General features: G+C 34.2%; 1 protein-coding gene across 1 annotated transcript; it reads left to right on the forward strand.

The window, feature by feature from the left end:
- Window positions 1–23417: 23417 nt before the first annotated feature.
- On the forward strand, window positions 23418–49566 carry LOC132550599 (FMRFamide-related neuropeptides-like). Its single transcript, XM_060214688.1, has 2 exons — window positions 23418–23498; window positions 48598–49566. The coding sequence occupies exons 1-2, from the start codon at window positions 23429–23431 to the stop codon at window positions 48993–48995; spliced, it is 468 nt and encodes a 155-aa protein (XP_060070671.1). The 5' UTR covers window positions 23418–23428; the 3' UTR covers window positions 48996–49566.
- Window positions 49567–72089: the final 22523 nt, after the last annotated feature.

A 72089-nucleotide genomic window follows, 5' to 3' on the forward strand; every position in this document is an offset into this window, starting at 1 on the left:
TGTCATCTTACTGCTGAGAGCTGTTTAGTCTTACTGGTAACAACCTTGTCATCTTACTGCAAAGAGCTTTTTAGTCTTACTGTTAACAGCCTTGTCATCTTACTGCTGAGAGCTGTTTCGTCTTACTGTTAACAACCTTGTCATCTTACTGCTGAGAGGTGTTTAGTCTTACTGGTAACAGTCTTTTCATCTTATTGCTGAGAGCTGTTTCATCTTACTGGTAACAGCCTTGTCATCTTACTGATAAGAGTTGTTTCGTCTTACTGGTAACAGCCTTGTCATCTTATTGCTGAGAGCTGTTTCGTCTTACTGTTTACAGCCTTGTCATCTTACTGCTGATAGCTGTTTCGTCTTACTGGTAACAGCCTTGTCATCTAACTGCTGAGAGCTGTTTAGTCTTACTGTTAACAGCCTTGTCATCTTATTGCTGAGAGCTGTTTAGTCTTACTGTTAACAGCCTTGTCATCTTATTGCTGAGAGCTGTTTCGTCTTACTGGTAACAGCCTTGTCATCTTATTGCGGAGAGCTGTTTAGTCTTGCTGTTAACAGCCTTGTCATCTTACTGCTGAGAGCTGTTTCGTCTTACTGTTAACAGCCTTGTCATCTTACTGCTGAGAGCTGTTAAGTCTTACTGGTAACAGCCTTGTCATCTTACTGCTGAGAGCTGTTTCGTCTTACTGGTAACAGCCTTGTCATCTTATTGCGGAGAACTGTTTAGTCTTGCTGTTAACAGCCTTGTCATCTTACTGCTGAGAGCTGTTTCGTCTTAGTGTTAACAGCCTTGTCATCTTACTGCTGAGAGCTGTTAAGTCTTACTGGTAACAGCCTTGTCATCTTACTGCTGAGAGCTGTTTAGTCTTACTGTTAACAGCCTTGTCATTTTATTGCTGAGAGCTGTTTCGTCTTTCTGTTAACAGCCTTGTCATCTTACTGCTGAGATCTGTTTCGTCTTATTGTTAACAGCCTTGTCATCTTACTGCTGAGAGCTGTTAAGTCTTACTGTTAACAGCCTTGTCATCGTACTGCTGAGAACTGTTTCATCTTACTGGTAACAGCCTTGTCATCTTACTGCTGAGAGCTGTTTAGTCTTACTGTTAACAGCCTTGTCATCTTATTTCTGAGAGCTGTTTAGTCTTACTGGTAACAGCCTTGTCATCTTACTGCTGAGAGCTGTTTAGTCTTACTGTTAACAGCCTTGTCATCTTACTGCTGAGAGCTGTTTAGTCTTGCTGTTAACAGCCTTGTCATCTTATTGCTGAGAGCTGTTTCGTCTTACTGTTAACAGCCTTGTCATCTTACCTTGTCATCTTATTGCTGAGAGCTGTTTCGTCTTACTGGTAACAGCCTTGTCATCTTATTGCGGAGAGCTGTTTAGTCTTACTGGTAACAGCCTTGTCATCTTACTGCTGATAGCTGTTTCGTCTTACTGGTAACAGCCTTGTCATCTTACTTGCTGAGAGCTGTTTCATCTTACTGGTAACAGCCTTGTCATCTTACTGCTGAGAGCTGTTCGTCTTACTGTTAACAGCCTTGTCATCTTACTGGTGAGAGCTGTTTCGTCTTACTGGTAACAGCCTTGTCATCTTATTGCTGAGAGCAATTTCGTCTTACTGGTAACAACCTTGTCATCTTACTGCAAAGAGCTGTTTCATAAAAGTTGTTTCGTCTTACTGGTAACAGCCTTGTCATCTTACTTCTGAAAGCTGTTTAGTCTTACTGGTAACAGCCTTGTCATCTTACTGCTGATAGCTGTTTCGTCTTACTGGTAACAGCCTTGTCATCTTACTGCTGAGAGCTGTTTCGTCTTATTGTTAACAGCCTTGTCATCTTACTGCTGAGAGGTGTTTCGTCTTACTGGTAACAGCCTTGTCATCTTACTGCTGAGAGCTGTTTAGTCTTACTGTTAACAGCCTTGTCATCTTACTGCTGCTGAGAGCTGTTTAGTCTTACTGTTAACAGCCTTGTCATCTTACTGCTGAGAGGTGTTTAGTCTTACTGTAACAGCCTTGTCATCTTACTGCTGAGAGCTGTTTCGTCTTACTGGTAACAGCCTTGTCATATTATTGCTGAGAACTGTTACGTCTTACTGTTAACAGCCTTGTCATCTTACTGCTGAGAGCTGTTTCGTCTTACTGTTAACAGCCTTGTCATCTTACTGTCATCTTACTGCCTTGACTGCTGAGAGCTGTTTAGTCTTACTGTTAACAGCCTTGTCATCTTACTGCGGAGAGCTGTTTCGTCTTACTGTTAACAGCCTTGTCATCTTACTGCTGAGAGCTGTCTTACTGGTAACAGCCTTGTCATCTTACTGCTGAGAGCTGTTTCGTCTTATTGTTAACAGCCTTGTCATCTTACTGCTGAGAGGTGTTTAGTCTTACTGGTAACAGCCTTGTCATCTTACTGCTGAGAGCTGTTTAGTCTTACTGGTAACAGCCTTGTCATCTTACTGCTGAGAGCTGTTTCGTCTTACTGGTAACAGCCTTGTCATCTTACTGCTGAGAGCTGTTTCGTCTTACTGTTAACAGCCTTGTCATCTTATTGCTGAGAACTGTTTAGTCTTACTGTTAACAGCCTTGTCATCTTACTGCAAGCTGTTTAGTCTTACTGGTAACAGTCATTTTTAGCTGTCTTACTGTTAACAGCCTTGTCATCTTACTGCTGAGAGCTGTTTCGTCTTACTGTTAACAGCCTTGTCATCTTACTGCTGAGAGCTGTTTAGTCTTACTGGTAACAACCTTGTCATCTTACTTCTGACAGAGCTGTTTCATCTTACTGGTAACAGCCTTGTCATCTTACTGATAAGAGTTGTTTCGTCTTACTGGTAACAGCCTTGTCATCTTACTGATAAGAGTTGTTTCGTCTTACTGGTAACAGCCTTGTCATCTTACTTCTGAAAGCTGTTTCATCTTACTGGTAACAACCTTGTCATCTTACTGCTGAGAGCTGTTTCGTCTTACTGGTAACAGCCTTGTCATCTTACTGCTGAGAGCTGTTTCGTCTTACTGGTAACAGCCTTGTCATCTTACTGCTGAGAGGTGTTTAGTCTTACTGGTAACAGCCTTGTCATCTTACTGCTGAGAGCTGTTTCATCTTACTGGTAACAGCCTTGTCATCTTACTGCTGAAAGGTGTTTCGTCTTACTGGTAACAGCCTTGTCATCTTACTTCTGAGAGCTGTTTAGTCTTACTGGTAACAGCCTTGTCATCTTACTGCTGAGAGCTGTTTCGTCTTACTGTTAACAGCCTTGTCATCTTATTGCTGAGAACTGTTTCGTCTTACTGTTAACAGCCTTGTCATCTTACTGCTGAGAGCTGTTTCGTCTTACTGTTAACAGCCTTGTCATCTTACTGCTGAGAGCTGTTTAGTCTTACTGTTAACAGCCTTGTCATCTTACTGCTGAGAGCTGTTTAGTCTTACTGGTAACAGCCTTGTCATCTTACTGCTTAGAGCTTTTTAGTCTTACTGTTAACAGCCTTGTCATCTTACTGCTGAGAGCTGTTTCGTCTTACTGTTAACAGCCTTGTCATCTTATTGCTGAGAACTGTTTCGTCTTACTGGTAACAGCCTTGTCATCTTATTGCTGAGAACTGTTTCGTCTTACTGGTAACAGCCTTGTCATCTTACTGATCATCTTATTGCTGAGAGCTGTTTCGTCTTACTGTTTACAGCCTTGTCATCTTACTGCTGATAGCTGTTTCGTCTTACTGGTAACAGCCTTGTCATCTTACTGCTGAGAGCTGTTTAGTCTTACTGTTAACAGCCTTGTCATCTTACTGCTGAGAGCTGTTTAGTCTTACTGGTAACAGCCTTGTCATCTTACTGCTGAGAGCTGTTTCGTCTTACTGGTAACAGCCTTGTCATCTTATTGCTGAGAACTGTTTCGTCTTACTGTTAACAGCCTTGTCATCTTACTGCTGAGAGCTGTTTCGTCTTACTGTTAACAGCCTTGTCATCTTACTGCTGAGAGCTGTTTCGTCTTACTGTTAACAGCCTTGTCATCTTACTGCTGAGAGCTGTTTCGTCTTACTGTTAACAGCCTTGTCATCTTACTGCTGAGAACTGTTTAGTCTTACTGTTAACAGCCTGTCATCTTATTGCGGAGAGCTGTTTCGTCTTACTGTTAACAGCCTTGTCATCTTATTGCTGAGAGCTGTTTAGTCTAACTGGTAACAGCCTTGTCATCTTATTGCTGAGAGCTGTTTAGTCTTACTGTTAACAGCCTTGTCATCTTACTGCTGAGAGCTGTTTCGTCTTATTGTTAACAGCCTTGTCATCTTACTGCTGAGAGCTGTTAAGTCTTACTGGTAACAACCTTGCCATCTTACTGCTGAGAGCTTTTTCGTCTTACTGTTAACAGCCTTGTCATCTTACTGCTGAGAACTGTTTCGTCTTACTGGTAACAGCCTTGTCATCTTACTGCTGAGAGCTGTTTCGTCTTACTGTTAACAGCCTTGTCATCTTATTGCTGAGAACTGTTTCGTCTTACTGGTAAGTTCTATATAATACAGATATACTAGATCAGTTCTTATGTAATACAGACATAGTAGAAGTGTTCTATGTAATACAGAGATGCTAGATTAGTTAGTTCTATGTAATACAGAGATACTAGGTCAGTTCTATGTAATATAGATAAGAGTATGTAGATCTGTTCTATGTATGTAATACAGAGATACTAGATCAGTTCTATGTAATACAGACATACTAGATTAGTTCTATGTAATACAGAGATACTAGATTAGTTCTATGTAATACAGAGATACTAGATAGTTCTATGTAATACAGAGATACTAGATCAGTTCTATGTAATACAGAGATACTAGAGTTTCAGTTCTATGTAATACAGAGATACAGACATACTATATCACTTAGTTCTATGTAATACATCTTAGATACTAGATCAGATCAGTTCTATGTAATACAGACATATACTAGATCAGTTCTATGTAATACAGATACTAGATAGTTCTATGTAATACAGAGATACTAGATTAGTTCTATGTAATACAGAGATACTAGATCAGTTCTATGTAATACAGAGATACTAGATCAGTTCTATGTAATACAGAGATACTATACAGAGATCAGATTAGTTCTATGTAATACAGAGATACTAGATAGTTCTATGTAATACAGAGATAATCTACTTATTCTATGTAATACAGAGATAGATCAGTTCTATGTAATACAGACATACTAGATCAGTTCTATGTAATACAGAGAAACTATATCACTTAGTTCTATGTAATACAGATATACTAGATCAGTTAGTTCTATGTAATACAGAGATACTAGATCAGCTAGTTATATGTAATACAGAGATACTAGAAGTAGTTCTATGTAATACAGAGATACTAGATCAGTTAGTTCTATGTAATACAGAGATACTAGATCAGTTCTATGTAATACAGAGATACAGAGATAGATACTTAGTTCTATGTAATACAGAGATACTAGATCATGTTATTTCTGTGTAATACAGAGATACTAGATCAGTTCTATGTAATACAGACATACTATATCACTTATTTCTATGTAATACAGAGATACTAGATCAGTTTTATATAATAGAGATACTAGATCAGTTCTATGTAATACAGACATAGTAGAAGTGTTCTATGTAATACAGAGATGCTAGATCAGTTAGTTCTATGTAATACAGAGATACTAGTTCTATGTAATCAGTTCTATGTAATACAGAGAGAGATCAGTAGATCTAGTTTCTATGTAATACAGAGATACTAGATCAGTTCTATGTAATACAGAGATATAGATTAGTTAGTTCTATGTAATACAGAGATACTAGATCAGTTCTATGTAATACAGAGATACTAGATTAGTAAGTTCTATGTAATACAGAGATACTAGATCAGTTCTATGAAATACAGAGATACTTTATTAATTAGTTCTATGTAATACAGAGATACTAGATCTGTTCTATGTAATACAGAGATACTATATCAGTTCTATGTAATACAGAGATACTAGATCACTTACTTCTGTGTAATACAGAGATACTAGATCAGTTCTATGTAATACAGAGATACTAGATCACTTAGTTCTGTGTAATACAGAGATACTAGATCAGTTATTTCTGTGTATTACAATGATACTAGGTCAGTTCTATGTAATACAGACATACTATATCACTTATTTCTATGTAATACAGAGATACTAGATCAGTTTTATATAATAGAGATACTAGATCAGTTCTATGTAATACAGAGATACTAGATCACTTAATTCTGTGTAATACAGAGATACTAGATCACTTAATTCTGTGTAATACAATGATACTAGATCAGTTCTATGTAATACAGACATACTATATCACTTAATTCTATGTAATACAGAGATACTAGATCAGTTCTATGTAATACAGAGATACTAGGTCAGGTCGGTGTAATACACAGATACTAGATTAGTTAGTTCAATGTAATACAGAGATACTAGATCAGTTCTCTGTAATACAGACATACTAGATCACTTAGTTCTGTGTAATACAGAGATACTAGATCTATGTAATACAGACATACTAGATACTAGATCAGTTCTATGTAATACAGAGATACTAGATCAGTTAAATCTATGTAATACAGAGATACTAGATCAGTTATTTCTGTGTAATACAATGACACTAGATCAGTTCTATGCAATACAGACATACTATATCACTTAATTCTATGTAATACAGAGATACTTGATCAGTTTTATATCAGAGATACTAGATCAGTTCTATGAAATACAGACATAGTAGATCTGTTCTATGTAATACAAAGATACCAGATCTGTTCTATGTAATACAGAGATACTGGATTAGTTCTGGGTAATACAGAGATACCAAATTAGTTCTGTGCAATACAGAGATACTAGATCAGTTTTATATAATACAGTAATACTAGATCAGTTCTATGTAATACAGACATAGTAGAAGTGTTCTATGTAATACAGAGATGCTAGATCAGTTAGTTCTATGTAATACAGAGATACTAGGTCAGTTTTATATAATAAAGATACTAGATCAGTTCTATGAAATACAGACATAGTAGATCTGTTCTATGTAATATGTAATACAAAGATACCAGATCTGTTCTATGTAATACAGAGATACTGGATTAGTTCTGGGTAATACAGAGATACCAAATTAGTTCTGTGCAATACAGAGATACTAGATCAGTTCTATATAATACAGATATACTAGATCAGTTCTATGTAATACAGACATAGTAGAAGTGTTCTATGTAATACAGAGATGCTAGATCAGTTAGTTCTATGTAATACAGTAGATAGTTCTATGTAATACAGAATACTAGAGATAGTTCTATGTAATACAGAGATACTAGATCAGTTCTATGTAATACAGAGATACTAGATCAGTTCTATGTAATACAGAGATACTAGATATATAAGTTCTATGTAATACAGAGATGCTAGATCAGTTAGTTCTATGTAATACAGAGATACTAGGTCAGTTCTATGTAATACAGAGATACTAGATCATTTCGGTGTAATACAGACATACTAGATTACTTAGTTCTGTGTAATACAGAGATACAACATCAGTTCTATGTAATACAGAGATACTAGATCAGTTCTATGTAATACAGAGATACTAGAGATTAGTGTTCTATGTAATACAGAGATACTAGATCAGTTAGTTCTATGTAATACAGAGATACTAGATCAGTTCTATGTAATACAGAGATACTAATCAGTTCTATGTAATACAGAGATACTAGATGTTCTATGTAATACAGAGATACTAGATCAGTTCTATGTAATACAGAGATACTAGTTCTATGTAATACAGAGATGTAGATAGTTAGTTCTATGTAATACAGAGATACTAGATCAGTTCTATGTAATACAGAGATACTAGATCAGTTCTATGTAATACAGAGATACTAGATCAGTTCTATGTAATACAGAGATACTAGATCAGTTCTATGTAATACAGAGATACTTTATTACTTAGTTCTATGTAATACAGAGATGCTAGATCAGTTAGTTCTATGTAATACAGAGATACTATATCAGTTCTATGTAATACAGAGATACTAGATCACTTACTTCTGTGTAATACAGAGATACTAGATCAGTTCTATGTAATACAGAGATACTAGATCACTTAGTTCTGTGTAATACAGAGATACTAGATCAGTTATTTCTGTGTATTATAATGATATTAGATCAGTTCTATGTAATACAGACATACTATATCACTTATTTCTATGTAATACAGAGATACTAGATCAGTTTTATATAATAGTTCTATGTAATACAGAGATACTAGATCTTAGTTCTGTGTAATACAGAGATACTAGATCACTTAATTCTGTGTAATACAATGATACTAGATCAGTTCTATGTAATACAGACATACTATATCACTTAATTCTATGTAATACAGAGATACTAGGTCAGTTCTATGTAATACAGAAAGAGTAGATCTGTTCTATGTAATACAGAGATACTAGATCAGGTCGGTGTAATACACAAATACTAGATTAGTTAGTTCAATGTAATACAGAGATACTAGATCAGTTCTCTGTAATACAGACATACTAGATCACTTAGTTCTGTGTAATACAGAGATACTAGATCAGTTCTATGTAATACAGAGATACTAGATCAGTTAGTTCTATGTAATACAGAGATACTAGATCAGTTATTTCTGTGTAATACAATGATACTAGATCAGTTCTATGTAATACAGACATACTATATCACTTAATTCTATGTAATACAGAGATACTTGATCAGTTTTATATAACAGAGATACTAGATCAGTTCTATGAAATACAGACATAGTAGATCTGTTCTATGTAATACAAAGATACCAGATCTGTTCTATGTAATACAGAGATACTGGATTAGTTCTGGGTAATACAGAGATACCAAATTAGTTCTGTGCAATACAGAGATACTAGATCAGTTCTATATAATACAGTAATACTAGATCAGTTCTATGTAATACAGACATAGTAGAAGTGTTCTATGTAATACAGAGATGCTAGATCAGTTAGTTCTATGTAATACAGAGATACTAGGTCAGTTTTATATAATAAAGATACTAGATCAGTTCTATGAAATACAGACATAGTAGATCTGTTCTATGTAATACAAAGATACCAGATCTGTTCTATGTAATACAGAGATACTGGATTAGTTCTATGTAATACAGAGATACTAGTTCTATGTAATACAGAGATACTAGATCAGTTCTATGTAATACAGAGATACTAGATCAGTTCTATGTAATACAGAGATACTAGAAGTAGTTCTATGTAATACAGAGATACTAGATCAGTTCTATGTAATACAGAGATACTAGATCACTTACTTCTGTGTAATACAGAGATACTAGATCAGTTCTATGTAATACAGACATACTATATCACTTATTTCTATGTAATACAGAGATACTAGATCAGTTTTATATAATAGAGATACTAGATCAGTTCTATGTAATACAGAGATACTAGCTCAGTTAGTTCTATGTAATGCAGAGATACTAGATCACTTAGTTCTATGTAATACAGAGATATACTATGATCACATACTATAATTCTATGTAATACAGAGATACTTAGTTCTATGTAATACAGAGATACTAGATCAGTTCTATGTAATACAGAGATACTAATACAGAGATCAGTTTTATGTAATACAGAGATACTAGATTAGTTAGTTCTATGTAATACAGAGATACTAGATCAGTTCTATGTGATACAGAGATACTAGATCAGTTCTATGTAATACAGAGATACTAGATCAGTTCTATGTAATACAGAGATACTAGATCTGTTCTATGTAATACAATGATACTAGATCAGTTCTATGTGATACAGAGATACTATATCACTTGTGATACAGAGATACTAGATCAGATACTAGGTCAGTTCTATGTAATACATAAATAGTAGATCTGTTCTATGTAATACAGAGATACTAGATCAGTTAGTTCTATGTAATACAGAGATACTAGATTAGTTCTATGTAATACAGAGATACTAGATCAGTTCTGTGTAATACAGAGATACTAGACAGTTCTATATAATACAGATACTAGATCAGTTCTATGTAATACAGAGATACTAGATCAGTTCTATGTAATACAGAGATACTAGATCAGTTAGTTCTATGTAATACAGAGATACTAGATCAGTTCTATGTAATACAGAGATACTAGATCAGTTCTATGTAATACAGAGATACTAGATCACTTAGTTCTATGTAATACAGAGATACTAGATCAGTTCTATGTAATACAGAGATACTAGATCTTAGTTCTATGTAATACAGAGATAGTTCTGTGTAATACAGAGATACTAGATCAGTTCTATGTAATACAGAGATACTAGATCATTAGTTCTATGTAATACAGAGATACTAGATCAGTTCTATGTAATACAGAGATACTAGTTCTATGTAATACAGAGATACTAGATCTTAGTTCTATGTAATACAGAGATACTAGATCAGTTCTATGTAATACAGAGATACTAGATCAGTTCTATGTAATACAGAGATACTAGATAATTCTATGTAATACAGAGATACTAGATCAGTTTTATATAATAGAGATACTAGATCAGTTCTATGTAATACAGACATACTATATCACTTATTTCTATGTAATACAGAGATACTAGATCAGTTTTATATAATAGAGATACTAGATCAGTTCTATGTAATACAGAGATACCAGATCTGTTCTGTGCAATACAGAGATACTGGATCAGTTCTATGTAATACAGACATAGTAGAAGTGTTCTATGTAATACAGAGATACTAGATCAGTTTCTATATAATAGAGATACTAGATCAGTTCTATGTAATACAGAGATACTAGATCTGTTCTATGTAATACAGAGATACTAGATCAGTTCTATGTAATACAGACATAGTAGAAGTGTTCTATGTAATACAGAGATGCTAGATCAGTTAGTTCTATGTAATACAGAGATACTAGGTCAGTTCTATGTAATACAGAAAGAGTAGATCTGTTCTATGTAATACAGAGATACTAGATCAGTTCTATGTAATACATTGATACTAGATTAGTTAGTTCAATGTAATACAGAGATGCTAGATTAGTTAGTTCTATGTAATACAGAGATACTAGGTCAGTTCTATGTAATACACCGATACTAGATTAGTTAGTTCAATGTAATACAGAGATACTAGATCAATTCTCTGTAATACAGAGATACTAGATCACTTAGTTCTGTGTAATACAGAGATACTAGATCAGTTCTATGTAATACAGAGATCTTAGTTCTATGTAATACAGAGATACTAGATCAGTTATTTCTATATAATACAATGATACTAGATCAGTTCTATGTAATACAGACATACTATATCACTTATTTCTATGTAATACAGAGATACTAGATCAGTTTATATAATACAGAGATACTAGATCAGTTCTATGTAATACAGAGATACTATATCACTTAGTTCTATGTAATACAGAGATACTAGATCAGTTAGTTCTATGTAATACAGAGATACTAGATTAGTTCTGGGTAATACAGAGATACCAAATTAGTTCTATGTAATACAGAGATACTAGATTAGTTCTGTGTAATACAGAGATAATAGATAAGTTATATGTAATACAGAGATACTAGATCAGTTAGTTCTGTGTAATACAGAGATACTAGATCAGTTCTATGTAATACAGAGATACTAGATCAGTAAGGTCTATGTAATACAGGGATACTAGATCAGTTCTATGTAATACAGATACAGAGATACTAGATCAGTTCTATGTAATACAGAGATACTAGATCAGTTAGTTCTATGTAATACAGAGATACTAGATTAGTTCTGGGTAATACAGAGATACCAAATTAGTTCTGTGCAATACAGAGATACTAGATCAGTTCTATATAATACAGATATACTAGATCAGATGTAATACAGACTAGAAGTGTTCTATGTAATACAGAGATGCTAGATCAGTTAGTTCTATGTAATACAGAGATACTAGGTCAGTTCTATGTAATACAAAAAGAGTAGATCTGTTCTATGTTATACAGAGATACTAGATCAGTTCTGTGTAATACACCGATACTAGATTAGTTAGTTCAATGTAATACAGAGATACTAGATCAGTTCTCTGTAATACAGAGTTACTAGAGTTAGTTCTATGTAATACAGAGATACTAGATCAGTTCTATGTAATACAGAGATACTAGATCAGTTTCTATGTAATACAGAGATATACTATGTAATACAGAGATACTAGATCAGTTCTATGTAATACAGAGATACTAGATCAGTTAGTTCTATGTAATACAGAGATACTAGATCAGTTCTATGTAATACAGAGATACTAGATCACTTAGTTCTATGTAATACAGAGATACTAGATCAGTTCTATGTAATACAGAGATACTAGATCAGTTCTAGTTCTATGTAATACAGAGATACTAGATCAGATTAGTTCTATGTAATACAGAGATACTAGATCATTAGTTCTATGTAATACAGAGATACTAGATCAGTTCTATGTAATACAGAGATACTAGATCAGTTCTATGTAATACAGAGATACTAGATCAGTTAGTTCTATGTAATACAGAGATACTAGATCAGTTCTATGTAATACAGAGATACTAGATCAGTTCTATGTAATACAGAGATACTAGATCAGTTCTATGTAATACAGAGATACTAGATCACTTAGTTCTGTGTAATACAGAGATACTAGATCAGTTATTTCTGTGTAATACAATGATACTAGATCAGTTCTATGTAATACAGACATACTATATCACTTAATTCTATGTAATACAGAGATACTAGGTCAGTTCTATGAAATACAGACATAGTAGATCTGTTCTATGTAATACAAAGATACCAGATCTGTTCTATGTAATACAGAGATACTAGATACAGAGATTAGTTCTATGTAATACAGAGATACTAGATCAGTTCTATGTAATACAGAGATACTAGATCATTAGTTCTATAATAATACAGAGATACTAGATCAGTTCTATGTAATAATACAGATCAGTTCTATGTAATAGATACTTAGATCAGTTCTATGTAATACAGATACTAGATCAGTTCTATGTAATACAGAGATACTAGTTAGTTCTATGTAATACAGAGATACTAGATCTTAGTTCTATGTAATACAGAGATACTAGATCAGTTCTATGTAATACAGAGATACTAGATCAATTAGTTCTATGTAATACAGAGATACTAGATCTATGTAATACAGAGATACTAGATCAGTTCTATGTAATACAGAGATACTAGATCAGTTCTATGTAATACAGAGATACTATGTAATCAGTTCTATGTAATACAGAGATACTAGATCAGTTAGTTCATGTAATCTATGTAATACAGAGATACTAGATACAGACTTAGTGTTCTATGTAATACAGAGATACTAGATCAGTTCTATGTAATACAGAGATACTAGATCAGTTCTATGTAATACAGAGATACTATAGACTTCAGTTCTATGTAATACAGAGATACTAGATAGTTCTATATAATACAGAGATACTAGATCAGTTCTATGTAATACAGAGATACTAGATTAGTTCTATGTAATACAGAGATACTAGATAGTTATTTCTGTGTAATACAGAGATACTACTTAGTTCTATGTAATACAGAGATACTATATCACTTAATTCTATGTAATACAGAGATACTAGATCAGTTCTATGTAATACAGAGATGCTAGATCAGTTAGTTTTATGTAATACAGAGATACTAGGTCAGTTCTATGTAATACAGAAAGAGTAGATCTGTTCTATGTAATACAGAGATACTAGATCATTTCGGTGTAATACAGACATACTAGATCACTTAGTTCTGTGTAATACAGAGATACTACATCAGTTCTATGTAATACAGAGATACTAGATCAGTTAGTTCTATGTAATACAGAGATACTAGATCAGTTATTTCTGTGTAATACAATGATACTAGATCAGTTCTATGTAATACAGACATACTATATCACTTAATTCTATGTAATACAGAGATACTAGATCAGTTTTATATAATAGAGATACTAGATCAGTTCTATGAAATACAGACATAGTAGATCTGTTCTATGTAATACAAAGATACCAGATCTGTTCTATGTAATACAGAGATACTGGATTAGTTCTGGGTAATACAGAGATACCAAATTAATTCTGTGCAATACGGAGATACTAGATCAGTTCTATATAATACAGATATACTAGATCAGTTCTATGTAATACAGACATAGTAGAAGTATTCTATGTAATACAGAGATGCTAGATCAGTTAGTTCTATGTAATACAGAGATACTAGGTCAGTTCTATGTAATACAAAAAGAGTAGTTCTGTTCTATGTAATACAGAGATACTAGATCACTTACTTCTGTGTAATACAGAGATACTAGATCAGTTCTATGTAATACAGATACTAGATCAGTTCTAGTTCTAATACAGAGATACTAGATCAGTTCTATGTAATACAGAGATACTAGATCAGTTCTATGTAATACAGAGATACTAGATCACTTAGTTCTATGTAATACAGAGATCTAGTCAGTTCTATGTAATACAGAGATACTAGATCAGTTAGTTCTATGTAATACAGAGATACTAGATCAGTTCTATGTAATACAGAGATACTAGATCTGTTCTATGTAATACAGAGATACTAGATCTTAGTTCTATGTAATACAGAGATACTAGATCAGTTCTTATATATAGAGATACTAGATCAGTTCTATGTAATACAGAGATACTAGATCTTAGTTCTATGTAATACAGAGATACTAGATCACTTAGTTCTATGTAATACAGAGATACTAGATCAGTTCTATGTAATAGATACTAGATCACTTAGTTCTGTAATGTAATACAGAGATACTAGATCAGTTCTATGTAATACAGAGATACTAGATCACTTAGTTCTATGTAATACAGAGATACTAGATCAGTTATTTCTATGTAATACAGAGATACTAGATCAGTTCTATGTAATACAGAGATACTAGATCACTTAATTCTGTGTAATACAGAGATACTAGATCAGTTAGTTCTATGTAATACAGAGATACTAGATCTGTTCTATGTAATACAGAGATACTATATCAGTTCTATGTAATACAGAGATACTAGATCAGTTATTTCTGTGTAATACAGAGATACTAGATCAGTTCTATGTAATACAGAGATACTATATCACTTAGTTCTATGTAATACAGAGATACTAGATCAGTTTTATATAATACAGAGATACTAGATCAGTTCTATGTAATACAGAGATACTAGATCAGTTCTATGTAATACAGAGATACTAGATCAGTTCTATGTAATACAGAGATACTAGATCAGTTCTATGTAATACAGAGATACTAGATCAGTTAGTTCTATGTAATACAGAGATACTAGATCAGTTCTATGTAATACAGAGATACTAGATTAGTTAGTTCTATGTAATACAGAGATACTAGATCAGTTCTATGAAATACAGAGATACTTTATACAGAACTTAGTTCTATGTAATACAGAGATACTAGATCTGTTCTATGTAATACAGAGATACTAGATCAGTTCTATGTAATACAGAGATACTAGATCACTTACTTCTGTGTAATACAGAGATACTAGATCTAGTAATTCTATGTAATACAGAGATACTAGATCACTTAATTCTGTGTAATACAGAGATACTAGATCAGTTATTTCTGTGTAATACAATGATACTAGATCAGTTCTATGTAATACAGACATACTATATCACTTATTTCTATGTAATACAGAGATACTAGATCAGTTTTATATAATAGAGATACTAGATCAGTTCTATGTAATACAGAGATACTAGATCACTTAATTCTGTGTAATACAGAGATACTAGATCACTTAATTCTGTGTAATACAATGATACTAGATCAGTTCTATGTAATACAGAGATACTAGGTCACTTAGTTCTATGTAATACAGAGATACTCAGTTTTATTAGTTAGTTCTATGTAATACAGAGATACTAGATCAGTTCTATGTAATACAGAGATACTAGATGTTCTATGTAGATACTAGATCTGTTCTATGTAATACAGAGATACTAGATCAGAGATACTTAGTTCTATGTAATACAGAGATACTAGATCAGTTCTATGTAATACAGAGATACTAGATCAGTTAGTTCTATGTAATACAGAGATACTAGATCAGTTCTATGTAATACAGAGATACTAGATCAGTTAGTTCTATGTAATACAGAGATACTAGATCAGTTCTATGTAATACAGAGATACTAGATCAGTTCTATGTAATACAGAGATACTAGATCTTAGTTCTATGTAATACAGAGATACTAGATAGTTCTATGTAATACAGAGATACTAGAGATAGTTCTATGTAATACAGAGATACTAGATCAGTTCTGTGTAATACAGAGATACTAGATCAGTTCTATGTAATACAGAGATACTAGATCAGTTCTATGTAATACAGAGATACTAGATCAGTTCTATGTAATACACATACTAGATCACTTATGTAATACAGAGATACTAGATCAGTTCTATGTAATACAGAGATACTAGATCAGTTCTATGTAATACAGAGATACTAGATCAGTTCTATGTAATACAGAGATACTAGATCAGTTAGTTCTATGTAATACAGAGATACTAGATCATTAGTTCTATGTAATACAGAGATACTAGATCAGTTCTATGTAATACAGAGATACTAGATCAGTTCTATGTAATACAGAGATACTAGATCAGTGTTCTATGTAATACAGAGATACTAGATCAGTTCTATGTAATACAGAGATAGTAGATCAGTTTTATGTAATACAGAGATACTAGATTAGTTCAATGTAATACAGAGATACTAGATCAGTTCTCTGTAATACAGACATACTAGATCACTTAGTTCTGTGTAATACAGAGATACTAGATCAGTTCTATCTAATACAGAGATACTAGCTCAGTTAGTTCTATGTAATGCAGAGATACTACATCAGTTATTTCTGTGTAATACAATGATACTAGATCAGTTCTATGTAATACAGACATACTATATCACTTATTTCTATGTAATACAGAGATACTAGATCAGTTTAATATAATAGAGATACTAGATCAGTTCTATGTAATACAAAGATACCAGATCTGTTCTATATAATACAGAGATACCAGATTAGTTCTGTGCAATACAGAGATACTGGATCAGTTCTATGTAATACAGACATAGTAGAAGTGTTCTATGTAATACAGAGATGCTAGATCAGTTAGTTCTATGTAATACAGAGATACTAGGTCAGTTCTATGTAATACAGAGATACTAGATTAGTAAGTTCCATGTAATACAGAGATACTAGATTAGTTCTGTGTAATACAGAGATACTAGATCAGTTCTATGTAATACAGACAGACTATATCACTTATTTCTATGTAATACAGAGATACTAGATCAGTTTTATATAATAGAGATACTAGATCAGTTCTATGTAATACAGACATAGTAGAAGTGTTCTATGTAATACAGAGATGCTAGATCAGTTAGTTCTATGTAATACAGAGATACTAGGTCAGTTCTATGTAATACAAAAAGAGTAGATCTGTTCTATGTTATACAGAGATACTAGATCAGTTCTATGTAATACAGAGATACTAGGTCAGTTCTATGTAATACAGAGATACTAGATTAGTAAGTTCCATGTAATACAGAGATACTAGATCAGTTCTATGAAATACAGAGATACTTTATTACTTAGTTTTATGTAATGCAGAGATACTAGATCTGTTCTATGTAATACAGAGATACTAGATCAGTTCTATGTAATACAGAGATACTAGATCACTTACTTCTGTGTAATACAGATATACTAGATCAGTTCTATGTAATACAGAGATACTAGATCACTTAGTTCTGTGTAATACAGAGATACTAGATCAGTTATTTCTGTGTAATACAATGATACTAAATCAGTTCTGTGTAATACAGACATACTATATCACTTATTTCTATGTAATACAGAGATACTAGATCAGTTTTATATAATAGAGATACTAGATCAGTTCTATGTAATACAGAGATACTATATCACTTAGTTCTGTGTAATACAGAGATACTAGATCAGTTATTTCTGTGTAATACAATGATACTAGATCAGTTCTATATAATACAGACATACTATATCACTTATTTCTATGTAATACAGAGATACTAGATCAGTTTTATATAATAGAGATACCAGATTAGTTCTGTGCAATACAGAGATACTAGATCAGTTCTATATAATACAGATATACTAGATCAGTTCTATGTAATACAGACATAGTAGAAGTGTTCTATGTAATACAGAGATGCTAGATCAGTTAGTTCTATGTAATACAGAGATACTAGGTCAGTAATCTATGTAATATATGTAATACACAGATACTAAGATAGATCTGTTCTATGTAATACAGAGATACTAGATCAGTTCGGTGTAATACACAGATACTAGATTAGTTAGTTCAATGTAATACAGAGATACTAGATCAGTTCTATGAAATACAGAGATACTTTATTAATTAGTTCTATGTAATACAGAGATACTAGATCTGTTCTATGTAATACAGAGATACTATATCAGTTCTATGTAATACAGAGATACTAGATCACTTATTTCTGTGTAATACAGATGATACTAGATCAGTTCTATGTAATACAGAGATACTAGATCACTTAGTTCTATGTAATACAGAGATACTAGATCAGTTATTTCTGTTTAATACAATGATACTAAATCAGTTCTGTGTAATACAGACATACTATATCACTTATTTCTATGTAATACAGAGATACTAGATCAGTTTTATATAATAGAGATACTAGATCAGTTCTATGTAATACAGAGATACTATATCACTTAGTTCTGTGTAATACAGAGATACTAGATCAGTTATTTCTGTGTAATACAATGATACTAGATCAGTTCTATATAATACAGACATACTATATCACTGATTTCTATGTAATACAGAGATACTAGATCAGTTTTATATAACAGAGATACCAGATTAGTTCTGTGCAATACAGAGATACTAGATCAGTTCTATATAATACAGATATACTAGATCAGTTCTATGTAATACAGACATAGTAGAAGTGTTCTATGTAATACAGAGATGCTAGATCAGTTAGTTCTATGTAATACAGAGATACTAGGTCAGTTCTATGTAATATAGAAAGAGTAGATCTGTTCTATGTAATACACAGATACTAGATCAGTTCGGTGTAATACACAGATACTAGATTAGTTAGTTCAATGTAATACAGAGATACTAGATCAGTTCTATGAAATACAGAGATACTTTATTAATTAGTTCTATGTAATATAGAGATACTAGATCTGTTCTATGTAATACACCGATACTAGATTAGTTAGTTCAATGTAATACAGAGATACTAGATCAGTTCTCTGTAATACAGAGTTACTAGATTAGTAAGTTCCATGTAATACAGAGATACTAGATCAGTTCTATGAAATACAGAGATACTTTATTACTTAGTTTTATGTAATGCAGAGATACTAGATCTGTTCTATGTAATACAGATATACTAGAACAGTTCTGTGTAATACAGAGATACTAGTTCAGTTAGTTCTATGTAATACAGAGATACTAGATCAGTTTTATGAAATACAGACATAGTAGATCTGTTCTATGTAATAAAGAGATACTAGATCTGTTCTATGTAATACAGAGATACTAGATCTGTTCTATGTAATACAATGATACTAGATCAGTTCTATGTGATACAGAGATACTAGATCAGTTTTATATAATTCAGAGATACTAGATCAGTTCTCTGTAATACAGAGTTACTAGATTAGTAAGTTCCATGTAATACAGAGATACTAGATCAGTTCTATGTAATACAGAGATACTAGACTAGTAATACAGAGATACTAGATCAGTTCTATGTAATACAGAGATACTAGATCAGTTCTATGTAATACAGAGATACTAGATCAGTTCTATGTAATACAGAGATACTAGATCAGTTCTATGTAATACAGAGATACTAGATCAGTAAGGTCTATGTAATACAGGGATACTAGATCAGTTCTATGTAATACAGAGATACTAGATTAGTAAGTTCTATGTAATACAGAGATACTAGATCAGTTTTATATAATTCAGAGATACTAGATCAGTTCTATGTAATACAGAGATACTAGATCAGTTCTTTGTAATACAGAGATACTAGATCAGTTCTATGTAATACAGAGATACTAGATCAGTTTTATGAAAGAGAGATACTAGATCAGATCTATGAAATACAGAGATAGTAGATCTAGTTCTATGTGATACAAAGATATCAGATATGTTCTATGTAATACAGAGATATTAAATCAGTTAGTTCTATGTAATACAGAGATAGTAGATCATTTAGTTCTGTGTAATACAGAGACAGTATATCAGTTCTATGTAATACAGAGATACTAGATTAGTAAGTTCTATGTAATACAGAGATACTAGCTCAGTTTTATATAATAAAGATAGTAGATCAGTTCTATGTAATACAGAGATACTAGATCAGTTCTATGTAATACAGAGATACTAGATCAGTTCTATGTAATACAGAGATACTAGATTAGTTCTGGGTAATACAGAGATACCAAATTAGTTCTGTGCAATACAGAGATACTAGATCAGTTCTATATAATACAGATATACTAGATCAGTTCTATGTAATACAGACATAGTAGAAGTGTTCTATGTAATACAGAGATGCTAGATCAGTTAGTTCTATGTAATACAGAGATACTAGATCACTTACTTCTGTGTAATACAGATATACTAGATCACTTATTTCTATGTAATACAGAGATACTAGATCAGTTTTATATAATAGAGATACTAGATCAGTTAGTTCTGTGTAATACAGATATACTAGATCATTTATTTCTGTGTAATACAATGATACTAGATCAGTTCTATGTATATACAGATCAGTTCTATGTAATCACTAGATATTAGTTCTATGTAATACACAGATACTAGATCAGTTCGGTGTAATACACAGATACTAGATTAGTTAGTTCTATGTAATACGGAGATACTAGATCAGTTCTATATAATACAGATATACTAGATCAGTTCTATGTAATACAAAAAGAGTAGATCTGTTCTATGTTATACAGAGATACTAGATCAGTTCTATGTAATACAGACATAGTAGAAGTGTTCTTTGTAATACAGAGATACTAGATCTGTTCTATGTAATACAGAGATACTATATCAGTTCTATGTAATACAGATATACTATATCACTTATTTCTATGTAATATCGAGATACTAGATCAGTTTTATGTAATAAAGATACTAGATCAGTTCTATGTAATATAAAAATAGTAGATCAGTTCTATATAATACAGAGATACCAGATTAGTTCTATGTAATACAGATATACTAGATCAGTTCTATGAAATACAAAATAGAAGTGTTCTATGTAATACAAATATGCTAGATCAGTTAGTTCTATGTAATACAGAGATACTAGGTCAGTTCTATGTAATACAGACATAGTAGATCTGTTCTATGTAATACAGAGATACTAGAACAGTTCTGTGTAATACAGAGATACTAGATCAGTTAGTTCTATGTAATACAGAGATACTAGATCAGTTCTATGTAATACAGAGATACTAGATTAGTAAGTTCTATGTAATACAGAGATACTAGATCAGTTCTATGTAATACAGAGAAACTAGATCAGTTAGTTCTATGTAATACAGATATACTAGGTCAGTTCTATGTAATACAGACATAGTAGAAGTGTTCTATGTAATACAGAGATACTAGATCAGCTAGTTATATGTAATACAGAGATACTAAATCAGTTCTGTGTAATACAGAGATACTTGATCAGTTCTGTGTAATACAGAGATTATAGATCAGTTATATGTAATACAGAGATACTAGATCAGTTCTGTGTAATAAAGAAATAATAATTGACTGCTTCTGCGTATATTAAACTAAAAATTAATTAATCATAATTATAAATATATTGTGAAAATATTCTATAAATGTACGCATTAAGCCTAGATAAATATATAATGTTTGAATTAGGAGACTGATAGTGTTGTGTAACAATTGTGATATACGCCTGCCACCTTAACATAAAGTTCGAATTTAGTGATAACACAAGAACCTAAAAATCGTTACGTATTAAGAATTTACAGAAATGTACCAGAAAGATAAAGCTATACAAATCAATCACCTGTTGTCGAACAGTGATAAACGGTAGGAATGATTACACTGGCATGGTATTACATTGAAAGTTGGACCAGATATTAGTATGAACCAATAGTTAATGTTCAATGGTCATTCATCAAGATCATGGAGATCCGTGGATGCAATAATGCCCGTCTTATGAACGCTGAAAGCAAGTTATTTCTGTGACTAGACACCAACAATGTTCCTGTTGATTGGCAGGAATTGTCTATTGGAGAGGGCCATGTCGTATCAGACACTCACTGAATCCTTCTGTTGACACTACACAGTTACCAATATTCCTACATTTCTAGCAGTTTTCATCGTCTTTTATAGAAAGCCATGTGTGTTAAATTCGAACATCGGTTGCAGAGATACCCCTATTCTAGCTAGGTTACCAGCGGCCAGTGATTACACTGTATAATTTTACATATACGAATTCCAATAACAGCCATTTTGGCCTGACTGCCTCACGGTTAACGAACCCCCTAGCAACGCTTATCCTATTATCAATTTGATTTACTTAATTCTGATCAAATAACTAGTTCAATCATGCTGTCCCCACACATTGCCACACTCAGTAACCACGATACAATACCATCACATCTCGATGTAATTACGACCGCTTCTTCAGCAGTATCTACCAATAGATCTTACACGACGAAATCATGTTCAAACAATTGAAATATGACGAGGAAGCGTCATGTACCTGGTACAGTAGGTTTGAATACTTTCGCCCCGTAGAGTGGCGAAGGAGATATTGATCCTAGACCACAAATATATCGAAACAGTACATGGTTTCTCTAAAGACCTCCCCTCCCACACCACCACCACTTATCCAATGACAGGCAGCCAACACGCCCAATCAAAACATACCTTACATGTTCATGATCTTTGATCGATACGTGACCAATCCTATCCGACCTTGTAAACATGTCAGTTTCTATTGGACAGCTACATGGATTGTCGCAGAGAAAGTATTATCACGCCAAGAGGAAACTGTTCATATATTTAAGGATTTAAGTAAACTAAGTCTTTCTTTAGGCCACAAGACATGGAGAGAGTGTAGTTTTAAAATACAAAAATCCTTTAATACAATCATACGAAATTGGAACATCAGGTTGCACTATTTTCTCATTTTAAACTTATTCAAACACATAAGTAACTATGGATACAAAAGCTATGGTGATTTGTGGAGCAGCACTCTTCTTAGCAATTATTGACTTAGCTTTTACAGATGACGGGAAATTAGGTAAGTAGCATTTATCGAAATTTTTCTTACTCTTTTTTTGTTTTGATTGTAAATATTCATTTAATTATTATCATTATTTTCAGTAAACTGCATTAACATCATCTCTTTTAATTATGACGATTCTAATTTACTAATAAACTCCAAATTTTATATTTTTTAGAATATTACAACTCGAGATACAAAAGTAGATATGTCTAATATTTCGTTATTATGATATACGACAGTAGACCTATAAAATATTGCACTATAAAGATATATAAAAGTAAACGTATTGTATGAACAGGTTTCACACTTCGACATGCGTCGAATAATTCACTCCGGCAGCAAGACTACAAAGTGATACATACCTAACGTTAGATAATCAGTCTAGAATTACAGTTGTCGTTAATATATCTGAGGATCTGTTCGGTTAGATTATTGGATTATATACATATATATATATATATATATATATATATATATTGACACCTGTCTGAGGATCTGTTCGGTTAGATTATTGGATAATAGATATAGATATATATGACGTTTTGACACCTGTCTGAGGATCTGTTCGGTTAGATTATTGGATAATAGATATAGATATATATGACGTTTTGACACCTGTCTGAGGATCTCTTCGGTTAGATTATTGGATAATAGATATAGATATATATGACGTTTTGACACCTGTCTGAGGATCTCTTCGGTTAGATTATTGGATTATATATATATATATATATATATAAATGACGTTTTGACACCTGTCTGAGGATCTGTTCGGTTAGATTATTGGATAATAGATATAGATATATATGACGTTTTGACACCTGTCTGAGGATCTCTTCGGTTAGATTATTGGATTATATATATAATATATATATATATATATGACGTTTTGACACCTGTCTGAGGATCTGTTCGGTTAGATTATTGGATAATAGATATAGATATATATGACGTTTTGACACCTGTCTGAGGATCTGTTCGGTTAGATTATTGGATAATAGATACATACATATATATATATATATAAATGACGTTTTGACACCTGTCTGAGGATCTGTTCGGTTAGATTATTGGATAATAGATATAGATATATATGACGTTTTGACACCTGTCTGAGGATCTGTTCGGTTAGATTATTGGATAATAGATATAGATATATATGACGTTTTGACACCTGTCTGAGGATCTGTTCGGTTAGATTATTATAATATATATATATATATATGACGTTTTGACACCTGTCTGAGGATCTGTTCGGTTAGATTATTGGATAATAGATATAGATATATATGACGTTTTGACACCTGTCTGAGGATCTCTTCGGTTAGATTATTGGATTATATATATATATATATATATATATAAATGACGTTTTGACACCTGTCTGAGGATCTGTTCGGTTAGATTATTGGATTATATACATATATATATATATATATAAAGTTTTGACACCTGTCTGAGGATTTGTTCGGTATATATATGACGCTTTGACACCTGTCAAATATAGCTAATATATAAATTAAGATATAGTTTATACCTCGCTGTTCCTTTAGGGCGACACTAGTACCACGGACATCAAAACGGTACGCGCAAATTTGTCTTTACTATCATTTTGGTTCTGATGATTTATCAGACAATCTCAGTTTGTGCAACACACATAAGTAATGGATGATCTTGTTCGCTCGACGAGTTCATGAGTAAATAACTCACTGTTGTATGTTATCATTCATTAAAGGAAGTGAGAACTGTGTGTATTTTATCATTAAAAGAAGTGAGCTATTTGTTTAAATAGTTCGAAATCATTTGTAACTATCATGTGGATGTGAAGTATATTTGTAATTATGGACATTTAGCCTATAAATATACGTAGGGCAGAAGTAACTATTCTGAAATATCACACTGCAACATTCACAATCACACAAAAAACACACTCATATATAATTTTGCATATAAATCACACACAAAAACCACAATCAAAGATAGTTTTTTATACAAATCACACAAAAATACCGGGCTCATAGATGGTTTTGAATATAAATCATTACAGCATACATCGCACATAGATAGTTTTGTATATAAATCATTACAGCATACATCACAAAGATAGTTTTGTATATAAATCATTACAGCATACATCACACAGAGATAGTTTTGTATATAAATCATTACAGCATACATCACAGAGATAGTTTTGTTTATAAATCATTACAGCATACATCACACATAGATAGTTTTGTATATAAATCATTACAGCGTATATCACACATAGATAGTTTTGTATATAAATCATTACAGCATACATCACAGAGATAGTTTTGTATATAAATCATTACAGCATACATCACACATAATTATATAGTTTTGTATATCAATCATTACAGCATACATCACACATATATAGTTTTGTATATAAATCATTACAGCGTATATCACACATATATAGTTTTGTATATAAATCATTACAGCATACATTACACATATATCTAGTTTGTATATAAATAATTACAGCATACATCACACATAGATAGTTTTGTATATAGTCATTACAGCATACATCACACATATATATAGTTTGTATATAAATCATTACAGCATACATCGCACAGATATAAAGTTTTGTATATAAATCATTACAGCATACATCACACATGGATAGTTTTGTATACAAATCATTACAGCATACATCACACATGGATAGTTTTGTATATAAATCATTACAGCATACATCACACATATATAGTTTTGTATATAAATCATTACAGAATACATCACAGAGATAGTTTGGTATATAAATCATTACAGCATACATCACACATAGATAGTTTTGTATATAAATCATTACAGCATACATCATACATATATATAGTTTTGTATATAAATAGTTACAGTATACATCACACATATATAGTTTTGTTTATAAATCATTACAGCGTATATCACACATATATAGTTTTGTATATAAATCATTACATTATACATCACACATATATGTAGTTTGTATATAAATCATTACAGCATACATCACACATAGATAGTTTTGTATATATTCATTACAGCATACATCACATATATATATAGTTTTGTATATAAATCATTACAGCATACATCACACATGGATAGTTTTGTATATAAATCATTACAGTATACATCACACATATATAGTTTTGTATATAAATCATTACAGCATACATCACACATATATATAGTTTTGTATATAAATCATTACAGCATACATCACACATGGATAGTTTTGTATATAAATCATTACAGTATACATCACACAGAGATAGTTTTGTATATAAATCATTACAGCATACATCACAGAGATAGTTTTGTATATAAATCATTACATCATACATACATCATACATATATATATAGTTTTGTATATAAATCATTACAGCATACATCACACATAGATAGTTTTGTATATAAATCATTACAGCATACATCACACAGAGATAGTTTTGTATATAAATCATTACAGCATACATACATCACACATAGATAGTTTTGTATATAAATCATTACAGCATACATCACACATAGATAGTTTTGTATATAGTCATTACAGCATACATCACACATATATATAGTTTTGTATATAAATAATTACAGCATACATCACACATGGATAGTTTTGTATATAAATCATTATAGTATACATCATACATATTTATAGTTTTGTATATAAATCATTACAGCATACATCACATATATATAGTTTTGTATATAAATCATTACAGCATACATCACACATGGATAGTTTTGTATATAAATCATTACAGCATACATACATCATACATATATATATAGTTTTGTATATAAATCATTACAGCATACATCACACATAGATAGTTTTGTATATAAAACATTACAGCATACATCATACATATATATATAGTTTTGTATATAAATCATTACAGCATACATCACACATATATAGATTTGTATATAAATCATTACAGCATACATCACACATATATATAGATTTGTATATAAATCATTACAGCATACATCACACATAGATAGTTTTGTATATAAATCATTACAGCATACATCACACATATATATATAGATTTGTATATAAATCATTACAGCATACATCACACATATATATAGTTTTGTATATAAATCATTACAGCATACATCACAGAGATAGTTTTGTATATAAATCATTACAGCGTACATCACAGAGATAGTTTTGTATATAAATCATTACAGCATACATCACACATATATATAGTTTTGTATATAAATCATTACAGCATACATCACAGAGATAGTTTTGTATATAAATCATTACAGCATACATCACAGAGATAGTTTTGTATATAAATCATTAATGCATACATCATACATATTTATAGTTTTGTATATAAATCATTATAGCATACATCACACATAGATAGTTTTGTATATAAATCATTACAGCATACATACATCACACATATATATAGTTTTGTATATAAATCATTACAGCATACATACATCACACATATATATAGTTCGTATATAAATCATTACAGCATACATCACACATAGATAGTTTTGTATATAAATAGTTACAGCATACATCACACATATACAGTTTTGTATATAAATCATTACAGCATACATCACACATATATATAGTTTTGTATATAAATCATTACAGCATACATACATCACACATATATATATAGTTTTGTATATAAATCATTACAGCATACATCACAGAGAGATAGTTTTGTATATAAATCATTACAGCATACATCACATATATATAGTTTGTATATAAATCAATAGATCTTATATCACACATAGATAGTTTTGTATATAAATCATTACAGCATACATACATCACAGAGATAGTTTTGTATATAAATCATTACAGCGTATATCACACATAGATAGTTTTGTATATAAATCATTACAGCGTATATCACACATAGATAGTTTTGTATATAAATCATTACAGCGTATATCACACATAGATAGATTTGTATATAAATCATTACAGCGTATATCACACAGAGATAGATTTGTATATAAATCATTACAGCGTATATCACACATAGATAGTTTTGTATATAACTCATTACATGCATTAATAAACAATTTTAAATAAGAATCATGTCACTATTTTTCACACAGAATGTTATGTATAACAATTACACCACTAAGAAGGAAATGGAGACAGCTCGTTGCCATTGAGACTTCTGGGGAATTTCCAACCGAATCAGTAACCATGAATAGTTGCTATGATATTTGCAAGCTAATTAATCCAATACGACTTGTCAGTAGCAGTATGGGCCAAAGACGTCAAAATGCGTTCATGAAATAAGAAAAGATGTAACTCTCCCAAGACCAAATATTAAATGTAAGAATGGATATACCTAGGATATCGCTATAATATACTTGAGTATACAACGTGAAAAATAGTCTGACGTAAACACTATTTTACTGAGAATGATATCGAGAGGGTGTCGTGTCTGCGGATGCCAATATCATCAAAGAAATGGTCAAAACATGTCACACAAACATTGCAAAGATCTTTAAATTCATTTTAGAGACTTTGATGATGTCTTGCCTTTAAAACACAAGAAACGTATTTATTATGTCCACCGTATATTCCCAACTGAAATGTATATCAGGGGACTGCAATAACATATAGCAAAAGAGTCCAGATCAGTATCATCGGGGATTGGGTTTTTGTAGCTTCAGGTAGAGCAATATTCGTCACTGCGATTCAAGTTTTTATTTTGTTCTTTAAATGCTTATCGGTGACTGTTGTGTTGAAAACTTTCCCTGAATCCATTAAGCCCAATATTTCAACTTTCATTGTATGGATCATTCTATTTTTCATATCACGGGTTTGTTAAATTGTAAAAGGTTATGAGCGTGTGTTACGTGTTTGCAATTGGATAGCAATGTTCCTTGTAACAAATTAATAAACTATTGGGCAGCAATGCTTCACAGAACAAATTAATTATTCAAGGGTATGTAAAGGATGAAATCCACTTGTAAAGCACATCGACGACACTCGCCAATTAAACCCAATACAAGTAAATAATGTCACGTTCTCAAATGAGAACAAGGTATACAACAACGGAACTAACAGTCAAAATAACGAGCATCAAACACGTTCAGCTTCATATCGCACAAAAAGTAGAATATTTCTCCGTAATTGAGATCACTATGACGACCATAAAAGTCTCAATAATTTTTATCTACCTGCATCTTTTGAAACCCTATGTTATGAGTTTGTTCGTCAGTTGATGACGTTTTTACACAAAAATTGTGATAAAAGATTAATTCTAACCCATAGGTGCGCCCGAGTTCATTGGAAGATCTTACCACCAAACTTGACGAAAATGTTGTCGACCAGAAATTGGATCATTTGATTTCGTCCTCTGATATATATATATATATATATATATATATTTTTTTTTTTTTCATTTGTACGTATTTTTATGAAATACTTTTCAGTATAATTCACAACTAGTACTATTAGAAGCAATGCTTTTAGGACATGGTGTTCAAGATTCAAAGCTTTTCAGAGTTCTTTGATATCAACATGTTATTGATACCACTTCTTGGGTAAACAGTATCAAAATAAGACTACAAGGCAGAATTAATAATGCTAAAATTGTTAGCAGTTTTCATAAAGGTTTGAACAATCAGAGCATTAGAGGAGCAAGCAATAATACGTTGTCTATAGGGAACCGTGCGAAGTTTAGGAATACAATATAAATGGGGGGGGTCAGTATCGCTATGTATTAACGACAAGGATAAACGTATTAGACGCCTTATCTGCAAGCACAATAACATGTTTATCAGGTAAATCTATAAGTGTGGATTGAGCATCAGTATCGAGGTAAGCTGACATTTGTTTTATTTCACTTTAGACCGGATTGTATTCCGGTATTTCTTAGTGGAATTCAAAAACGTTTCCTACATTGATTTCAAGTTGCTTTTATGTTCAGTGACAACAGTTTTAATGAACCCGTTTACAAACTATCCGTTCCTGTCAAAGCACACCTCTCTCTTGTACATATTCACATCAAGACTGACAATAATTATTCTGCAACAAAGCGAACTTTTCAAATATCCGGAACATTGATCCTGCAACTTATGATTCCGTAAACATGTTCGTCTTTCTTATTCACGAGAGCATACCAGGTAAGCCAATAGTATGGTGTTCTGTTCTGATAGAAGTAGTGATGGTTGTATTACAAATACAATCCAAAAATCAATGTCACAAGAATTTCTAATGAAAATTTGCGTTTTCCATACGCACCACAAAGTATTCCGACGTTTTTGCAAGTATCAACCATCAAGATAAACTTACTTCACTGAGGAAGGCAAAACAAAATCAAATTTAATTCAGTAAACGTGATTGGTCTCCTAATGTTCTTTTTGATATCAAAAACCCGATTTCAATTACATTACGGTTATTTGAAGTTGCTGGTTACATCAAGAAAGGTCGAGAGAGAAGTTCATTATTGGTATCATTTGCATGGACTTCTTGTGGCCAAATTTCTATACAACACACATGAAAGGGTAAAATTTGTATCGACAAACACCAATTTGTATATGATGCGTTTGATGATCAGAGGTCAGGCATGCGTGTTAAGAGTTGGTCTGCTGTTTGAATCGGACCCGACACTAACATCAATATGAATCATAACTTCTCATCCTATGGGTGCCGCAGACAGTTGTACCTATTAATTACAGATATTGTCCGACATTGGCAAAGTAGATATTTAATTATGGATATGATCAGAGGCCAACCACCGGAATCTTTCGTACATAACCCTGCCAGGAACTATAATGTGCAACTGGTTGTCATAGCAATTGTAATGATAACGTTCTGAAAATATCTACGTAACCAGGAAATCATACACATGAATACCAACGTTAATCCCATTACTTGGAAGCTTTTAATTTTACAAAACCTAGCATGTCTTCGAAATCGAAAGTGACGAACAAAGGTTAATCATTTATAACAATGAAAAAACGGTGTATAATTCCAAACTGATTACAACAATTTACGTTAATACTGAAATGAAAACCAGGTGTTCCGTTAGAGTAAGCGTCTTATGCTTCACCCATGACACCCAGCATGTAAATCTTGATCCATTCAAGCATATAATGTCATGAGCATGGTATACAACAACGCAACAAAAAGGACAAACTAACGAACATCAAACACGTCTTGCTTCATGTCGTAAAAAGAAATACAAAGGGCCTGTTTCCAGTAATGTTAATTCTCCATAGGAGCCTGCCCCCGTATAATTTCTTATCTAGCTCAACTACTGTTTTTTCTTTTCCGAAAAATAATTTTACACCTTTCCGACACCCAGATTTCATAATTTCAGTGAAAATGTATTTTTATAAAGTTGTCAATTTCAGCATCAAAGACATAAGTTCGTAAATAAAAGAAGGTTATCTCGAAATTGTAATTCACAACATAGTATAAATTTCTTTTGATAAATATTTCCAAAACATCATGTATATTCATAAAACATAAAAAAAAAAATATATTCTCGGATGAAAATGCACTTGCAGAGACACAATTATGAAGAAAAATGCCATAAATTTGCAATTTTCTCCCGTTAAATAGTTTTGGATGCAAATTTCCATCAGAAAATCGGATAGAGCTTTACTTGTTTCATGTGTACCAAAAATCAGCTAATTCCATGTGGTGGAACGTTCTCATATCGCCGCCTGAATGTGGTTGTAAATTGAAAGAAAAGGGGAAATGAGTAACAACCTTGTCTGATACCTTATTATATAGCTTATTATATACAAACTTTTATATTGAATATCAGAGCGGATATTTTCATGACAGTTTTATGATGTGTAACGACTAAATAAATAGTATCGATATAAAGATTTACACTGAGGACACCCTGATACATGAATACTGTTCTATCTCAAGCTGTCCTCTTCTGAATTTTCTGATCGTGTGGCCTTGTACATTTATCCGTATCTTCTTGTCTTTGTCTATACGTTAACGAAATCATTCACTCGACGCTAGCTATTCTTGTCTCAATTTCCTTGTTTTATTGTCCCATCTCCAAAGCGTTGTGGCTCTGTCAGGGTTGGGACCCTGACTTGTCTCACTTTCTTTGTGCCTGCCGACCACGCCACATCGAATAGATAGATTATCCATATGAAATACTTTATTTTGTTCTTAGTAATCAATCAATTCTGCGCTTCTTGGAGGTATTGAATGTGATTTATTATATTGTCTTGTTATTTTGTGTAATTAGTTGTTCGTTATTTATCACACATTTTCGCATAATTGTACCAAACTACTAAGTATTAGCTGTTTACAGCAATCATCGGTGGCTTGCTATTTTGTTACTGTATCGACGCTTCATAAACCAATCGTTATTGTTTCAAGATGGAGGGTAAATGTGTTGGAGAAGAGTGTCAAGTATACTTCAAGAAACGTAGTGGCAATAAGAACAGAAGTGCACGCAATGTAAATAGTCCACAATATAAATGGCTCCTAGATACGCTGGTGCAACAAGGATTGATGTCAGCAAAGGAACAAGCATTTATTTGCCAGAAGTGCTACATGAAGTATCTTCGGAACAAAAATCAGCCTCACATATCCTGCCGTTGCTGACCCTTCATGATCTTTTGAATGGATCATCTTCACACAAAAAATGCTGTCTCTGTCTTGTTACCTTTCCAAAAAATGGAACAAAATCATCAGTCTTACCAAAACGTGCAATACGTCACCTGATCTATTCACACAAACTGTGGTGTCCCACCTCATCCCGCGTCTGCTCCATTCACCTTATTGGTAACGACTGAGATCCGTCTACAGAGGTTGTCCTTGATGGTAGAGGTTCCTTGGAATCTCAGTTACCATGAAAATCGTCCGGAATCATTAATGACCTCCTACAGGTGTCGCACGTCCTTTCACAGAACCAGTCTGCGTTTACAATAAGCTTTTCTTCTCTTGATGACTCGGCATGCATGGCCTGGACAGGTTGGTCCAAAGATCCGTTCCTCGAAATCCACTCGCACTGTTCCCCATATCTTTCATCTGGTATATATACCAAGACTACACACGATCCTCTATTACTGTTCTGGGTAAAACTGAAAACCGACATTTCCTGGAGTCAGTGTTCTTCTCTTTTTGGAATTTTCAAGTCAAGTGTGTCCAAAACTTTCCACTCCATAGTACAGGCATTAGTCCCACAATTACTAGGTCCGGATCACTTGACAAGAGAACAATTGCTTGGGCACAATACTGTCTTTTCGGAAGCATTTTTTGGAGATAAAGCCACTGCCATATTAGATGGCACCTATATTTATATCCAGAAAAGCTCCGACCACAAGCTCCAGAGAAGGTCCTACTGTGGCCAGAAGAAGAGAAACTATGTCAAATTCATGAGCTGCGCCTTACCAGATGGCTACATTCTGGACACCGTAGGACCATTCACTGGCAGCGAAAATGATGCTACAATTACAAAAAATGTCAGGGACAAGCTAGTTACTTGGCTACAACCAGACGAAAACGTTGTCGTTGACCGAGGTTTTAGAGATGTCCTACAAGTTCTCGAAGCCTCTGGCCTCAATGCTAGCATGCCGTCATACCTGAAACCCGGTCAAAGTCAACATTCTGACGTCCAAGCAAATCTTGACAGAACTATCACCAAATCGAGGTGGATTGTGGAATCCTATCATGGTCGTCTGAAACACTGGACGTTCTTCCGAACGCAATTGGTGTCTAACAGCTTTATCAATGTCATTGAGGCTTTGCTTCGAACCGTCACAGCCTGTCTGAATGGTATTAGAGGACCGATCTACCAGAGATCTCCAGAGAGAGATGCCAAAGATAGGCTAATGGCTGAACGTATGAAGGACCGTTTGACAACACCGAATGGTTTAGCTCAGAGAGTCAAGATAGATCCGGATCTATCTAGACGGGCAAGGTCCGAGTTTGTCAAGATGGATGCATCTTCCATACTGTTTCCCCGTCTCGATCTTGATTACTTGAGAACCATTACGTGTGGAACGTATCAGATATCTCTGGCTCCTGGTTACATCGCCGAACATTTAAGTGATGACGGAGACTATGAGGTGTGGCTCTACTAGCACTCCCCAGACCTTCTCCGATGTCAAATACATTCTCGACACAAAAGCCAAACGAAATATAACGTTTGGATACGGTTCACCGTTTCACCCGATGTTGAGGCCCCAATAAAGGACTACTACTGCCAGTGCCCAGTTGGAGAGAGAACGATGGGAATGTGTGCGCACATCTCCAGTATCTTGTACTACCTTGGGTATTACAGGACGCTGGAAAACCCTCGACCATTACAACCACAGGTAAAGAAATTCCGACAAAACTTAAAATAGTTTTCCATGCGGCAACGGAGTGCATATGTTGAAAGTATGTTTGGGGATCGATATGAAAGATCCCCGTTACCATGTGACTAACCAAACTTATAAATATAGGTATTATACAATCGCCCGTAGCTATGAACACTCCCGTAAATGCGAAAACCAACCAAAATCATAAGGAACACGTTTTGTTTGTTGTTCTGTCTATTTGTCAGCCAATGTCTTCAACCATGGGGACTTCTGAAGTAGCCATCTTGGATTTTTTTATGAAAAAGTGTTTTTCTCACTTTTTTTCATATCTGTGTACATATTCTTTAACATACCGAGCAAATACTCTCGTTTTTTTGTTAATTATCTAAAGAAAGTCGAAAATCGGCAATTCAACCATAGGCTAATTCAACCCAACATTTGAAAATGTTCCACCACTTACATTTTGATGATTTTTCCTCTCATCAATAGCATATTACGTACTATTTAATAGGATAAAAATTGGTTTGCATCCAACGCCCATAAAAGGGTGTATTCTCTAAAAAACATGGTTTTTGTGTCTAAAATGTTATCATCGAAAATGGCATTTTTGAGATTGTTTCTTCCATAAAACAGCCAAATGGCGCGATGGAAACATGATTTTTGTCACAATCATGCCATGAATGTATTCTTTACGGTGACTATCATTTGATTAGATTTTCATTAATATTTTACACAACATGCACATTTTATCAACACTTAGACAGCTTCTGAAAGGTACAACTTTGAGGAGCCATAAAAAAACAAACCAAGTGACCTAAATCTTTATACTTTATAGGTTTGTGACCACAACGGCATTGGCAATGCACCACCAACAGGAAATTTGAATCAGAGAAGGGGCCGTTTTGGAAACCGGCCCTTCACTCAAAAGAGTCAGTTATATGTAGAACGTGTCTATTAATCAAAATGTCCGATCATACACATAGGTCTTGCTCAACCATTTTAAAATCAAATGTGTACTTTGCCATGTTTACTTGTTTAATCCACAAGAACTTGAAAAGGGGCATTCAGGAAGGAAATTATCGGTATCTACTTTTTCCACTATTGCAGCTGATTCGCAGTTTCCTGTATTGATTTTCAAAAAATGCGAAACGTTTCAGACCTATTGCATCATCATTTGAAGTGTAACCTTTGACCTCCGTCTGGTATAAAGAGAAGCAACAATGCTTACATGTCAACAGCATCAAATTCAAATGCGATGAAACCAGGACGAAAAAAGAACCGCAGAAAGATAAGCATGAATACTCCTGATACCAGGAGAATGAGTCCATATGGTTTGGAACAGTAAGTGCCTTCTGTTTCATCGATGATATTCGCTAATGAGAAAAAATATGCAACAACGGGACCATTAAGCATACTGACGAGAAATAAACACATTTATCTTAATTGATATTTTAACATACTTTCTCCACATGTACATGACATGCTAATTACCTTGATGTTTTTTTTCTTCCTCCACTGACATCAGATTTCCTTTTGCCTTTGACTGTTGCCTAATTCCGGTGGTCAATAAGATCTTCTTGACAATGAAATATTCTGAAATGAAACGTCTTACTTCATATCACAATTTTTGTTGTTTTTCTTTCAAATTATATAAAGAAACAAACATTTTATGTGAATTTCATTAACTGCATCTTTCAAAACTTTGGGTTATTAGTTTGTCAATTGTCGACATGCCTGTAAAATAGAAAACAAGCCGATCTGATAAATATCCGTATCCTGAACATAAACCTTGTTCATATAAACTTGTACTTATTAGAGATTTTAAGATAATGCCGGAAACTCGTAATATTGTGAACAAGCCTTGAATAGCAATTGAATGTTCTGTAAACACTATAGTAGGATTATCACTTTCTTGACATGGGAAATACACAAAAAGGAAATCAAACCGAAATCACCACGCTTATCATACAGCTTTGTCGAAAGCTTTCCATGTTGGTCTTGTGGCGGAACAAATTCGCGATATTCTTCCTAACTTATGATAACCCGAACATTTCATGGTTCGTGTTGTATATCAGCCGCATATTCTGTAGTATGCATGGAATATAAAAAATTAATAAATGGGGACGCTATTGTTCTCTATCTATATGAAGAACTTACTTCAAACCAGGTGAATGTTTATTATAGCATTATCCAGAAAATCGCGATGTTTAGATTACTTTTCACTTTATTTTCACGACAATGTCTGAATACATGTGTCTCCTTACTTCGTCGACATTTTTTTTGTGTAGGAAAGGGAAAAAAATTGTAAATAAAATGTATGTGTGTACAGAATTTTTGTGTAGGAAAGGGAAAAAAATTGGTTTACTTTGGTCAAACTTTACGCAACGATCATGTATGAGTATACTTTGGATATTATTGTGTTTCAAGAGTTCAAGTTCAAGGTCAAGGTCAGTGGTACTTTACATGTAGAAAATATTGACTCGTTCAATTTAAACACTTCGCGTATTCATTATGTCATGTCTTCTGGTCAAACTTTATACAAAGATCAATCACGAGTATATTTTGGACATGTTCCAGGGGCACAGGGCCTAGATCGCCTTCGCTTTATAAAGAAAATCGTCAACTGATTCAACACTGAGCAGTGTAGAGTGTTCTGTTATAGTATTTGATTAATCACGTACTATGTGTGAGTTTGGAAAATATAAGATCCGTTTTCAGGCAGCCAGTCTTTCCGAGATTGAAGAAACAAAATTTAACTTGTCGACCTCTCTACTGTGACAATTAAGGCTATATTTAGGTTTCATCAACTTAGGCTCATGACATTACTGATGAGTCCTAGAACGAGTAAACAGCTGTGTAGTGCTGGTAATTCATTATTTGGCTGTAAAATTTCTAATTAATTTTTACTGTGATATTAACTTGTGTGTCTTTTGCATGATCTTTGTTATGGTATTTATTCTAAATCTTATCCGAGTGTAGTCAAGTGAAATATAAGCAATCATTATAAGTGACAATTGATCTGTTTCTTGCTTTCTCATAAAGTATTATGAAACTAGATACGTCCGTTGGAACCATCTCAACAGCAACCAACGAAGCCTTGGTTAATATCGTGGTGTTGTATTTCGTCAAGGCACGTGCAGCTGATATTCTCTTATCAACAACCATTGACAGTATACCGTGGCCTTATCTGTATTACGGTCCAAAAGTAGTATATGCATTACAATTCTCAATTCTCACATATCTCAACATTATATCTCTTACGTATCCAATTCAGACTGAAATCTGTCAACTTACTCTCCATAATTCATAGATTTTTATAATTCATTATTTACGCAATCTTATAAGAATGCAAATAATGTTTCTTTGGATTGATAATTTCAAATAGTGACATGTTTTTAAAGAGTATGTCAATTTATTGTTCTGAAACAGCTAGGCAAGGGATACTGCAGATGGTATTTGATAAATTTATCAATTTATGATAATATTGATATGATAACTCCATTGAAATATAAATCTAATGAAAGTGCCAAAAAAAAAATATAGATATTCAACAATATTGGAGGAAAAGGCTTCTTTGTGTTTCTAACACAACATCAAGAAAATACCAAAATGTCATCATAATTATAATCCAAACTTAAATTCCATAAAACTAGGGCAAAATATGTACATAAGAAAGAATTACACGGAGACTCCTGAAAAAGTACAAAAATAATATGACCAGATGTTTCGCAAGAGTGAACGTCTTCTGCTTCATCGATGGCACCCGACATGTAAACGTTGGTCAATCTAAGAACGTGAAGGAACCAACAGACAAACAAAGATCACAAAATACGTCCAGCTTCATATCACACAAAGAAATTGAATATTTCTCTCTAAAATCACTATGGTGACCATAAATTTTCCCAATAATTTTTATCAATCTGCACCTTTGAAACCCCGTGTTACGAGTTTGTTCGTCAGTTTATGACTTTTGGCAAGAAAATCATGAAAATGGGAACAGACGCTTGAATGGGATGCACAGGATGGAAAATTGAAATATTTTTATAGAAGGATAAAGCTATGATGATGGCACGAATACTTTATTATACATTAACTTATTCCACGTGTGTTAAGGAGAAGACAGACTATCGAGTACAGAAAATGTTAACATATCTGTCTGGTACTGAATCATGAAAAGGAGAAATGATAACAAAATAACCATTTACCTATGTCGGTCCTCCATAGCTCTTACTTAAAAGGCTATCAAATGTACAGACATACCTATCTTCTACCCTCAAAGCCGTACAACAAGTATATTAGGTGTTAAAGCTCTGTTTCTTGTTTCACAGAAATCATATTATTGAATAATGATTTAATTTCCTGGTCATATTATTGGATGGATTCAATCATACTTCCCCTTCTAATACACGAATTTGTCTCAAGATCAACCACAGTTATGGGAACATATTGCTGCTGAGTGTAGGTGGCGGTGAGTTTGGACGCACGATTTATGAACAATCATTAAGACCACGTTATAGTCAATTTTCTTCAGCTGAAAGAAAACAGGACTTTCTTGCAACCATCAACATAAATATTTACCTTCTTTTTATCATACTCCAAATGTCAGGCCGATACTTAAGTGTATAGTTTTATTCTGCATGAATGGGGAGTCTAACATTGCTGAGGCTAAATTGTCATTAAAAGACATGAGAAACTTCAGCCAAGATATACATTCCATTGATATAACAAGTGCTCGCGATGAAACCATCACGGATTCACACTTCATACATACATACAAAATGTATATGGGTTTTTAAGATGATGTACACAATACAAATTAGCTTAAATGTCAAGGACACATCCCTCAAAAATAGTACGTGGCATGTCAAATAGTTTAGATATCAGTGTTAAATCCTATCAGAGGTTCGGTAAAAGGACCATCAAATCATTCAGTGTCGTGATACAATAGTTCAGTACAGAACAAAATGTCTTGTGTGATCTTTGATTTAGACAACGGCTAATGCCAATGGCGTGATGACTAGGTGCCATGTGATACTACTAGGCGGGGTCATGATATGACTAATAAAAATCGGCCAGCTCAGTTTACCATTCCTGTGTATGGAATCAGAATTGATTTACTTTAAGGGAAAGAATTTATCTAGAAACCGACACCTCTTTAAAAATAGCATCGAATGGTGAAGAGTGTTATAACGATACATGAATTCAACAAATAACAAATATTAAAAGGGATCAAAATATCTTAATTTATTGAAAATGTGTATTTACATTATTTCTTAACACCTAACTAAATGAAAATATTAAGAAAAAGTTTTATAGCGAATGGTTACATACAGACTGATCATGTACAAACGTATTCCACATCTACAAACCGTTTTAGATTCCTAGGTTTTAAAATATAGGTCCTTAGCATCACAATGAGTCCAAGACGAAACAGCCGTGTGATGCTGTTTGACTTATCATATGGTTCAACGATGTCCTACTCCAAACTTGTATTAAAATGTGCTACTTAATTAATGAGTGTTCCAAAATCGAAAGTAAAACATAAACAAAAATAATAAGAAAATAAGAAGTAGAGGATACTGGTTGGTGTATTGGTAAATATAGAATTATCATCAGATTGTAATTTGGTGTTTTCTGCAAGTACTTGGATTTGCACTTGGTGTATAAAACCAGTAAGTTAGAAATATAGATGTAGTTGCATTTTTAATCAGTCTTTTGTAGAGCACTCGCTTGAATAGATGGCCGCACATCTAATATCTAGCAGGAAATGTTCAGAAACGGGAACATTTAATCATATCAGTTTCTCGATCGGTCTGTTATACTCCTTATACAGAACTCACTAGAGTAAAACCAAATATATAACCAATATCTGAGGATGTTTTTAATGTCTTAATAAACACCCACAGCTCCTGTTCTATGGAAACTTTCCATATAGTACCTGACTTCAGGAACACTAAGAAAGCCCCTTGGTTACAGGTCAGAAAGTGTTTCAAACTGTGATCTATGCTAGAAATTGTTTTGTCAAGGATGAGTTGTAGTTCTGATAACAGATAAAATAAGGTCGGGAAAAAATACCAGCATGTCAATAGCATTTGATACTCAACATCAATGGAACTGGGGAAATATATCAACAAAAGCAGGACTTACAATGATATCCCCAACCTTCCTAATGACATCATTACCACAAAAATAATGTCAATAATTAAATGACGTCACCAATTCAATGACGTCAACAATACGAGGCACCGATACCACAAAAACACATACTAGTAAATAATAACACCTCCAGGGTAATTTTAAAGTAAGCATTAATCTGGCTAGGTGGTGAGATGGGAATCATATCCACTAGGAAAACATTATTTAAGTCAGGAACACTCGCTCGTTCTCACTAACTTAAGGATCATTATGGATATGATCCCCTTATCACAGCTCCAAGGGACGGAGCTATTTATTACTCCGGAAGGACAAGCGTCTTCTGCTTCATTGACGACACACGCCGCGTAAATATTTGTCAGTAATGTCACGTTCTCTAATGACAACAAAGCTTACATTAAAGGCATCAAGATACTTAATTTGATGTCATTGTATATCACTGAAATATTGAAGTTAATGCGAGTGAAGGGGGACAGTATTTGAGCAGAGATTGATATTGTTATTGTTAAGATATATTTGTGGGATGTTAGTTATAGATACCGTGATTGTTAGTGAGATAAACATTATTACGTGATGTGTGATTGTAAGTGATGTCAGGCCTCGTTACACGGTGAGTGATTATCACAGAAAATGGACAATATTTTGGCGATGCATAGTTTCTAAAAAGTCGGAAATTGTGACCGTCATTTTGTGTGAGATCTAACAATATTACATGAATTGTGATTATTTGTGAAAACAAACAATCTTATGTTATGAACGATATGTTGGATATTGTGAATTTATCAAGTCATAGTGATTATTCAAGAGGTCAAAACAACGACTTATGTGTAACAACAAATCGGCTTATTTTCGCTGAAATGTTGTCCTCGTCTAGACACACTGATTCCAAGCTTTAAACACATAAGATCATAATACAGTCGAAAAATCCCTGCGAATCACTTAACCACTTCTTACACTATTTCTTCAGTGCAAATAAGCTTCTCATTGGCTGTTCGTCGAATGAAGTTGAGAGTGCAGTGATCGAAGCGCCAGCGAGTACCTACTTTCTTACTAGCTGTAATATACCAGCTTTTATTCTTGCTAACCAAAAGTAAAGCTCTGATCCAGTGACGACAGGCAATACAATCTATTAGCCGTAACGAGTTTGATAGTTTGATTTAGCAGTGTTCCTTTTTGGGAAACCAATTAACCCGTCATATTATACCCTGACTCAATTATCGCAATAAGTTTTTTAACTAGAGCTCGTCATTCAGCATGTATTGAAGTTTGATGGACCTTTCATTTGATACCACCATCTGACGATTATTAATGGAACGCTTACAGTGATATTTCTATATGACACGAACGGTTTTATAAATGTTATGTTTATCATTTCCTGGAATCGAAATTCATTCTTGCTACGCAGTCTTGTTATGAGCAAAGATGAATAACAAACATTCTGGAAACAGTAATAAAAGTCGGTATGTCTTCGACCTATTTCAACGCAGCCAATTAAATAATTTCCTGTATTTTGACTGACAGTGTAGCTATAAATAAATAATAAAATAGAAAACCATGTTTTTGGAATGGTATCCTGGTGTTTTCGTTGCGTAAGGTTCTTTGACCAGAGAGTATATTCACAAGTTTGCGCCAAAAATATGAACGTTTGGAAACACGCGGCTGCTTATATAATTTCGCACCATCTTGTCTCAAATGTGTCTATAGCTTCAGGCCGAGAGCATTATATTCCAAATGATTATTTTTGCTGTATAGAATGGCCCATTATTTGAAATACCAATTCATGAATACTTTCATAATCCAAACTCAAATTTAAGAAAACTCGGGCAAAATATGAACAAAAAATAACTACTTTTACTTCTAAAATAAGTGCAAGAATAATAAGACCATATGTTCTGTAACAGTAAGCGTTTTCAGCTTAATCGACTATCTCCGCCATATTACCTGTGGTTAATCCAAGTAAGAAATGTCACGTTATTAATAGATAACAAAGTATACAACAACGGAACCAACAGACAAACTAACGATCATCAAACACGTCCAGCTTCATATCGTACAACGGAACCAACAGACAAACTAACGAACATCAAACATGTCCAGCTTCATATCGTACAACGGAACCAACAGGCAATCTAACGGGCATCAAACACATTCAGCTTTGTATCGTGCAACGGAACCAACAGACAAACTAACGAACATCAAACACGTCCAGCTTTATTTCACACAACGGAACCAACAGACAAACTAACGAACAACAAACACGTCCAGTTCCATATCACACAACGGAACCAACAGACAAACTAACGAACATCAAACACGTCCAGTTTCATATCACATAACGGAACCAACAGACAAACTAACGAACATCAAATACGTCCAGTTTCATATCACATAACGGAACCAACAGACAAACTAACGAGCATCAAACACGTCCAGCTTCATACCACACAACGGAACCAACAGACAAACTAGCGAGCATCAAACACGTCCAGCTTCATATCACACATCGGAACCAACAGACAAACTAAAGAACATCAAACACGTCCAGCTTCATATCGTACAACGGAACCAACAGGCAATCTAACGGGCATCAAACACGTCCAGCTTCATATCGTACAACGGAACCAACAGACAATCTAACGATCATCAAACACGTACAGTTTCATATCGTACAACGGAACAACAAAGGAGGTTGAAAATTCATTCTCATCGTCCAACAGTCAAAATGTTAGCACTGAGGAACTCGATACTGGTACCCACATGAATTGATATGACCCAATAGACACGCACGGTGCGAGATATGTTCGGGAAGTAATTAATAATTCCGCCTATTGACATTTACGAAGAACGGCGTGTGTTATCGGATTTTATTACCTAGCATGGGTATCACATGTACTTCACGTTAGAAATACAAACCTTTCCATCAAGATTAATTAGATGTTTCTCCCAAAATAATTAAAGAATCCAAACGTTCAAAAGTTTGAAAAGATTAAGGTCGTGTATTATATTTACTGGTGACTAAACATCAGTGTCCTATATTATCTCTACTGGTGACTAAACATCAATGTCGTGTATTATATTTACTGGTAACTAAACATCAATCTCCTATATTATATTTACTGGTGACTAAACATCAATCTCCTATATTATATTTACTGGTGACTAAACATCAATCTCCTATATTATATTTACTGGTAACTAAACATCAATGTCGTGTATTATCTCTACTGGTGACTAAACATCAATCTCCTATATTATATTTACTGGTGACTAAACATCAATGTCGTGTATTATCTCTACTGATGACTAAACATCAATGTCGTGTATTATATTTACTGGTGACTAAACATCAATCTCCTATATTATATTTACTGGTGACTAAACATCAATCTCCTATATTATATTTACTGGTGACTAAACATCAATCTCCTATATTATCTCTACTGATGACTAAACATCAATGTCGTGTATTATATTTACTGGTGACTAAACATCAATCTCCTATATTATATTTACTGGTGACTAAACATCAATCTCCTATATTATATTTACTGGTGACTAAACATCAATCTCCTATATTATCTCTACTGATGACTAAACATCAATGTCGTGTATTATATTTACTGGTGACTAAACATCAATCTCCTATATTATCTCTACTGATGACTAAACATCAATGTCGTGTATTATATTTACTGGTGACTAAACATCAATCTCCTATATTATCTCTACTGATGACTAAACATCAATGTCGTGTATTATATTTACTGGTAACTAAACATCAATCTATATTATATTTACTGGTGACTAAACAAAAATGTCGTGTATTATATTTACTGGTAACTAAACATCAATCTCCTATATTATCTCTACTGATGACTAAACATCAATGTCGTGTATTATATTTACTGGTGACTAAACATCAATCTCCTATATTATCTCTACTGATGACTAAACATCAATGTCGTGTATTATATTTACTGGTGACTAAACATCAATATCCTATATTATCTCTACTGATGACTAAACATCAATGTCGTGTATTATATTTACTGGTAACTAAACATCAATCTCCTATATTATATTTACTGGTAACTAAACATCAATCTCCTATATTATATTTACTGGTGACTAAACATCAATCTCCTATATTATATTTACTGGTGACTAAACATCAATCTCCTATATTATCTCTACTGATGACTTAACATCAATGTCGTGTATTATATTTACTGGTAACTAAACATCAATCTCCTATATTATATTTACTGATGACTAAACATCAATGTCGTGTATTATATTTACTGGTGACTAAACATCAATATCCTATATTATCTCTACTGATGACTAAACATCAATGTAGTGTATTATATTTACTGGTGACTAAACATCAATATCCTATATTATCTCTACTGATGACTAAACATCAATGTCGTGTATTATATTTACTGGTAACTAAACATCAATCTCCTATATTATATTTACTGGTAACTAAACATCAATCTCCTATATTATATTTACTGGTGACTAAACATCAATCTCCTATATTATCTCTACTGATGACTAAACATCAATGTCGTGTATTATATTTACTGGTAACTAAACATCAATCTCCTATATTATATTTACTGGTGACTAAACATCAATGTCGTGTATTATATTTACTGGTAACTAAACATCAATCTCCTATATTATCTCTACTGATGACTAAACATCAATGTCGTGTATTATATTTACTGGTGACTAAACATCAATATCCTATATTATCTCTACTGATGACTAAACATCAATGTAGTGTATTATATTTACTGGTGACTAAACATCAATATCCTATATTATCTCTACTGATGACTAAACATCAATGTCGTGTATTATATTTACTGGTAACTAAACATCAATCTCCTATATTATATTTACTGGTAACTAAACATCAATCTCCTATATTATATTTACTGGTGACTAAACATCAATGTCGTGTATTATATTTACTGGTGACTAAACATCAATCTCCTATATTATCTCTACTGATGACTAAACATCAATGTCGTGTATTATATTTACTGGTGACTAAACATCAATCTCCTATATTATCTCTACTGATGACTAAACATCAATGTCGTGTATTATATTTACTGGTAACTAAACATCAGTGTCCTATATTATCTCTACTGATGACTAAACATCAATGTCGTGTATTATATTTACTGGTGACTAAACATTAATCTCCTATATTATCTCTACTGATGACTAAATATCAATGTCGTGTATTATATTTACTGGTGACTAAACATCAATCTCCTATATTATCTCTACTGATGACTAAACATCAATGTCGTGTATTATATTTACTGGTGACTAAACATCAATATCCTATATTATATTTACTGGTGACTAAACATCAATCTCCTATATTATATTTACTGGTGACTAAACATCAATCTCCTATATTATATTTACTGGTGACTAAACATCAATGTCGTGTATTATCTCTACTGGTGACTAAACATCAATGTCCTATATTATCTCTACTGATGACTAAACATCAATGTCGTGTATTATATTTACTGGTGACTAAACATCAATCTCCTATATTATATTTACTGGTGACTAAACATCAATCTCCTATATTATCTCTACTGATGACTTAACATCAATGTCCTATATTATCTCTACTGATGACTAAACATCAATGTCCTATATTATCTCTACTGGTGACAAAACATCAATGTTTATTATCTCTACTGGTGACAAAACATCAATGTTTATTATTTCTACTGGTGACTAAACTTCAAAGTTTATTATCTCTACTGGTGACTAAACGTCAATGTTCATTATCTCTACTGGTGACTAAACTTCAATGTTCATTATCTCTACTGGTGACTAAACTTCAATGTTCATTATCTCTACTGGTCACTAAACTTCAATGTTTATTATCTCTACTGGTGACTAAACTTCAATGTTTATTATCTCTACTTGTGACTAAACGTCAATGTTTATTATCTCTACTGGTGACTAAACTTCAATGTTTATTATCTCTACTGGTGACTAAACTTCAATGTTTATTATCTCTACTGGTGACTAAACTTCAATGTTTATTATCTCTACTGGTGACTAAACTTCAATGTCTATTATCTCTACTGGTGACTAAACTTCAATGTTTATTATCTCTACTGGTGACTAAACTTCAATGTTTATTATCTCTACTGGTGACTAAACTTCAATGTTTATTATCTCTACTGGTGATTAAAGTTCAATGTCGTGTATTATATCTAAAGGTAATTTTATTGGGATTTACCCGTGGTAGATGATGTCATTTTATTAGGATTTACTAGCGGTAGAGAAGGTAGTTTTATTAGGATTTACTAGCGGTAGAGAAGGTAGCTTTATTAGGATTTACTAGCGGTAGAGAATGTAGCTTTATTAGGATTTACTAGCGGTAGAGAAGGTAGCTTTATTAGGATTTACTAGCGGTAGAGAAGGTAGCTTTATTAGGATTTACTAGCGGTAGAGAAGGTAGCTTTATTAGGATTTACTAGCGGTAGAGAAGGTAGCTTTATTAGGATTTACTAGCGGTAGAGAAGGTAGCTTTATTAGGATTTACTAGCGGTAGAGAAGGTAGCTTTATTAGGATTTACTAGCGGTAGAGAAGGTAGCTTTATTAGGATTTACTAGCGGTAGAGAAGGTAGCTTTATTAGGATTTACTAGCGGTAGAGGAAGAAGCTTTATTAGGATTTACTCGCGGTTGTTGCTGTTACGTTGTTCTAAGTTCGGTACTTGCCTGTTGGTTCCGTTGTAATTGTTTACATTGTTCTCATATGAGAACGTGACATTTCTTACTTAGATTGATCAAGGTTTACATGTCGGTGTCGTCGATGAAGCAGAAGACACTTACTCTTCCGTAACACCTGTTCTTATGGTACTACGTTTTCATGAGTCTTGTCTATCTTATTTTGTTCCTTTTTTTTCCTAAGTTTAGATAATTTTAACTTATGACTTTATTGGCATGATGGTATATTCTAGATGTTTTTCGGAGCATAGAAAACACATGTTTTTACCACCACGTGTCAGTCTATGGTCGATAAACGGGAATAGAATGGCATTCTGGAGTCTGCCTTACCATATATAGCACGCAAGTACAGGATAGTTTGTCGTTAACATATCATGGAAATGTTACAGGGTACACCTGTCTGTTGAGCTATGAAGCCAGTAGTTATGTTTTTGTTCCGAATACTTGCCTATCAGTTATTATGTATTGGGGTGTTGTATGGTGTTCTTTAAAGTATACCTAAGTGTTTAACACTACTATACGCATGGTTGGTCAATTGTTGTTATTACTTAATTCCATAATCTAGAGAAATATATTGAAATTTTAGAATCTATTGAAAAGTTTTGAACTTTTACAATCTACAGAAATATTTTGAAATTATAGAATCTACAGAAATGTAGAATCTACAAAAAATTTGAAATTTTAGAATCTACGGAAATGTTTTGAACTTTTAGAATCTACAGAACTATCTTTGAAATTCCACAAATTAGAGAAATATTTGTATTTCTTTGATAACACAACAATATGAGAAATGATAGATATTTATCACAAGGTTTTAAACATTTACATTCCACGATATTTTGATTTTTTTTTCAGTGGATTCAGACCAGGCTGAAATAAAAAAGAGAATGGCGCCAGAAATAGACTATGAAGGATACAATCCCTACAATGACCTATCCGATGAAGACTTAGCAGAGCTTATTAAACGTGGCAGTCTTCTTCGGTTCGGAAAACGTGGAAGCCTTCTCAGATTTGGAAAGCGCGGGAGTCTGCTCAGATTCGGCAAGCGAAGGTCTATCCTTCGCTACGGAAAACGCTTCGACGACCAAGATGAAAATATGGAATTGCCCCTCGAGGATTATGCGAACACCGAAAACGAGGACAAAAGGGGGAGTTTATTCCGTTTTGGAAAACGGAGGGCTCTTTTCCGGTACGGACGAAGTGCAGACAAACCCCATACTCCATTCCGATTTGGAAGGGAAGAAGACTATTGAAAGAAGTTGATATTAAAATCCGACCTATAGATGAACATATATTTTTTAAACAGAAGAAACTTTCTGTGATGACGAATACGTTTTAGGATACCGTCAGCTGTTCATTTTCATTGATGTACGAAATGTTTATTACAGTGTTGGTCAAATAACATTTAGTTTATATAAATATATCAATCTTCAAGATGGCTGTAGAAGTTCGATCACTGTGGGTGAAAATACCTATTAGAAATAAAGTTACTGATGATGGGGTCACTGCGGATATATCATCCTTTGTTATCCGATGTATTACCTCCTAAACTGTTCCAAGTAAGATACAGGAAATAGACATTGTGAAGACTTTTTAAGTCAGTAAATCTATGTGTAAATGTCATTAAGAACTGTACAAAGAAATAGTTCCGACTGAAGAGTGACTCTATAACAACTGTCATACGCATTGTTTATAGATCTGTGCGATAGGAAACTCTATAAAATACGTCTTAACCTACAAATCTTGAATATGTTTGCAAAATATCGTTTTACGAACAGTGACATTTCAAAATAGATAAAACAAATTCCAAAGTGTGGTAAATTGATGACGTCATTTCTGTAAAGTGTTTTCTTGCATGTCCATAGAGTTCACGGAGACGTATTACATGTTGTTATTATCATGAATTGTTCTATATAAAAAGAAATCATTCTGTAGCATTGTTCCTATATCGTTAACTGATGATGTTCGATGTTTCATCCAAGCGACTTATTATCAATGGAGCGGCTACTGTCCTGCGTAGATAAACATATTTACCATAGAAATATCACTACCGTGTGCGTATATAGCATTTATCAATGTTTTCATCACAAAAAATGCGCACAAATATCATAATTAAAGGATATAATTCGGTTTCATATATTAACCTCGGTCGTATAAAAATAAAAGTACGTGATTGAGAACGGTAAGTTCTTTACTGCGAGACATTCTATGGCCATAGATATCTCATGATGTAACCTACCTAGAAAAATGTGTCGTGTCGGTACTAATAACAGCATCGGATGGTTGTTCACAAATAAAGTTTATATTATTGTATCTTTCGCTTTCGATAAATTCAGCGTTATACATAAATCTTTATTGGAAACAAACAAAAATGACACAACAGAAATATTCTCTTTCCTTATGTTTATTGTTAGAACAGAAATAGCATTGTTCCTTTCTTAATGTAGTATGACAGTTGACAACGTTCCAACATTCAAAGTCAAAACAAAAAAACAGCCGTTTCTATCTTTATTGACACATTAGAAATATCAGTGTTCTCATATTTAATGTCAATAGAAACATCAGTGTTCTCATATTTAATGTCAATAGAAATATCAGTGATCTCATATTTAATGTCAATAGAAACATCAGTGTTCTCATATTTAATGTCAATAGAAATATTAGCGTTTCTATATATTTAATGACAACAGAAAGATCGGCGTTTCAATATTTATTGTCAATAGAAAGATCGGCGTTCCAATATTTATTGTCAATAGAAATATCAGCGTTCATATATTTAATGTCAACAGAAATATTAGCGTTCCTATATTTAATGTCAACAAAAATAACCGCAATCCTATATTTAATGTCAACAGAAATGTCAGCGTTCCTATATTTTATGTCAGCAGAAAGATCTGCGTTCCTATATTTGTTGTCAACAGAAATACATGCGTTCCTATATTTATTGTCAACAGAAATATCAGCGTTCCTATATCTAATGTCATCAGCGTTCCTATATTTAATGTCAACAGAAAAAAACAGCGTTCCTATATTAAATATCAACAGAAAAAAACGCGTTCCTATATCGAATGTCGACAGAAAAAACACTATTCATATATCGAATGTCGACAGAAAAAACCAGCGTTCCTATATCGAATATCGACAGAAAAACAGCGTTCCTATATTTAACGTCAGCACAAAGATCAGCGTTCCTATAATAATGTCAACAGAAATATCAGCGTTCATATATTTAATGTCATCAGCGTTCCTATATTTAATGTCAACAGAAATACATGCGTTCCTATATTTAATGTCAACAGAAAAAAACAGCGTTCCTATATTGAATGTCGACAGGAAAAACCAGCGTTCATATATCAAATGTCGAGAGAAAAAACACCGTTCATATATCAAATGTCGACAGAAAAAACAGCGTTCCTATATCTACCGTTAACAGAAAGATCAGCGTTCCTATATTTATTGTCAATAGAAATATCAGCGTTCATATATTTAATGTCAACAGAAATATTAGCGTTCCTATATTTAATGTCAACAGAAATAACCGCAATCCTATATTAGATGTCAACAGAAATACATACGTTCCTATATTAAATATCAAAAAGAAATACATACGTTCCTATATTTAATGTCAGCAGAAAGATCTGCGTTCCTATATTTGTTGTCAACAGAAATACATGCGTTCCTATATTTATTGTCAACAGAAATATCAGCGTTCCTATATTTAATGTCATCAGCGTTCCTATATTTAATGTCAACAGTAATACATGCATTCCTATATTTAATGTCAACAGAAAAAAACAGCGTTCCTATATCAAATGTCGACGGAAAAAACACCGTATATATATCGAATGTCGACAGAATAAACAGCGTTCCTATATTTAACGTCAACACAAAGATCAGCGTTCCTATATTTATTGTCAACAGAAATATCAGCGTTCCTATATTTAATGTCATCAGCGTTCCTATATTTAATGTCAACAGTAATACATGCATTCCTATATTTAATGTCGACAGAATAAACAGCGTTCCTATATTTAACGTCAACACAAAGATCAGCGTTCCTATAATAATGTCAACAGAAATATCAGCGTTCCTATATTTAATGTCAACAGAAAAAAACAGCGTTCCTATATTGAATGTCGACAGAAAAAACACCGTTCATATATCGAATGTCGACAGAAAAAACCAGCGTTCATATATCGAATGTCGACAGAAAAAAACAGCGTTCCTATATTTAACGTCAACACAAAGATCAGCGTTCATATAGTAAATGTCAAAAGAAAAATCAGCGTTCCTATATTAAATATCAAAAGAAAGGTCGGCGTTCTTAAATTAAATGTAAATAACAAAAAATCAACGTTTCTATATTTAATGTCAATAGAAAGATGGGCTTTACAATATTTATTGTCAATAGAAATACATGCGTTCCTATATGTAATATCGACAGAAAAAACACCGTTCATATATCGAATGTCGACAAAAAAATCGTTCCTATATTTAACGTCAACAGAAATATATACGTTCCTATATTTAATGTTAACAGAAATACATACATTCCTATATCGAATATCGACATAAAAACAGCGTTCATATATTTAACGTCAACACAAAGATCAGCGTTCCTATATTTAATGTCAACAGAAGTAACCGCGTTCCTATATTTATTTTTAACAGAAAGATCGCCGTTCCTATATTTAATGTCAACAGAAATACATGCGTTCCTATATTAAATGTCAACAGAAATACATGCGTTCCTATATTTAATATCAACAGAAATACATGCGTTCCTATATTTAATGTTAACAAAAATATATACGTTCCTATATTTAATGTCAACAGAAAAGACAGCGTTCCTATATTCAATGTCAACAGAAAAAACAGCGTTGATATATCGAATGTCGACAGGAAAAACAGCGTTCCTCTATCGAAAATCGAGAGAAAAAACAGCGTTCATATATTTAACGTCAACAGAAAGATCAACGTTTCTATATTTAATGTCAACAGAAATACATGCGTTCCTATATTAAATGTCAACAGAAATACATGCGCTCCTATATTTAATGTCAATAGAAATATATACGTTCCTATATTTAATGTCAACAGAAAAGACAGCGTTCCTATATCGAATGTCGACAGGAAAAACAGCGTTCCTCTATCGAATGTCGAAAAAAAAAAACAGCGTTCATATATCTAACGCCAACAGAAAGATCAACGTTTCCATATTTAATGTCAACAGAAAGGTCGGCGTTCCTAAATTAAATGTCAATACAGAAAGATCAACTTGCCTATGCTTAATGTCAACAGATATATCAGCGTTCCTATATGTATTGTCAACAAAAATATCAGCGTTCATATTTCAAATGTAAAACAGAAATATCAGCGTTCCTATGTTTAATGTCAACAGAAATATCAGCGTTCTTATATTTATTGTCAACAGAAAGATCGCCGTTCCTATATCTAATGTCAATAGAAATACATGCGTTCCTATATCTAATGTCAACAGAAAAAAACAGCGTTCCTATATCGAATGTCGACAGAAAAAACACCGTTCATATATCGAATGTCGACAGAAAAAACAAGCGTTCCTATATCGAATGTAGACAAAAAAAGCGTTCCTATATTTAACGTCAACACAAAGATCAGCGTTTCTATATTTAATGTCAACAGATATACATGCGTTCCTATATTTAACGTCATCAGAAAGATCAGCGTTCCTATATTTAATGTCAACAGAAGTATATACTTTCCTATATTTAATGTTAACAGAAATACATACATTCCTATATCGAATATCGACAGAAAAACAGCGTTCCTATATTTAAAGTCAACACAAAGATCAGCGTTCCTATATTTAATGTCAACAGAAATAACTGCGTTCATATATTTAATGTCAACAGAAATACATGCGTTCCTATATTTAATGTCAACAAAAATAACCGCAATCCTATATTTAATGTCAACAGAAATGTCAGCGTTCCTATATTTATTGTCAACAGAAAAACCTGCGTTCCTATATTTAATGTCAGCAGAAAGATCTGCGTACCTATATCTTATGTCAACAGAAATACATGCGTTCCTATATTGATTGCCAACAGAAAGATCAGCGTTCCTATATTTAATGTCAACATAAATATATGCGTTCCTATATTTTATGTCGACAGAAAAAAGCAGCGTTCATATATCGAATGTCGACAGAAAAAACAGCGTTCCTATATCGAATGTCGACGGAAAAAAACTGCGTTCATATATTTAATGTCAACAGAAAGGTCGGCGTTCCTATATTAAATGTCAACAGCATGGTCGGCGTTCATATTTCTAATGTGAACAGAAAGATCAGCGTTTCTATATTTATTGTCAACAAAAAGATCGGCGTTCATATTTATAATGTCAACAAAAAATTCGGCGTTCATATTTCTGATGTCAACAAAAGGATCAGGGTACCTATATTTATTGTCAATAGAAAGATCAGCGTTCATCTATTTAATTTCAATAGAAATATCATCGTTCCTATATCTATTGTCAACAGAAATGTCAGCGTTCCTATATTTAATTTCAATAGAAAGATCGGCGTTCCTATATTTAATGTCAATAGAAAGATCAGCCTTCCTATCTCTAATGTTAAAACAGAAATTTAGACTTTACTATCTCTAACGTTACATCAGAAATATAGACTTTCCTATCTCTAATGATACATCAGATATATATACTTTCCTGTCTCTAATGTTACAACAGAAATATAGACTTTCCTGTCTCTAACGTTACAACAGAAATATAGACTTTCCTGTCTCTAACGTTACAACAGAAATATAGACTTTACTGTCTCTAACGTTACAACATAAATATAGACTTTCCTGTCTCTAATAACAAAACAGATATATTGACTTTACAATCTATAATGACAAAACAGAAATGTAGACTTTCCTGTCTCTAACGTTACAACAGAAATGTAGACTTTCCTATCTTTAACGTTACAACAGAAATATAGACTTTCCTATCTCTAACGTTACAACAGAAATATAGACTTTCCTATCTCTAACGTTACAACAGATATATAGACTTTCCTGTCTCTAACGTTACAACATAAATATAGACTTTCCTGTCTCTAATGTTACAACAGAAATATAGACTTTCCTGTCTCTAACGTTACAACAGAAATATAGACTTTCCTGTCTCTAACGTTACAACAGAAATATAGACATTCCTGTCTCTAATGTTACAACAGAAATATAGACTTTCCTGTCTCTAACGTTACAACAGAAATATAGACTTTCCTATCTCTAACGTTACAACAGAAATATAAACTTTCCTATCTCTAACGTTACAACAGATATATTGACTTTCCTGTCTCTAATGTTACAACAGAAATATAGACTTTCCTGTCTCTAATGTTACGACAGAAATATAGACTTTCCTATCTCTAATGACAAAACAGGAATGTAGACTTTCCTATCTCTAACGTTACAACAGAAATGTAGACTTTCCTATCTGTAATGACAAAACAGAAATGTAGACTTTCCTATCTCTAACGTTACAACAGATATATTGACTTTCCTGTCTCTAACGTTACAACATATATATTAACTTTCTTATCTCTAATGTTACAACAGATATATTGACTTTCCTATCTCTAACGTTACAACAGATATATTGACTTTCCTGTCTCTAACGTTACAACAGATATATTAGCTTTCTTATCTCTAACGTTACAACAGATATATAGACTTTCCTATCTCTAACGTTACAACAGATATATTGACTTTCCTGTCTCTAACGTTACAACAGATATATTGACTTTACTATCTCTGACGTTACAACAGATATATTGACTTTCCTGTCTCTGACGTTACAACAGATATATTGACTTTACTATCTCTAACGTTACAACAGATATATTGACTTTCCTGTCTCTAACGTTACAACAGATATATAGACTTTCCTATCTCTAACGTTACAACAGATAAATTGACTTTACTATCTCTAACGTTACAACATATATATTGACTTTACTATCTCTAATGTTACAACAGAAATATAGACTTTCCTATCTCTAACGTTACAACAGATATATTGACTTTCCTATCTCTAATGTTACAACAGATATATTGACTTTACTATCTCTACTGTTGCAATAGATATATTGACTTTCCTATCTCTAATGTTACAACAGATATATTGACTTTACTATCTCTACTGTTACAACAGATATATTGACTTTCCTGTCTCTAACGTTACGACAGATATATAGACTTTCCTATCTCTAACGTTACAACAGATATATTGACTTTACTATCTCTAATGTTACAACAGAAATATAGACTTTCCTATCTCTAACGTTACAACAGATATATTGACTTTCCTATCTCTAATGTTACAACAGATATATTGACTTTACTATCTCTAACGTTACAACAGATATATTGACTTTACTATCTCTACTGTTACAACAGATATATTGACTTTCCTGTCTCTAACGTTACGACAGATATATAGACTTTCCTATCTCTAACGTTACAACAGATATATTGACTTTACTATCTCTAATGTTACAACAGAAATATAGACTTTCCTATCTCTAACGTTACAACAGATATATTGACTTTCCTATCTCTAATGTTACAACAGATATTGACTTTACTATCTCTACTGTTGCAATAGATATATTGACTTTCCTATCTCTAATGTTACAACAGATATATTGACTTTACTATCTCTAACGTTACAACAGATATATTGACTTTCCTGTCTCTAACGTTACAACAGAAATGTAGTCTTTCTTTCATTCAGTTTTTCACTGGTACATTGTAATAAAGATCTTACAACTGTTTATTCAATAAAAATGCCTCTTAACTGGATTCATCCCTCAGAGAATATTGTATTAAATGATTGCTGGCTTGAGGAGCAATATAGGAGAGGGACATTTACGAAATATTTTGGCAGTATATTTCCGGTTCCATTTTTAGCAATAGTGGCATTGGCCTTGATCATGAAGTCTTTAACACAACACACAGCGAAACTGAAACTTCATCTTTTTTTTGTCATAGTGTACAATTACGTCAAATGTTGGAACGTTTTGCCTTCAGAGTTCGAAGACAATCTCAGAAAAGTTGAGGGATAGATGGACTCAAGGACAGATGAACATCATGATTGCTATATGGTGACCATATATCCATGCGGCGCCCTTAAAATCACAGTCCTACAAAAATTCGAATTTGATCGGTCCAAGTTTAAGAGCAGACATATGTTTTTCTATTCATACTAACAAGTCCTGTCTGTATAAAAGCATTATGATTCGGTTTGAAAGAATTTCAGATACTGGGAGGAACCAATTTTCTATTTACAGCACCAGTGACCTTAACGTGCGATCTTTGACCCGAAAAGCACTCCAAAGAAAGCACTCCAGATAAGAAAGTGTGTGAAGTTGGCATCAGTGTCCGGAAATGGTGATCCGAACCGATTTTGATGTTTTGACCCCAAAATCAACCCCTCACAACACATAAAAAACAATGTTTCAGGTTTAAGTTTGTTCGGTTCTTTTGCGTAATTGTCCGAAAATGGCGATCCGTATCAATGTGCTGTTTATTGTAAAGTGACCATAACGTTTGACTTTTCAACCCCTAACTCAATCCTAATTATGCACTTGCGATAAGAAAGCAACACTAAGTTTGGCTTTGGCGAAGAGAATTGAAGATGATTTGAAAATGCTGATCCGGATGGACAGACGGACAGGAGAAATGGTGGACACGGACATCATAATATCCCCTTCCTATCTTTGGTTAGTAGAATAAATTCGGAGAATCATAAAAAATTTTGTATAGAAAACATCAAACATGATTTTCTGTTAAGTTTTTCGATGAATACAGTCTCGCATGAACAGCAAATAAAAATGGGAGAGGTACTAGATGTTCCTATCGGTTTGCCCATAGTCAGATAGGAGATTTTACCACAAAACTCGACAAAGATATTGTCAACCACGAACTCTACCATTTTCCCGCACACATTATTTTTTATCATTTCACGCAATATTTTTTCTTTCAGTCTTGCATTTTTTATTTTCCTTTTTTATGTCTTCATGTGCAAGAGTAAAAAATAAGTTTTGAAAAAGGTATAATTTGATCATTATAGAGGTTACATTTGCATTTTGACTGCACATTTTTATTGAGATGGTATTATGCAGATAATTTAATTCAGTTTTAATTACGCGTTGCTATCGAGAGATCTAGTTATTAAGGTTGTCGCCTTGACAAGAGAGCAATTCAAACCAGTCCCACTTCCGGTACGCTAGACATTGATTTCATCAAATCTCGTAAAATTCGCAAACGTCACGAGATAAAAATAATTCGACAACGTTAATAGTTGTAAATGCCCATGTTAATGTATTTTGTGTTAATTGAAGAGAGATTGTCAAAGTTCTCTAATCCTGTTTAGCACGTCAATCTATAAAGTCAACAGCATCATCTCAAAAACATGAAACATGAAGTAACTATAGCATCAGCATTATAAAGAAAGTCTAGTGACGTCACCATAGCTTTACAATACCACATTACAGAGGAGGTCTAGTGACGTCACCATATCTTTACACTACTACATTACAGAGGGGGTCTAGAGACGTCACCATAGCTTTCCACTCCCACATTACAGAGGAGATCTAGAGACGTCACCATATCTTTACACTACTACATTACAGAGGAGGTCTAGTGACGTCACCATATCTTTACACTACTACATTACAGAGGAGGTCTAGTGACGTCACAATAGCTTTACACTTCTACATTACAGAGTAGGTCTATTGACGTCACCATAGCTTTACACTACTACATTACAGAAGAGATTTAGTGACGTCACCATATCTTTACACTACTACATTACAGAGGAGGTCTAGTGACGTCACCATAGTTTTACACTACTACAATACAGAGGAGGTCTAGTCACGTCACCATAGCTTTACACTACCACATTATCAGGAGGTCTAGTGACGTCACCATAGCTTTACACTTCTACATTACAGAATAGGTCTATTGACGTCACCATAGCTTTACACTACTATATTACAGAAGAGATTTAGTGACGTCACCATATCTTTACACTACTACATTACAGAGGAGGTCTAGTGACGTCACCATAGTTTTACACTACTACAATACAGAGGAGGTCTAGTCACGTCACCATAGCTTTACACTACCACATTATCAGGAGGTCTAGAGACGTCACCATAGCTTTACACTACCACATTACAGAGGAGGTCTAGTGACGTCACCATAGATTTACACTACCATATTAGAGAGGAGGTCTAGACAGGTCAACATAATTTTACACTACTACATTATAGAGGAGGTCTATTGATGTCACCATAGTTTTCCACTAATACATTACAGAAGAGATCTAATGACGTCACCATAGCTTTACACTACTACATTACAGAGGGGGTCTAGTGACGTCACCATATCTTTACACTACTACATTACAGAGGAGGTCTAGTGACGTCACAATAGCTTTACACTTCTACATTACAGAGTAGGTCTATTGACGTCACCATAGCTTTACACTACTACATTACAGAAGAGATTTAGTGACGTCACCATATCTTTACACTACTACATTACAGAGGAGGTCTAGTGACGTCACCATAGTTTTACACTACTACAATACAGAGGAGGTCTAGTCACGTCACCATAGCTTTACACTACCACATTATCAGGAGGTCTAGTGACGTCACCATAGCTTTACACTTCTACATTACAGAGTAGGTCTATTGACGTCACCATAGCTTTACACTACTACATTACAGAAGAGATTTAGTGACGTCACCATATCTTTACACTACTACATTACAGAGGAGGTCTAGTGACGTCACCATAGTTTTACACTACTACAATACAGAGGAGGTCTAGTCACGTCACCATAGCTTTACACTACCACATTATCAGGAGGTCTAGTGACGTCACCATAGCTTTACACTTCTACATTACAGAATAGGTCTATTGACGTCACCATAGCTTTACACTACTATATTACAGAAGAGATTTAGTGACGTCACCATATCTTTACACTACTACATTACAGAGGAGGTCTAGTGACGTCACCATAGTTTTACACTACTACAATACAGAGGAGGTCTAGTCACACCATAGCTTTACGACAAGGTCTAGGATATACCAACGGATTACACCTACATTCATATCGAGATACACCATAGCTTTATACCTACTATATTAAACACGCCCAACTTCATATCGTACGATACGATACAACCAGGATATACCAACGAGCATTAAACACACATTAACTTCATATCGTACGATACAACCAGGATATACCAACGACATTAAACACACCAACTTCATATCGTACGATACAACCAGGATATACCAACGAGCATTAAACACACCAACTTCATATACAACCAGGTACATTAAACACACGTACGATACAACCAGCATATACCAACGAGTATTAAACACACCAGACTTCATATCGTACGATACAACCAGGATATACCAACGAGTATAAAACACGTCCAACTTCATATCCTACAACGATACAACAAGGATATACCAACGACCAGTAAACACGCTCAACTTCATATCGTACGATACAACCAGCATATACCAACGAGCATTAAACACACCTAACTTCATATCGTACGATACAACCAGCATATACCAACGAGCATTAAACACACTCAACTTCATATCGTACGATACAACCAGGATATACCAACGAGCATTAAACACACCAACTTCATATCGTACGATACAACCAGGATATACCAACGAGCATTAAACAACCAACTTCATATCGTACAACGATCCGTATATACCAACGAGTATTAAACACACCAGACATTATATCGTACGATACAACCAGGATATACCAACGAGCATTAAACACGCCCAACTTCATATCGTACAACGATACAACCAGGATATACCAACGAGCATTAAATACGCCCAACTTCATATCGTACAAGGATACAACCAGGATATACCAACGACCATTAAACACACCAAAATTCATATCGTACGTTACAACCAGGATATACCAACGAGCATTAAACACGCCCAATTTCATATCGTACGATACAACCAGGATATACATTAAACACACCAATATATCAACGAGGATATAAACACACACCAACTTCATATCGTACGATACAACCAGGATATACCAACGAGCATTAAACACGCCCAACTTCATATCGTACAACGCAACCAGGATATACCAACGACCATTAAACACACCAACTTCATATCGTACGATAAAACCAGGATATACCAACGAGCATTAAATACGCCCAACTTCATATCATACAACGATAAAACCAGGATATACCAACGAGCATTAAACACACCTAACTTCATATCGTACAAAGATACTACCCGAAGAAACCAACGAGCATTAAACACGCCCAACTTCATATCGTACGATACAACCAGGATATACCAACGACCATTAAACACACCAAAATTCATATCGTACGATACAACAAGGATATACCAACGACCATTAAACACACCAAATTCATATCGTACGATACAACCAGGATATACCAACGAGCATAAAACACGTCCAACTTCATATCGTAAAACGATACAACCAGGATATACCAACGAGCATTAAACACACCAACTTCATATACGATACAACAAGGATATACCAACGACCATTAAACACACCAGACTTCATATCGTACGATACAACCAGGATATACCAACGAGCATAAAACACGTCCAACTTCATATCGTACAACGATACAACCAGGATATACCAACGACCATTAAACACACCAAAATTCATATCGTACGTTACAACCAGGATATACCAACGACCATTAAACACGCCCAACTTCATATCGTACTACTATACAACCAGGATATACCAACGACCATTAAACACGCCCAACTTCATATCGTACAACGATACAACCAGGATATACCAACGACCATTAAACACGCCCAAATTCATATCGTACGATACAACCAGGATATACCAACGAGCATAAAACACGTCCAACTTCATATCGTACTACTATACAACCAGGATATACCTACGAGAATTAAACACACTCAACTTCATATCGTACGATACAACCAGCATATACCAACGAGTATTAAACACACCAGACTTCATATCGTACAACGATACAACTAGGATATACCAATGAGCACTAAACACGCCCAACTTCATATCTTACGATACAACCAGGATATACCAATGATAATTAAACATGCCCAACTTCATATCGTACGATACATCAAGGATATACCATCGAGCATTAAACACACCAGACTTCATATCGCACGATACAACCAGGATATACCATCGAGCATTAAACACGCCCAACTTCATATCGTACAACGATACAACCAGGATATACCAACGAGCATTAAACACGCCAAATTTCATATCGTACGATACAACCAGGTTATACCAACGACCAGTAAACACGCTCAACTTCATATCGTACGATACAACTAGGATATACCTACGAGAATTAAACACACTCAACTTCATATCGTACGATACAACCAGCATATACCAACGAGCATTAAACACACCTAACTTCATATCGTACAATGATACAACCCGTATATACCAACGAGTACTAAACACGCCCAACTTCATATCGTACAACGATACAACTAGGATATACCAATGAGCACTAAACACGCCCTACTTCATATCCTACAACGATACAACAAGGATATACCAACGAGCATAAAACACGTCCAACTTCATATCGTAAAACGATACAACCAGGATATACCAACGACCATTAAACACACCAAAATTCATATCGTACGTTACAACCAGGATATACCAACGAGCATTAAACATGCCCAACTTCATATCGTACGATACAACCAGGATATACCAACGAGCATTAAATACGCCCAACTTCATATCATACAACACAACCAGCATATACCTACGAGAATTAAACACACTCAACTTCATATCGTACGATACAACCAGGATATACCAACGAGCATTAAACACGCCTAACTTCATATCGTACAATGATACTACCCGTATATACCAACGAGTATTAAACACACCAGACTTCATATCGTACAACGATACAACTAGGATATACCAATGAGCCCAATTCAAACACACCAATATACCAACGAGCATACGATACAACAAGGATATACCAACGACCATTAAACACGCCCAACTTCATATCGTACGATACAACCAGCATATACCAACGAGCATTAAACACACTCAACTTCATATCGTACGATACAACCAGGATATACCAACGAGCATTAAACACGCCCAACTTCATATCGTACGATACAACCAGCATATACCAACGAGCATTAAACACACCAAACTTCATATCGTACAACGATACAACCAGGATATACCAACGAGCATTAAACACGCCAAATTTCATATCTTAGGATACAACCAGGATATACCAACGACCATTAAACACACCAAAATTCATATCGTACGTTACAACCAGGATATACCAACGAGCATTAAACACGCCCAATTTCATATCGTACAACGATACATCCAGGATATACCAACGACCATTAAACACGCCCAACTTCATAGCGTACTACTATACAACCAGGATATACCAACGAGCATTAAACACACCTAACTTCATATCGTACAATGATACTACCCGTATATACCAACGAGTATTAAACACACCAGACTTCATATCGTACGATACAACCAGGATATACCAACGAGCATAAAACACGTCCAACTTCATATCGTACAACGATACAACCAGGATATACCAACGACCATTAAACACGCCAAACTTCATATCGTACAAAGATACAACCAGTATATACCAACAAGAACTAAACACGCCCAACTTCATATCGTACGATACAACCAGCATATACTAACGAGCATTAAACAACCAACTTCATTAATATACCACGACCATTAAACACACCAACTTCATATCGTACGATACAACCAGGATATACCAACGAGCATTAAACACACCTAACTTCATATCGTACAATGATACTACCCGTATATACCAACGAGCATTAAACACACCAACTTCACACGATACAACCCAACATTAAACACGCCCAACTTCATTCATATCGTAAACACACCAACTTCATATCGATACATACAACCAGGATATACCAACGACCATTAAACACGCCCAACTTCATATCTTCCGATACAACCAGGATATACCAATGAGAATTGAACATGCCCAACTTCATATCGTACTACTATACAACCAGGATATACCTACGAGAATTAAACACACCAGACTTCATATCGTAAAACGACTAGGATATACCAATGAGCACTAAAGACGCCCAACTTCATATCCTACAACGATACAACAAGGATATACCAACGAGCATTAAGCACGCCCAACTTCATATCGTACGATACAACTAGGATATACCTACGAGAATTAAACACACTCAACTTCATATCGTACGATACAACCAGGATATACCAACGAGCATTAAACACGCCCAACTTCATATCGTACGATACAACCAGCATATACCAACGAGCATTAAACACACCTAACTTCATATCGTACAATGATACTACCCGTATATACCAACGAGTATTAAACACACCAGACATTATATCGTACGATACAACCAGGATATACCAACGAGCATTAAACACGCCCAACTTCATATCGTACAACGATACAACCAGGATATACCAACGAGATATACCAACATTAAACACACCAACTTCATATCGTACGATACAACCAGGATATACCAACGAGCATTAAACACACCAAACTTCATTAAACACAGGATATACCAACGACATTAAACACACCAACTTCATATCGTACGATACAACCAGGATATACCAACGAGAATTAAACACGCCCAACTTCATATCATACAACGATACAACCAGGATATACCAACGAGCATTAAACGCAACCAACTTCAAATCGTACAACGATACAACCAGGATATACCAACCAGCATTAAACACGCCCAACTTCATATCTTACGATACATCCAGGATATACCATCGAGCATTAAACACACCAACTTCATATCGTACGATACAACCAGGATATACCAACGACCATTAAACACACCAAAATTCATATCGTACGTTACAACCAGGATATACCAACGAGCATTACAAACGCCAAATTTCATATCGTACGATACAACCAGTATATACCAACGGGAATTAAACATGCCCAACTTCATATCGTACGATACAACCAGGATATACCAACGAGCATTAAACACGCCCAACTTCATATCGTACGATACAACCAGGATATACCAACGACCATTAAACACACCAAAATTCATATCGTACGTTACAACCAGGATATACCAACGACCATTAAACACGCCAAACTTCATATCGTACAAAGATACAACCAGTATATACCAACAAGAACTAAACACGCCCAACTTCATATCGTACAACGATACAACCAGGATATACCAACGAGAATTAAACACGCCCAACTTCATATCGTACGATACAACCAGGATATACCAACGAGCATTAAACACGCCCAACTTCATATCGTACGATACAACCAGGATATACCAACGACCATTAAACACACCAAAATTCATATCGTACGTTACAACCAGGATATACCAACGACCATTAAACACGCCCAACTTCATATCTTCCGATACAACCAGGATATACCAATGCCCAACTTCATATCGTACTACTATACAACCAGGATATACCTACGAGAATTAAACACACTCAACTTCATATCGTACGATACAACCAGGATATACCAACGAGCATTAAACACGCCCAACTTCATATCGTACAACGATACAACCAGGATATACCAACGACCATTAAACACACCAAAATTCATATCGTACGTTACAACCAGGATATACCAACGACCATTAAACACGCCAAACTTCATATCGTACAACAATACAACTAGCATATACCAACAAGATTTAAACACGCCCAACTTCACATCGTACAATGATACAACCAGGATATACCAACGACCATTAAACACGCCCAACTTCATATCTTCCGATACAACCAGGATATACCAATGAGAATTGAACATGCCCAACTTCATATCGTACGATACAACCAGGATATACCAACGAGCATTAAACACGCCCAACTTCATATCGTACAACGATACAACCAGGATATACCAACCAGCATTAAACACGCCCAACTTCATATCTTACGATACATCCAGGATATACCATCGAGCATTAAACACACCAGATTTCATATCGTTCAGGATATCGAGCATTAAACACAACTTCATATCGTACGATACAACCAGGATATACCAACGAGCATTAAACACACCAACTTCATATCGTACGATACAACCAGGATATACCAACGAGCATTACACAACCCCAACTTCATATCGTACGATACAACCAGGATATACCAACGAGCATTAAACACGCCCAACTTCATATCGTACAACGATACAACCAGGATATACCAACGAGCATTAAATACGCCCAACTTCATATCGTACAAGGATACAACCAGGATATACCAACGACCATTAAACACACCAAAATTCATATCGTACGTTACAACCAGGATATACCAACGACCATTAAACACGCCCAACTTCATAGCGTACTACTATACAACCAGGATATACCAACGACCATTAAACACGCCAAATTTCATATCGTACGATACAACCAGGATATACCAACGAGCATTAAACACGCCCAACTTCATATCGTACTACTATACAACCAGGATATACCTACGAGAATTAAACACACCAGACTTCATATCGTACGATACAACTCTGATATACCTATGAGAATTACACACACTCAACTTCATATAGTACGATACAACCAGGATATACCAACGACACCAACTTCATTAAACACGCCCAACTTCATATCGTACGATACAACCAGGATATACCAACGAACCATTAAACACGCACAACTTCATATCGTACGATACAACCAGGATATACCAACGAGCATTAAATACGCCCAACTTCATATCATACAACGATAAAACCAGGATATACCAACGAGCATTAAACACACCTAACTTCATATCGTACAATGATACTACCCGTATATACCAACGAGCATTAAACACACCAGACTTCATATCGTACAATGATACAACCCGTATATACCAACGAGCATAAAACACGTCCAACTTCATATCGTAAAACGATACAACCAGGATATACCAACGAGCATTACAAACGCCAAATTTCATATCGTACGATACAACCAGTATATACCAACGGGAATTAAACATGCCCAACTTCATATCGTACAACGATACAACCAGGATATACCAACGAGAATTAAACACGCCCAACTTCATATCGTACGATACAACCAGGATATACCAACGAGCATTAAACACGCCCAACTTCATATCGTACGATACAACCAGCATATACCAACGAGCATTAAACACACCTAACTTCATATCGTACAATGATACTACCCGTATATACCAACGAGCATTAAACACACCAGACTTCATATCGTACAATGATACAACCCGTATATACCAACGAGTATTAAACACACCAGACTTCATATCGTACAACGATACAACTAGGATATATACCAACGACACCAACTTCATTAAACACAGCATTAAACACACCAACTTCATATCGTACAACGATACAACCAGGATATACCAACGAGAATTAAACACGCCCAACTTCATATCGTATGATACTACCCGTATATACCAACGAGTACTAAACACGCCCAACTTCATATCGTACAACGATACAACTAGGATATACCAATGAGCACTAAACACGCCCTACTTCATATCGTACAACGATACAACCAGGATATACCAACGACCATTAAACACACCAAAATTCATATCGTACGTTACAACCAGGATATACCAACGAGCATTAAACACGCCCAACTTCATATCGTACAACGATACAACCAGGATATACCAACGAGAATTAAACACGCCCAACTTCATATCGTACGATACAACCAGGATATACCAACGAGCATTAAACACGCCCAACTTCATATCGTACGATACAACCAGCATATACCAACGAGTATTAAACACACCAGACTTCATATCGTACGATACAACCAGGATATACCAACGAGCATTAAACACACCTAACTTCATATCGTACAATGATACTACCCGTATATACCAACGAGTATTAAACACACCAGACTTCATATCGTACGATACAACCAGGATATAACAACGAAAAGTAAACACGTCCAACTTCATATCGTACAACGATACAACAAGGATATACCAACGAGCATTAAGCACGCCCAACTTCATATCGTACGATACAACTAGGATATACCGATACAACAGACGCATTAAACACACCCAACTTCATATCGTACGATACAACCAGGATATACCAACGAGCATTAAACACACCAACTTCATATCGTACAACGATACAACCAGGTATATACCAACGACCATTAAACACACCAACTTCATATCGCATTAAACACACCCAACTTCATATCGTACGATAAAACCAGCATTAACCAACGAGCATAAAACACACCTAACTTCATATCCTACAACGATACAACAAGGATATACCAACGAGCATTAAGCACGCCCAACTTCATATCGTACGATACAACTAGGATATACCAACGACCATTAAACACGCCCAACTTCATATCGTACGATACAACCAGGATATACCTACGAGAATTAAACACACTCAACTTCATATCGTACGATACAACCAGGATATACCAACGGGAATTAAACATGCCCAACTTCATATGGTACAACGATACAACCAGGATATACCATCGAGAATTAAACACACCAGACTTCATATCGTACGATCCATCCAGGATATACCTACGAGAATTAAACACACCAGACTTCATATCGTACGATACAACCAGGATATACCAACGAGCATTAAACACGCCCAACTTCATATCGTACGATACAACCAGCATATACCAACGAGTATTAAACACACCAGACTTCATATCGTACGATACAACCAGGATATACCAACGAGCATAAACCACGTCCAACTTCACATCGTACAACGATACAACCAGGATATACCAACGAGCATTAAACATGCCCAACTTCATATCGTACGATACAACCAGGATATACCAACGAGCATTAAATACGCCCAACTTCATATCATACAACGATAAAACCAGGATATACCAACGAGCATTAAACACACCTAACTTCATATCGTACAATGATACTACCCGTATATACCAACGAGTATTAAACACACCAGACTTCATATCGTACGTTACAACCAGGATATACCAACGAGCATTACAAACGCCAAATTTCATATCGTACGATACAACCAGTATATACCAACGGGAATTAAACATGCCCAACTTCATATCGTACAACGATACAACCAGGATATACCAACGACCATTAAACACACCAAATTTCATATCGTACGATACAACTAGGATATACCAACGACCATTAAACACACCAAAATTCATATCGTACGTTACAACCAGGATATACCAACGACCATTAAACACGCCAACTTCATATCTACAACGATACAACCAGGATATACCAACGAGCATTAAACACACCAAAGGATATCAGGATATACCAACGATACCAGGATATACGATACGAGCATTAAACACGCCCAACTTCATATCATACAACGATACAACCAGGATATACCAACGAGCATTAAACGCAACCAACTTCACATCGTACAACGATACAACCAGGATATACCAACGAGAATTAAACACGCCCAACTTCATATCGTACTACTATACAACCAGGATATACCTACGAGAATTAAACACACTCAACTTCATATCGTACGATACAACCAGCATATACCAACGAGAATTAAACATGCCCAACTTCATATCGTACAACGATACAACCAGGATATACCAACGAGAATTAAACACGCCCAACTTCATATCGTACGATACAACCAGCATATACTAACGACCATTAAACACACCAAATTTCATATCGTACGATACAACTAGGATATACCAACGACCATTAAACACGCCCAACTTCATATCGTACGATACAACCAGGATATACCAACGAGCATTAAATACGCCCAACTTCATATCATACAACGATAAAACCAGGATATACCAACGAGCATTAAACACGCCCAACTTCATATCGTACAAGGATACAACCAGGATATACCAACGACCATTAAACACACCAAATTCATATCGTACGATACAACCAGGATATACCAACGAGCATAAAACACGTCCAACTTCATATCGTACAACGATACAACCAGGATATACCAACGACCATTAAACACACCAAATTTCATATCGTACGATACAACTAGGATATACCAACGACCATTAAACACGCCCAACTTCATATCGTACTACTATACAACCAGGATATACCTACGAGAATTAAACACACCAGACTTCATATCGTAAAAGGATATACCAACGACCATTAAACACGCCCAACTTCATATCGTACTACTATACAACCAGGATATACCAACGACCAGTAAACACGCCCAACTTCATACCGTACGATACAACTAGGATATATCTACGAGAATTAAACACGCCCAACTTCATATCGTACGATACAACAAGGATATACCCACGAGCATTAAACATGTCCAACTTCATATTGTACAACGATACAACCAGCATATACCAACGAGCATTAAACACGCCCAACTTAATATCGTACAACGATACAACCAGGATACACCAATGTGCACTCAACACGCCCTACTTCATATCCTACAACGATACAACCAGGATATACAATGAGCACTAAAGGCCCAACTTATACCAACGACAACATATAAACACACCACTTCTTACATATCATTACGATACAACCAGGATATACCAAACAGCATTAAACACGCCCAACTTCATATCTTACGATACATCCAGGATATACCAACTAAACACGCCAAACAGTGTACGATACAACATATACCAACGAATTAAACACACCAAAATTCATATCGTACGTTACAACCAGGATATACCAACGAGCATTAAACACGCCCAATTTCATATCGTACAACGATACATCCAGGATATACCAACGACCATTAAACACACCAAATTTCATATCGTACGATACAACTAGGATATACCAACGACCATTAAACACCACAGCGTACAACATTCCGACACCACATCACCACATTGTACAACATTCTGACATCACAACACCAGTGTACAATATTCTGACACCACAACACCACAGCGTACAACATTCCGACACCACAACACCACATTGTACAACATTCTGACATCACAACACCACAGTGTACAATATTCTGACACCACAACACCACAGTGTGCAACATTCTGATACCACAACACCACAGTGTACAATATTCTGACACCACCACACCACAGTGTACAATATTCTGACAAGACAACACCATTGTGTACAATATTCCGACACCACAACACCACAGTGTACAATATTCTGACAAGACAACACCACAGTTTACAACATTCTGACACCACAACACCACAGTGTACAATATTCCGACACCACAACCCCACTGTACAACATTCCGACACCACAACACCACAGTGCACAACATTCCAACATCACAACACCACAGTGTACAACATTCCGACACAACAACACCACAGTGTACAATATTCTGACACCACAACACCACAGTGAACAACATTCCGACACCACAACACCAGAGTTTACAACATTCTGACACCACAACACAACAGTGTACAATATTCTGAGCAGACAACACCACAGTGTACAACATTCCGACACCACAACACCACAGTGTAAAATATTCTGACAAGACAACACCACAGTGTACAATATTCCCACACTACAACACCACAGTGTACAATATTCTGACAAGACAACACCACAGTGTACAGCATTCCGACATCACAACACCACAGTGTAAAATATTCTGACAAGACAACACCACAGTATGCAATATTCTGACACCACAACACCACAGTGTACAATATTCTGACAAGACAACACCACAGTGTACAGCATTCCGGCATCACAACACCACAGTGTACAATATTCTGAGCAGACAACACCACAGTGTACAACATTTCGACACCACAACACCACAGTGTACAATATTCATACACCACAACCCCAGTGTACAATATTCTGACACCACAACACCACATTGTCAACATTCCGACACAACAACACCACAGTGTACAATATTCTGACAAGACAACACAACAGTGTACAATATTCCTACACTACAACCCCAGTGTACAATATTCTGACACCACAACACCACATTGTCAACATTCCGACACAACAACACCACAGTGTACAATATTCTGACAAGACAACACAAC

Source organism: Ylistrum balloti, unplaced genomic scaffold, assembly GCF_031769215.1.
Source record: "Ylistrum balloti isolate Yb309-2 unplaced genomic scaffold, AGI_CSIRO_Ybal_v1 Utg370132, whole genome shotgun sequence".
NCBI classification, from domain to species: domain Eukaryota; kingdom Metazoa; phylum Mollusca; class Bivalvia; order Pectinida; family Pectinidae; genus Ylistrum; species Ylistrum balloti.

What these genes read in the sequence shown, in the direction of transcription:
- LOC132550599 (XM_060214688.1), top strand. Translation starts at nt 23,429, where the DNA reads ATGGTGATTTGTGGAGCAGCACTCTTCTTAGCAATTATTGACTTAGCT. An exon ending in TACAGATGACGGGAAATTAG is followed by an intron (nt 23,499 to 48,597) that starts GTAAGTAGCATT and finishes TTTTTTTTTCAG; the next exon opens with TGGATTCAGACCAGGCTGAA.